This window comes from Carassius gibelio, chromosome A17, assembly GCF_023724105.1.
Source record: "Carassius gibelio isolate Cgi1373 ecotype wild population from Czech Republic chromosome A17, carGib1.2-hapl.c, whole genome shotgun sequence".
Lineage (NCBI taxonomy): Eukaryota > Metazoa > Chordata > Actinopteri > Cypriniformes > Cyprinidae > Carassius > Carassius gibelio.
In genome coordinates, this window is record NC_068387.1 from 3,484,313 (window position 1) to 3,545,260 (window position 60,948).

The following is a 60,948-nucleotide window of genomic DNA, read 5'->3' on the forward strand; positions in this document are numbered from 1 at the left end:
TGAGTGTGAGGGGGAAGAAACACTGACAGCAGAACACATGACCTGTCAAAACAAAACCCATGTGTTCTGAGACTAGACACACAGACAACAAGACAAAAATACAGCAACTCAGACCTAAGTCATGACAGTACCCCCCTCTCAAGCAGCGCCACCAGGCGCAACCAGGGGGGGGCTCACCTCGTCGCCGGCGGGAAGTCCTCAATCAGAGTCTGGTCCAGAATATCCCGAGCCGGAATCCAACTCCTCTCCTCAGGACCGTAGCCCTCCCAGTCCACTAGATACTGGAAACCCCGACCACGGCGTCTAACATCCAAAAGCTTTCTCACAGTGTAAACTTGAGTACTATCTACTAGACGAAGGGGGGAGGGGGTATGGGGGAAGAGACAACGGAATTAAGGGGGGACCTAAACACAGGCTTAACCCTGGACAAGTGAAAGACAGGGTTAACCCGACCAAGCATGGAAGGAAGCTTGAGCCGCACTGCCACTGGACTCAGGACCTTGGTGATGCGACATGGCCCAATAAAACTGGGTGCCAGCTTACGAGAAAGCACCTGGAGAGGCAGGTCCTTGGTGGAAAGCCATACCTTCTGACCGCAAACGTACTGGGGAGCCAGAGTCCGGTGACGGTCAGCCGCCATTTTGATCCATCTGGAAGCCCGGGCCAAGGCTTCCTCGACCGCAGCTTCGTGTTCCTGTGCAGGGAAAAGGGGTGGTTGATAGCCAACAGAACATTTAAAAGGAGACATACCCGTAGACGCCACCGGGAGAGAATTGTGGGCATATTCAACCCACGACAACTCTGACTCCAGGAGCTCAGACTCTGTGATGCTAGGAAGCGGAGAGCACACTCGAGATCCTGGTTGGCTCGCTCGGCCTGCCCATTGGTCTGGGGGTGGAAACCTGAAAACAGACTCGTAGAGGCACCAATCTGTCTACAGAACTCTCTCCAAAACCGGGAGACGAATTGTGGTCCTCTGTCGGAGACCACATCAACCGGAAGACCATGGATCCGGAAAATGTGGTCCACGACCACCTGAGCGGTCTCCTTGGTGGAGGGGAGTTTGGGTAAGGGGATAAAATGGGCTGCCTTGGAGAAGCGGTCCACCACCGTCAGAATAATGGTGTTACCTATGGACGGGGGAAGGCCAGTGACGAAATCAAGGGCCAGATGTGACCATGGACGAGAGGGAATGGGTAGAGGCTGTAACAGACCAACAGGAGACTGGTTAGAAGTCTTATTCTGAGCACAAACGGAGCAAGCCAACACAAACTGCCTGACATCTTGGACCATGGATGGCCACCAAAATCGCTGACGGATGGCAGCCAGCGATCTCCGAACCCCTGGATGACAGGCAACTCTGGACTCATGACCCCACCGAAGGACCTCAGGACGCAGCACAGCCGGTACAAACAACCGACCCCCCGGACACCCCCTTGGGACCTCCCCCTCCCGCACGGCCTCCCTTACCTGTCGCTCGACATCCCAAGAAAGGGAACCCACCACCACCTCTCTGGAGAGAATGGTACTGGGGCTCACCTCCTCACCGGGATTCTCGAACAAACGAGAAAGGGCATCAGGTTTAACATTCTTTGATCCTGGCCGATACGAGAGGGAGAAATTAAACCGCCCAAAAAAAAGTGCCCAGCGGGCCTGGCGAGCATTCAACCTCTTGGCCGAACGGATATACTCCAAATTCTTGTGATCCGTCCAGACCAAGAAGGGCAACGCTGCGCCCTCCAACCAGTGGCGCCACTCCCCCAAGGCCAGCCTGACTGCCAGTAGCTCCCTGTTACCTATGTCATAGTTTCGCTCGGCCGGGCTCAGACGGTGAGAAAAGAAGGCGCAAGGATGCACCTTCCCATCCTTGGGGGACCGCTGGGACAGGACCGCGCCTACCCCGACATCAGAAGCATCCAACTCAACAATGAATTGCCGTTCCGGATCTGGGAGACAAAGAACAGGAGCAGAGAGGAAACGGGACTTGAGAGCACCAAAGGCCTCCTGAGCTTGTACATTCCATATGAACGATACCTTAGGAGAGGTGAGGGCAGTTAAGGGTGCAGCAACCAGGCTAAAGTTCCTGATGAATCGCCTATAGAAGTTGGCGAACCCCAAGAACCGCTGCAATTCCTTCCGTGAGTCAGAGGTTGGCCACTCGGCCACGGCCCTTACCTTAGCGGGATCGGCCTTGATCCCCTCTGTCGAGATAATATGCCCCAGGACGAAACCGACTTGGCATGGAACACGCACTTCTCTGCCTTGACTTACAGCTGGTTCTCCAGCAGCCGTTGTAGCACCTGACGGACATGTTGAGTGTGGATCTGCAATGTGGCAGAGATCGATCAGAAGATCTGCAAACGGGCCACTGGAAAGCCTCGCTGTGATCTCATTCAGGGTATGTACAAAACCAAGTTCACACGGCTTAACAGGGACGTAAGGCTGTTGCTCCCGGAGGTGGTGGAAGGCTGGTCAGATCTGGTACACTGCCCCTCGCAGGGGCTTCTAGACCACGTGGTCAGGAGGTACACGGAGACCAAGGACTCTGGAAGCTTCCTGCTCAAGAACCTTAAGGACATGGAACGAATGCAGCTGCTGATGACGTTGGCGTTCAGTACGGTTGCTTCCAGGCAGCTAAAGAACTGCGGGAGTTCCTGACACAACAGGGGACGTTCTGTGTCCCCACCCCCCCATTCAAAAAAGACCTCTGAAGTACTTTTGCAAATGTGTTACAAGATTCTGGAACACATTTGTTCACCTTCAGGGGAGTCGCTATATGGTTGCCGCTATCAATCATGCCAACATTGGCTCGAGTCCTGTCCGGGGCTAATTAAAGAAGTTTGCACATGAACATGGATTAAAGGGTCTTGTGAAAACCAGCAGAATACAGGCTCAAACTGCTGTGATCACAAGTGTGTGTGTGTGTGTGTGAGAGAGAGAGAGAGCGAGAGAGAGAGAGAGTCGATTGTAATATGTGATGTTTAAGTGAATACCCTTGCTGCTATTACAGGTTCTGATTAGGATCCTGTAATACGGTTTCTAATTAATCAAAAAACACTTGGAGCCTAAAACATAACAAGGCAGGACTAGGCAGACAGGACAAGACAATCACCAGCGAAGCGCTACACAATCACAACGGTCTAACAAAAGACAGAGCATGAGAGGAACTAAAATAGAGGAGAGCTAATGAGGAAAGAGTGGCTACAGGTGTGACGGAATACAGGGAATTAAGGGTAATGAGTGGGAGGGGGAAGAAACAATGACAGCAGAACACATGAGCTGTCAAAACAAAACCCATGTGTTCTGAGACTAGACACACAGACAACAAGACAAAAATACAGCAACTCAGACCTAAGTCATGACATAACGGGTTTGAAACAACATGAGGGTTATTGAGTTATTAATGACATAATTTTCATTTTTGGGTGAACTAACCCTTTAAGTGGATTGACCAATCTGAAATCTGCAGTTTGAAGGAACCATTCATGTCAGATTTTATTGCTGATTTAAAATCTGCTATTGAAATGTGTTTAGCTTCTGTGATTTCTGTTTTTATCCGTTCAGTTGAATTAGTCACTTGTACTTGCAAGACTGAAAACAGGCTGATAATAAGATGTTTATAAGGTCAGGTGAGTGAACTGACATGTCTTTACTGTGGTGCAGTGAACTGTAAGTTATACATTGTGCTTCACAGGAGAGACATTTGTAAACAGAAGCAATTTTACAGGTATGCAGCACTTTATTCCTATTTATCAACAACAACAACAACATTGTTTTGTATACAATTAATTATAATATATTACCACAAAATATTAACTCTCTGTTTCTCGAACACACACACACACACACACACTGCATTGCAGTGTTTCCTCTCACAGCCAAAAACACACTAGTCAAGGTCTAATTCAGGATTTCTGCATGTGTACTGACCTACCTCAGTATGGAGATAGAGGGAACACACAGTGCTACATATTTTTAGTTCCCTGTTAAGGGAACTTCGAACTGCGTCCTGTGAAGGGACACTATGGGGAACACCTCGTCGTGACCCGTGTCTGAAGCATACTTTGAAAAAAGCCAACGTGTTGGCCGGCGACAGCCTCTGACGTCGCTACCGGCGCGACTATAAATACGCGCCCGTAGGACCCTTCACTTATCTTCTTCGTCTTCATTGACTGTTTTGTTTGAAGCGTACATCTGAGAAACGACCAGAACGGTAAGAGCGATCTATTATTGTTATCATGGCATCCACTAGCAAGGCGTTTAAACAGTGTGTGCATCCATGTCAGCGTTATTTGACACCTGATGACACACACAGTCTTTGCGTCTCTTGTTTGGGCGAAGAGCACGCGCGTGATATCCTTGAGGGGGCAATCTGCACACACTGCAAGCGTTTTTTTGTGAAAAAGCTCCGCTCTCGTTTGTCATCTGGATCTCGCGGCTCAGGACCCGCCGTTGCCGAGGCACAGAGGAGAATGAGCTCGTGGGGATCACTTCGGGAGGAAGGTGCGTTGTCATTTACCCTTTCTGACACTGAAGTTAGTGCTCTGCTGGGTTCTACCGGTAACACTTTAGAATAAGGTTCCATTAGTTAATGTTAGTTAATGTATTAATTAACATGAACAAACAATGAATAATACATTTATTACTGTATTTATTCATCTTCGTTAATGTTAGTTAATGAAAATACAGTTATTCATTGTTAGTTCATGGTAATTCACAGTGCATTAACTAATGTTAACAAGCACAACTTTTGATTTAAATAATGCATTAGTAAATGTTGAAATTAACATGAACTAAGACTTCTAAATACTGTAGAAGGATTGTTCTCGCTTAGTTCATGTTAACGAAAGTAGTTAACTAACATTAACTAATGGAACCTTATTCTAAAGTGTTACCGTTCTACCCAGAAAGAGCAGGAGATATTTGAGAGTGGCGAAGAAGCTGAGGCTGAGCCGCTCATTTCTCCTGCTCTGCGTATGGGGAGCTGTTAGAGGTTATGGATCGTGCCGCGGCAAAATAAAAATAAATAAAAAAAAATAAAAAATAAATAAACTTGCCATGGAAGCGTGCCAGAAAGGTAACGTCACGAGGTAGCCTCGATAAGCGTTATTTATCTGACCATAGCCCGCCAGCCCAGGTGAGCCTCCCATTGTTGCCTGACTTACATGCAGAAGTCAAAAAGGAATGGAAGAGGCCGTTTTTCTCTCGCATCCATCGGTTTCAGCATACGAGTTATGCTGATATCGATGGCATGCACGAGAACGGCTATGAGAGAATGCCCCCTGTAGAAGAGATGCTGGCTAGCTATCTCTCAGTGGGGGAACATCCTCTCTAAAATCTCCCTCTTTGCCATCTAAGCCCTTCCAGGTCACATCCCGCTTAAATGGTAAATCATACGCAGCAGCAGAGCCCGAACAACAAAGGGGTCCTGGCCCATCTCGATCTGAGGATCGAAGACGGGCGCAGAAGGCTAGTGTCGCGGCTCGCGCTCCTCCCCCCCCTGAGGGCAGAGTCAATAGGAATCGGGGGTCACGAAGAGGTAAGCAAGGTCTGAGGGATGTGATTCAGACGGGGCAGCGTTCTCGTCCGGATCGGAGCGATACCTAGGAGTTCGTCACTTCCTTTTGGATGTTTTTAACTTCTGTTTTATTTCTCCCCTGCCTAATTCCCCTGTAGCCACCAGTGTTCCACCTGATCGGGGTTAGGTGGAAAGTTTCTCACATAACAGTCTCCTATCCTGAACCTGTTTTTGTTTTTGGTTGGTCCTATTTTGGTTGGTGACCACCTTACTGACGGTCCGGACCAAAAGGGGGCGCCCCGTAAAGCGGGACTCCAGTATAGGAGTGTTGGCGAGTATGTAACCCTGAGGGGCCGCCTGGCCGCTTGGCACATCCGGGGAGGTGGTAGTTACGGAGTCCTTCTGTATTTACTGCCTCAGGTGATGCTCCCCTCACTTGAGGGTTGGAGCTCGCCTCTCCAGTGCGATCCAGCGCCTTAGGAACTGCGATGCTTAGGAACCTTTCTGTACACACGCTAAGCCTGTGTACTGTCTCAAAACCACATGGTGGTCAGTGTGCATGTGAACACTTTGCGCACTGTCTCAAATCCACGTAAGTGCTAAGTGTGCACGCAAGGCTCTGCGCACTTTCTAAAATCCTGTACGGTAAGGGTTATGCGCTCCGCTTCGTTCCCTTTCTTAAGATGATTAGCCCCGGGATTCCTTGGGCTTCATCCAACCAGTGTGTATTTGTTATACACCTCAAGCACCGCCCCTCAACATGAGGGGCTGTGTGGACTCCCGCATATTGTGGTTTTTCAGATAGTAGGCTTCACCAGGTCTCTCTGAAAGCGAGCTCCCACATACTGTGGTTGTCAGGTAGTAGGCCTCACCAGGCCTCCCTGTAGACTTAGCTCCCACATGCTGTGCGTTTACAATAAAAAACGAGCTCCCACGGTTTGTGGTTGTCAGGTAGTAGGCCTCACCAGGCCTCCCTGGAGTCGAGTTCCATATTACCTTCCACTGAGGTGGTTATCTGGTAACAGGGAGTAGGCCTCTCTACGCCTCTCTGTAGGTGAACTCCCACATATTGTGGTTATCAGATAGTAGGCTTCACAGGTCTCTCTGAAGGTGACCTCCCACATACAGTGGTTGTCAGGTAACTTTTCTGTACACACGCTAAGCCTGTGTACTTTCTCAAAACCACATGGTGGTCAGTGTGCACGCAAGGCTCTGCGCACTTTCTAAAATCCTGTACGGTAAGGGTTACATGCTGCGCTTCGTTCCCTTTATTAAGATGATTAGCCCCGGGGTTCCTTGGGCTTCATCCAACCAGTGTGTATTTGTTATACACCTCAAGCACAGCCCCTCAACATGGGGGGCTGTGTGGGCAATTCTCGCGGTAGTTTAGCAGTGCTCCCCTTTTCTAAAAGGGTTGCCTATGAGCATGCTGCTCGGAGCTCGGAGTCCTCCTCTCATGGGAGACTGAATTCTCGTTTTTTTCATCAGAGCGCTCCAGTACTACATACTGTTTTGAGACGCACTGTGAGAGCAGACATCCTGCTAAAGCAGGGGCTGAGGCTCGGGTAATGGCGCCTTCGCACCAAGGTGTTGAAGCAGAGTTGGAGAGGTTGGCCAGACCTGGGTGGATCGGTTTTGCGGCTCAAGAGAACGTCGCACTATCCCCTCTGGCTTCCTCTGACTCATCCAGCTCCATTGGGGCTGGACGCCATGGTACAAGCGTGGCCGAGGCTTCATCTGTACGTTCCGTCCTCCAATTGCTCTGCTCCCGGGCCATTCCATCTACGAGCTGCTCTATCAGAGTGCCACGAGAGCCCCTCCTTTGTGACAGGCAAGACTTGGTAATAAACAGTGCTAAGTTCTTAGTCGTATCCCTTTAAAGGAATCTTTCGTGATTCCAAGCCTTCAGCTCTACCCCGGGCCGAGGCCCTTCAGGTAAGTTGGGTATGTAGCTTAGGCCTTTGGCCATAAGGGATAATGTCATGGACAGCCGTCGAACCGTCCCAGGGGCGACTCCCTGTGAAATGGTAGAGTTGGTACTTAGTGTTTGCCATGATTCTGGCCTGCACTCCCCTCAGCATGGCGGCGTGGGTATGCTGTTCTCCATAGTGTCCCTTCAGAGGACGCAGTTCGAAGCTCCCTTGACAGGGAACGTCTCAGGTTACGAATGTAACCATTGTTCCCTGAGAGGGAACGAGACACTGCGTCCTCTAGCTCCCTGCCATGCTTCGGACGCAAGCTTCACGAAGAAGATAAGTGACGGGTCCTACGGGCGCATATTTATAGTCACGCCGGTAGCGACGTCAGAGGCTGTCGCCGGCCAACACATGCCGTTTTTCAAAGTATGCTTCAGACACAGGTCACGACGAGGTGTTCCCCATAGTGTCCCTTCACAGGACGCAGTGTCTCGTTCTCTCCCAGGGAACCATGGTTACATTCGTAACCTGAGACGTTTTCCTTTCATTATTTTTGGAATGAATGGTAATTAAGTGTATGGTGTGATAATTAGGCTCACTGGTTATTACAGGAGTTGAAGTACTGTGTGTTATTTCTGCTCCATTAGTGGCACCAAATGGATCTGCAAAAATCCTGAATGCAGTAGTAAAGTGGTTCCCAAACTTTTTCATCTCGTGGCCCACACAACCAAACACATATGTTTGCGCGGCCCACTGTAAAAAAATTAACTGACCCCGCTATTGTTGGGTTAATAACTTAGTACTCAGAAGCTAGATTGTTAACTGTATTTATTGAATGAACTGGCAATGAACAGAAAATAACTCGGGCTGGCACCACTTGGGACAACTGCTGTTGTATTTTTAAACCAATCAGCGAGCTCAAATAGTGGAAGCATAGTTACAGTTTAATATTTCTTTTTTGTTATTTATTTATTATATATATGAAATATGTTATTATGTTATGACTTAGACATTTTTACATGTATAAAGACAGGTTGAAAACCACTGCAGTAGTACTTGATGAAGGTACTTACAGGTTTCCTACACTGTTGTTTAGACAAAACAGAGTCATGGGGCTACACTTATAAAACATGAATACACACAGATTTGATCTTAGAGTCTGCGTATGCTAAAACACACAATATTTTAGATTTATAAAAGCAGTCTTTGACGTGGAAAATACTAAGCTCACTTTTCCTTGTAGCAGAGACGGAGTACTACAGGAAATCTAAGCAATGCTTGCTCTCGCCGTTCTCTAGTAAAGGATTTGGCTGTTGACTTGTGCTCTGTAATTAATGTTAATGAAACCATTCAGCTGCACACAATTTCAAGATCATTATTGCTATTTATATATAATTCACATCTGAAAGAGAGGCGTACACACATTTTTTATGTGCATACATTTTCTGAATCACATGTGCACACTTTAAAGAAATGACTGTAAGGTCAAATGAAAAACTATCTCTACACAACATTTAAAAAATGAGGCCCTCTGTCTTTACAAATCAAAAGTTCAGAGAACATTTAGAATTAATATTACCATAGTGTTTGCAGAATTATGAAATGGATTTTTTCCTTAATTCCTTAATGTCTTCATTCAAACAAATAAAAAAAAGTTTTTTGTTTTTTTTTCCATTTAAAAAAACTGGACATTATTAGCTTGGTAGTTTCCTCCATTGTAAACCTCCAATGTACCCATTTATATTGGCTTAATGTTCTTATGAATATTTTGTGTTAACATATTTGATGAAATAGATCTTTACAGGATTTCAGTTTTGTTGTTTCTAGCTTATGTCTGTTATCTTAAATGTCATGTATGTGCTACTGTACTGTTAAACAATCACAAACAAACACATTTAAAAACTGACCAAACATATTAACGACATCATCTTGCATTCAAGTTTTTGCCCAGATTACAAAATCTGTTACAAAATATGTCTTGAAAATCTTGTCATTCTGCTCAGGTGTATTGTTGTGCTCATCTTCCAGAATAAATGTAAATGATCATGGAATACATGGACACTGTTGTACAGTCATCAGTGGAGAAGCCGGTTTGCTGGAGGTATAAGGCTGTAGTTATGACATCTACCAGCAGGGGCTCATGAGACTGAGCTGTCCAGCAAAAACAGAACTGTTTGGTTTCAGCAGTCTTTCATATACACCAAAGTCTTTAGGCTTACTCTGTATTTCAGCTAGTATTTACAAGCCTTTTGATATGGTCCACCCTAACATCCTATTGTAATATAGAACATGTCGTCAATGCAAAAAAAAAAAAAAAAAAAAACACTTAAAGACATCTTTAAGGGAATAGAAAATACAGTGAGGTTCATTTTCAAAATATCATCTGATAATTGTCATATTAAGTGAAAGGACATGTTTGAAAGGACAAGTATAGAGCAGTGAAAAAACACACAACACACACACACACACAAACACACACACACAAGCAGAGGTGCAAAAACACAATTCAGTCAGGAGAGCTGACTTGAAAGTGCTAGTGCATAGGCAAGATGACCCAGCTCAGCTCATTCTGTACAGTTTGATCTTTCCTACACTGGTGCCATCTGCTGAACGCTCAAAGGCTCCTGGTAAACCTGCTGTCTTAAACACTGATGCCCCTGCGTGGTGAAAAACAGAAGCGCACAGACACAAAAGCACAAAGATTTTAGTCAACATGAAATCAGAACTCACCCTAATTACTTAACATGTTCCATGTGAATGATTTATCTGTGCATGTTATTCATAATAAAAATGACTTCATAATCCATCATTCATACTGGAATTGCTCCACATCTGAAATTAGCTATTATTTATATGAGCCAGAAGCTGTCATCAGTCAGTAATTCTTTGATTCGGGCTGCAGATACAGGTATTTACACCTTATTAAAATCTTGTCAGTAGTTTCAGAGCCATTTCATTTTGTTTAACTTCAGCGTTTTAAACTGAATATCCTGCTGCGTTAGGAAATATGTCACATCTCAGAAGTAAAATGTTACATTGACATTGCTGTACATCCATGATGCACCAGTTGTTGATAAAAGCCAAATGTAAGGCGGGGTTTGCTTCTATGAATCGTTGATGATTGGAGGTTGAGATGTGGTCATGGCTGATGAACGTAAGATGAGCTTGCAAAATAACTGCACATCTTTGTCTCACAATTCACATTTTTCGTCTTGCATGTCCAAAAAAAAGTCTGAAATATATGATATAAGCTTTCAATTGCAAGGAAAAAAGTCAACTTGGTAAAAAAATAAAAAAATAAAAAATAAATAGCTTTTCCCACAGTTATGAGTTTATTTTTATTTTATAATTGTTTTTTTTTTTTTTTTTGTAAAAGTTAGAGTCCAAATTGTGAGATGAAAAGGCTTTTTTGTTTCTATTGTTGAAATGAGCTTCCATACAACCCAGATGACATTTGATGACTAAAATGACACATTGAATAAAAATTGCAGGTCAAAAAAAAAAAAAAAATGGATTGTTCAGATTTAGATCTTTTCATTTAATGTCAAAAAACAAAACCATTGTTTTCCCTCCTGCACTGGGTCTGAAATCTTGACTTCAGCAGCACTTACTATAGTACATACTCTAAACCTGGTTTTACTCCTATCTCTACTCTGCTTTTTATAGAGGGTTTTGTTCATCATTCAGCTTCATTCATTCATTTATTTATTTTCTGGCTGATGACAGTCGTTTCCGAAACAAATGAAAATCTAACATGACAACAAAATAAACATGGATTTATCCAGTGTTCAGGTTCCTGTTCTAGAAATTTATGCAAAGACATAATTGGACATCATTTGCATATTTAAATATAACATTTTCCAACCAGCTGTCTTATTGTGCTGTGGTATGAAATAACTATGGTGAAATCAGGTAATATTTCACTTTTTGTACCCATTCTCACCGCATTGGATATGACATTTCCTAAACAATAATACAAATTACAATACAAAAGTGTGCAGAATTAATTAACTGTAGGTTATACAGTAAAAAGAAGGAAAAATGACAAGACATAAAACTGACGTTGAAAGGACAAATTACCTTAGATATTTCTAGAAGATTGATGCTTCACATTTGATTTTTGTCAGTATTGTTGCTGCTCATCTGTCATTAGTTACACACGTTCAGTTTTTGGGATGCATTGTGTGTGGTTTAGAGCATTATTTCAGTGTCAGTTTGATGGGGTTCAGGGTTTGTGTGAGGAACACTGTATATGTTTATTAGCCATGGCCTGGCCCATTATCATTATCTTCCATATAGATGTATTTTTTCAGAAAACTGCTAAAGTGAAAAACACTGACTCTATCCATGTTTCATATTATTAATCAAACCCTGAGTTGTGGATGGTTATAAAGACTAAACGGATCGTATGTGTTTGGTTTTGTCTTCTCTAAATTCCTATTTCTCCCTCACACACACACACACACACACACACACAGGTATTGTGTTTGCAGCCGACAGACAGCAGTGTGGTGTGTGCAGTGGGTTAATTATTAATAACTCCAGCGCGGCTGACTTTGCACTCAACAGGAAGTCAAAGGCATGAGCAGGATCCTGAGCCAGATCTAGAGACGTCAGCTGCTCACCGCTGCGTCACATCTCACATCTGCCAGATCACTCAAAGGTGACTCCAGCACGGCCCGTCCTCGATGCACACATGTGAACAATCACTTACAGCACGCTTTTAATAATATGGGGAAGAACCTGTGTCGCAAAAGCACAGATCAATCATGCAAGAACATTAAAGACTACTATTTTTTGCAAGACATCTATTATTTTAAATTGATCAGATAAAGCATATCCAGGATGATGCTGAATTGTACAATTCAATTTATTACACTCAAGAAATGTCTCAGTGTTACAGATATAACATGGTTGCCTAAGTAGGGAACGAGCGTCTCTGGCGTGACTGCTGTCTGGAGTTTGTCTGAACACATGCCAGTTTCGGTTGATTTTATCAGTCTGTTGAGGGATAATGTAGCCCAGGGGTCCTCAACTCTGGAGCTCAAGGTCCACTCTCCAATCCTAATCTAACACTCCTGAACAAGCTCCTCCAAGAAGTGAGCTGCTGGGGAAAGAACAGCACATTTCCCATCACATAATCCCAAATATGCCTTCTTGCATCTAAATGAGCAAAAAAGTTGTGATGACTTCATTCATTATCATTCATTGTTCAGTCTTCCACACAGTAGCACAGGCACATTGTGTTAAAGGAAAAACTATATCAATATTCCCTTTGAGTAAAAAAAGTGTCTTACAACTGAGTGACAAGGATAAGGCTATTCTACTGTACATTCTCAAACATGTGGTCAGAGAACTGCAAACAGGGATTGTTTTTCATCATGAAAGCGTAACATGAAAAACATGAACATCTAGGCCTGGGATGCACATGACAGTTTCATAATTCATCTGTTTTTCTGTGACGATGACGCCAGTCTCTGGCAGTATTCCCCAGCCACGCAGTCAGACATCAGTACATCAGAGCTGCTCTCAACAGCCATAAGACAAACCATATGACTGCTCATGCCATTTAACAGAAGAGAAGCTAAAATCATCTCACAGATGACCCAAGTAAAGCAGTCATCTGAAGGCAAATTTAAGGCAGGGTTTTATGCACAGATATGATTATCTACATTATTTATGTAACAAAAATGAACACTATACAGACTTTGGTCTTTGGTCACATAATCTATTCGCAAACAATCAACTGGGAAAGTAACATTGCATATGCTTTTTTTTTTTTTTTTTTTTTTTTTTCAGGTTCCTCAAGGCAAAATCTGTTTAAAATGCTTCAGATATTAACTTGACCAGATTACATTTCTAAAAAAAAATTACTTCAATACATTGTTACATTATGTACATTCATACATTATGTAAACATGCATGTTACACCAAATATGTTTATAAAAGCCGAAAGATGAAAATGCAAGAAAAAAATCATAGCAGAAATTTAGATTATTTTAACAACTGCATATATTTTGACTTAAGATTGGAGAAAAAAAAAAAAGAAATGATGTAAAAAAAAAATAACAAGTTTAGAGTTTTTTCAAAACCTTTGGATAGGAAAATTGATTTTTTATTTTTTATTTAAATCTTTTATTTTCACTAAAGTTCTTTTATGATGGAACTTATTAAACACTCACTAGGTTAAAACTATCTAGAATCTATCAGCAGGCTTTTGAAGCTTTTTTTACATATTTGTTTAGGAATTTTAAATGCTAAAACATGTCTGTCATAGAGTGAGACACTGAAATAAGGCTCACAATGACCACAAATACCATCCAAGTGTAGAGGAGGCATGATCTTTTCTTGTAGATACACACTTGTCCTTTATATGATACTTCATGCACGTCCAGAAACGCTCTCTGATAGCAGAGGGTGATCAGGGAGAGGACTTTGTACCAGATTCTCCAAAAATACAGCAAAGGCTTAACACTTGTGCTTCATGGCAAGCTGGAGAGAGAGAGAGAGAGAGAGAGTTAGAAAGAGAGAGACTGTTAATCATCCATCTGCAATCTACTGTACAAACACAGCACAAAATGTCTGAAGACTTGGCTACAATCTCCTGTCCCTTGCTTGTTCGTTCACTACTTTTCAGAAGTATTTTATAAAAATATTTCATGAACAGTAAATTATCATATTATTCTGATTTCTGAAGATCATGTGACACTGAAGACGGGAGGAATGATGCTGAAAATACAGCTGCGCATCACAGAAATAAATTACACTTTAACAGAGATTCACACAGAAAATAGTTATCTCAAACTATTTCACAATATTACTGTTTTACAGTATTAATGAGCAAACAAATACAGCCTTGGTGAGCAGAAGAGACTTTAAAAACATAAAAAAAAAAAAAACATTGTTACATCATTGATGCAGTCGCCACATGAAGGCAGCAGAACAACACAGATGCCTTTTCACGTGTAAAATCTGCAGAAACTGGCCAAAAGACTACAGACAGACATGTGGCACGCTTCACCTTGTGTGCAGTGTCGGCAAAATGCTGTGCACTGTTCATCATCTGTCCTGTCTTCTCCTCCACGTGTCCCAGTCTCTCGCCGCGCTCGTTCAGCGCCTGACTGGCCTTCTGCACCGCGCTGCTCACACTGTCTGCTGCCTCGTGCAGGACACTGTTCCCTACACACACACACAACATATCTTGAGAGCTTCCAAGAGAGCTTCAGCACAATGCCAAGCTAAAAATCATGCAGACAGAAATTATCCTGAAAATCACATCCTAAAGGTGGAAAGAAACATGGCTCAAGATTTTCCATTACAGCATGTGCTGAACTGTTCAAATGGCCATCTTTATTCCACCTCACGTCTGTCCATGGCGTTGAGTGAAGCTGATCCAGCCGTGACAGGAATCCCACACCTGAGCAGCTTCATGCTGTTAGTTCTGATCTGCTGTGAGACTTAGACCGGAGGGTCTTCATCAGTCACTTCCACAGCCTTATGAACCTTATCATTCACTACAGCCTGACGAGTGTTGACATACGCTATAACTGCTGCCATATGCCCAAGCTTTCATATCGTGTAGAATCATGTGACTGATCATTAAAGAGTTCCTTTTCAACTTTCAAATTATTTCATAAAACAGAAAGCATTCATCACTTGAAATAAATAAACATTAACTTAAATAACTGTTTTTTTTTCAAATGTTGTCAAGGCAACATTTCAAATTTTTTTTCTCAAGTTAAAGTACTAAAATAACTTAAAAAATAATAATAAATAAATAAAAACTCATTTTTGTTTCCTCAAAGAGCCTTTCAATGATTTATTCATAAAGAATTATTTTTGCTTCTTAGTGCAAAGAACATTTTAATAACCTAAAGAATGTGTTTCCACAATAAAGAACCGTTTGGTCAATGGAAAGGGTTCCATGGATGTTAAAGGTTAGGAAATAAAATCCCTGTAAAAAATGATTGAAATGATATGAGCTAGATTGTATACCAGTTTAACCCTTATATGTCTTTGAGCCTCACTATCAGGTGCATTGATGTTTGCTGCATCTGACCCTCAGGAACCACGACTCTACTTCCCACAATAACACCAATCCTGTCGCTGAGTCAGAGTGTGACTACAAGAATAAAGACAAGAAGCAACACTAAGAGCTGTCATTTATCAAGTGGGAGGAATAAGTGGCAGCTGAGAAGAGAAGGAGGCACCTTCTTCCCCCAGGATACAGTTAAAACAGCTACAGCCCCTTCCTCAACATCCCAACACTTTAAAGGTAGCACACACACATGAACCGTCTGCACTCACACAACACATTTGTGAATAATCTACAGATATAACTCACATCAATGCCTGTGCCTTTAACAAATGTTAGACGAGGAAACAAAGAGAGCGGGAGAAAAAAAAAACGGTGCAATCCTGTATAGTACCTTATGTAAACTGATTTATTTAAAGCTATTATTGTTCGCTACTTGAAATGGGAATCTCTTGGCATTTTCAGTTGATTATTTAAGAGTCACATGTCAAGATTAAGGTTGTTGCATAATGTTGAGACAATTGATGTATTGTTACGCCTCTAAATTACATCCAGTAATATGTCAACAAACAGCAAAGAATCTGAAGTAAAGTGAGTATGAGGGGGATTATAGTAAAATAAAAGCCTCCATTAATCATGTTCTTAAGCTATAAAGTAACAAACTTTTCATGATTATTTATGATTAGCAGAACTAAACAGATTTGCTGAATAATAATGAACTTTACACAAACAGTTTGTTCACAACTAGGAAAAATATTATATTTTGCAATAAGTTACCAAAATGTTTATCCTTTAATAAAGCTTGAAAACCAGATTTATATGATTACATTATTTTCTAGCAATAATCAAACATCAAAAGAAAACAGAAAGTTATGTTTTTAAAAATGCTTATTACTACCATATAGTACAATAGTTTTAAAAGCCTTTTAACATAAATTTAGACATAGGTTGAAGTATTCCCCTGTGTTGGCAAAGGTTTATAAATTATTTACATTACAAATCTATGAGATAATGCACAGTTTTTCCAGATTAACATTAATTCAAATTCACAGCATATACAGTGGAAGAGTTTAGCCCCTTTCACACATATGCCGCGTTTCCACCGCAGGAACTGTACCCAGGAACTAGGGACTTGGTCCGGTACTTGGTGTGTTTCCACCGCAGGAACCAGGAACTAAATAAAGTTCTGCGTAAAAAAATGCCCCTCAGAAAGTCCCTGCTGGCGAGGTGGTACTTTTTCAGAGTTGCGGAACTTTCGGGGGCGGGACTTTGGCACTAAACATCCTGATTGGTTGAGTTCACGCAGCATTGGTTGAGTTCAACCACCATTTATTCGGATCAACATTTTCAAAATATTAGTTATTGTGTCATGAAATGTAATTTTTAAAGTATTTCAGGCCAGAATGTAGTTGTTTAAAACTCAAATCTATGGTTTATTTAAAAAGACAGCGGCTATTTAAAAAAGTGTTTCGCCGATCTCTGCGACGGTGAGCTCCACTCGATCAGCGAGAGCTCAGTGATCATCTATCCGACGAGAAGCAGCCCTCACCTCGGATAGACCTTCTGATGTGTGCCGCTGGCTCTGATGTGTCTTTAGTGGTTAAACAGAAAATATATCTTTTTTTTTATAAATCGAACAGGTTAACTTTGGTTTGTAATCAATTTATCTATATGTTAAAATGAAAATAAAAAGACAAATTTATATAATATTTTGTTTCATTGTAATGGCTGCATATATAAACATATCCCTGAACTAAGTACATTTCTGCAGCTGTTATTATGCTTAAATGAAAACGAAAGGAGGCAGTGGTATTTGATATCCTATTTCGTTTTATTCTAAATATACAGTGAGGAAAATTAAAGTAGCCATGGTCAGCTGACTGATGTTATCAAGTACACTGCTGTTTGCAGATTTGCCGGATTTGCTTCGTCTCGGACATTACACTCCCGAGTTGAATGCGCGGAGTCTGAACTACTGAGGATGCAAGCCCAAAATCAGTGTACTTTGTATTGAGAAACGCTCCTGGGAAAATAGTTCCTGGTACAAATGTTCCGGGTAATTTCGGTGGAAATGCAGAAAAAGTCTGTGCTGGTAAATTAAGTAAGTTACCTTTAAGAGGTCATGTGTGAACAGGACCTTTTCAAAACTCCAGATAAATTTGCTAGTCATATGGTTCTTATGGAGATGACATGATTACATGAGCTGTTCACAAAGCTATGTTGTTTTATAATTAGCTTTTCTATGTAAATATGTGCTAGGTGGACATCTTTGACCATTGCGCCTTGCAACTTTTGTCATGCTTCTTCATTCATCAGCTGCAACTCTGCAACTGGATACTATTGTGAGTGTCTCATGTTCATAAGAGCAAACCATTCTGATTGGCCAGTAATGTTAGTTTGGATGAGAGTGAAAGCTGCTTTTCTCATACCATCGGTGAACTCATGGACTTGAAAGTGATATCAAACAACAAGATGTTTCTTTCTTTTAAATGTTAGATTTTTTTTTTTTTGCAGCCATAAGCTGCACTCCAGAAATCTGGCACGGTTCCGGAGAACTTTAAGCCCTTACTCCCAATTTTTTTTTTCCCCATTATAAAAAAAAAGGGTGCATGGTAAGCTTGAACGGGACGTCTCACCTCCCAGCAGTTTGGAGGGGCAGTTGATGAACTCTGGTTTTCTTTCGGGGATGAACCGCTGACACGTGTGATGCAGGATCTGGACAAACATGCACTTCTCTCCAGCTGAACCCGCAGTCCACTGGTCAGATCCATTCTCAAATATCAAGTCAAACTCTGGGCAATCCTGGACATTTTAGGATGATGAGAAGCAGTAGACAGAAGACAGCATCTGAAGGAGCAAGAGCTCATGTACTCACTCGGACGGAGTCGATGCCGTTGACCTGCCGCAGCTGACTGATGCTCCACTGTGATCTCCTGACGAAAGACGACGAGCCTTCAAACTGCTTCACCTTCGTGAGGAACGCCTGCGCTGGCTTCTGATTGGTCACTGAAACGAGAAGGATAATATGTTTCAAATACTGGCTCAAAATAATAATGATTTTGAAAGACTATAACAATAAAATAGACTCTTCTGCTCACCAAGGCTGCATTAATTCGAACAAAACTACAGTAAATCTGTAATATTGTGAAATATTTTTACAATTTAAAATAGCAATTTTTCATGTTAAATATACAGTAAAAGCTGTATTTTCAGCATCATTCCTCCAGTCTTCAGTGTCACATTATCTTCAGAAATCATTCTATTATAATGATGAATTACTGCACAAGAAACATTTCTCATTATTAGCAATGTTGTGCTGTTTTATATGTTTGGGGAAATAATGATATACTATCATTCAAATGTTTGGGGTAAGTTCAATTATTATTTTTATATATATATATATATATATATATATATATATATATATATATATATATATATATATATATATATATATATATATATATATATATATATAATAATTTTTATTTTTATTCAGCAAGGGCACATCAGTTTGATTAAATGTGAGAGTAAAGACATGCATAATGTTTTTAACAATGAAAGCAATAAGAACCATTGTTAATAAGTGAATGATTTCTGAAGATCATGTGACACTGAAGTCTGGAGTAAAGATGCTGAAAATTCAGATTTGCATCATAAAAATTCATTAATTTTTAAAATTTATTAATATACAGTTATTCGAAAATGTAATAATATTTCTCAATATTACTGTTTTTACTGTACTCCTCATCAAATAAATACAACCTTGGTAAACATAAACAATTTTTTTTTTCCCCAAAAACATCACATTTATTCAAAACTTCTGACCAGTCGTCTGTTAAGCCATTTTTCCACACAACACAGAAACAAACACTCCCCAGGGATCTGGATCACAGATGTGTGGTGGTACTGTACAGTGGAGCTCTATCTAGTTCTCTAGCTCGTATCAGAGAGCAGTGTGTACAGATCCCACCACACCCGGCTCCGCTGGAGCGGGAACATCCGGCCCACGGCGCTCTGTTTGAGGAATTTCTGATCCTCGGCTGTTTGTTCAGGCCTCTGTGTCCAACACTCCCTTTTCCTCCCTCTCACTCGCTCCATCTGTCAGATGCCTGGAGTCAGGGACCTGACTTCACCTCCAACGTTTGAGATCATTCTGATCTGGAGCTACAGGCTCACAGTAGTCCCGGGGTGTGTGTCTATGGAAATATCTGGATGCACTCAATACCTCCAATATTGTGCAATAATCTTAACTCTCCAAAGAGTTGTGCTTTTTTAAAAGCAATGTTAAGGTGAATGTTAATGTAGCATAGTTGCACAAACACAAAGTACACTATCTGCTATTTAGATATATTAAGAAGCAGCAAACAAAAACCCTGTCAATGTATGCACAATATAAATTGCAATATGCATCATATTGTATCATGATTCATTTATTGTTAGTGGCACATCCCTAGATAACAAGAAAACAAAACTGTAGACTGATAAAACGAGTCCGTCCTAGTTAATGATGCCCACACTAACTAATATAAAACTCAAGAAGTGCTGGAACCTGTACCAAAGAGCTGTACTGATAACAAATTCCACCAGCTTGGCTGTGTGGTCATTAAATTAAAATTAAAATCAAATCAACATAAATGCAGAGAAGATTCTACAAACACATTTCATCACAATCACTGGACACAAATGCAATGAGATGTTCTCTGCTGTATATGATGTCCCACACATTTCGTAAATATGACTGATGAATCCACCTCTACACAGATTTAACATGCATATGCATTTTCTTATGAATTATTCACAGAGAGAATAAAGCCATGATGATGAATATTCAGTATGATGACCTATTTTCCTTTTTTGGTGAACTTTTGCTTTAAATAGATAAACTGGACAAAAATGGCGCTAAAATATATAGAGTAGTGCGCATAGGCAAAGACAAAACGAATGAGATGAGATGAGATTGTTCAATTAATTAGATTGAGGTTTTCCCCTTCATTTTATAAAAACAACCAAAATATCAGCTGATGTTCAAGCTGTCACATGCAACTGTTAAAGTAAGAGAGTGTTTGTTCAGGAATAATGCACAGGACTAACCAGAGTGCCTTTCCTTTGTCTCTTAGTGAATAGATCTTTAATTTGTGATGCATTTAATTCTTGGTGTCAACAGGCCTTTAGAAATCAAATCATTCTACTGAAGCTCAGCAGTAGTTGCTTTCCAGACGGCTACTATTAAATGCCTTTCAGTGGGTTTCCCCCTCAACGAACCCCAAAATGTGTTTTAAGTCTCCCCAGGGCTCTTTTGATACCTAGAGGTCATGTGACTCACTCCTGCAGGATTGCTGTGGGCTTGGAATGATCTTCTGGGTGTGTTTTAGACCCGCTCTGAATGGAAACAGAAAGGCCACGCTGGGGCTCCTGGTGACGGGTCTCATTCTCTGGAAATATTATGATTGGCTAACCACAATTATACTTAACATACCACATAAACTCAGATCACTGTATCAGAATATTTGCATAGTAGCTGGAGATCGAATGTTCAATATCCTCTAAGAAAAATTAACAAACATTATGTGGTTATAAAGCATATTTAGGGCTGAGGTAAAGTGAATGTGGCTTTTGGGTGATGATATAATCAATTCATATAAACCAATCGAATCCACGAAAAACTGCTGAAATGGAATGTAAACCGAACAAACATACAAAGAAAAGATGAATACACATGTGGGAATTTATTTTTTTTCCAGTTTTGAGTCCATTAGATTTAGTGCTGCCAAAAAGTAGACTTGGCGAGATTCATAGAATCCAGGATAAAAACTAAAGTACTTTCAAAGAGCGACAGAAATGAACTTTTCCACTACAGGGTGATATTTGCCCCCTTAAAGTGATTTCTGGGCCATTTTTACCTTTATAAGAACAACTTTTGCATGCACCCCCTTTCATGTAAATCCATACATTTTTTAATAAATGCAATTACAATAATGAAATCAGTATCAACAAAGCTATGTGTGTATCCGAAGCTATGTGAACGTCTCAGTGGAGCATTATTTGTTTGTAGTTTCTTTGGTAAACCAGTTACAATTTGACACAGCCTTTGCAAAAATACTTTTTTTTTTTTTAAGTTATGCACTCAACATGAATGCAGCAACATGTAAGCAAGCATGTTAATTCCAATGTCTAATCTGTGATCAGTGATTGTTTTGATATGTAAGGACTAGAGCGGCCCCCGACTAATGAGAAATGCACCTTATATATGACCATATTAGATTGGTTCTTTTAAAAGACATTTCTGAAGACATTTCAAGCTTTCTATAGATATACAGTTAGGTCCATATATATTTGGAGACTATATATTTGACAGAAGTTTCATAATTTTGGCTCTGTATGCCACCAAAATAGAATTCAAATGAAACAATCAAGATTACATTAAAGTACAGACTTTAAACTGTTACATCCTTGTGGCAGATCACAGTATAAATAAATGCATAATTGCTTTTACTTTACGTCCGACTACGTGCTGCGTTTCTGTTGCCAAGTGTACAGTTTTCCCCAAAACTTTTTTTTTGTGCAACTTTTTCATCATTGCCGCGGGTTCTTTTTCAACTCTGTTGTTTAAAGCAACTTTATATATAGTGCTGGGTGGTTTGAACAAAAAATGTACATCAATTTTTTTTTTTTTTATTATGCCGGTTTATGAAGTTTTTTTTCTTCTTTTTTTTTTTCATGCATAATCAGGTGTAAAATACCAATATTTGGTATGAACCGGTATACCGCCCAGCACTAATATATATATATATATATATATATATATATATATATATAACCACAAATATAACCCCAAGAACGCAATTGGGCTAGTTTTGGACTATTTTGAGAAGCAAATTAGCAGATTTTTTGTAAATACCTGGCAACCCTGTATGTATTGTTCATTTGCAGGGTCAGTTCAGAAACATGACCTGTTCACACTGGAAATCTGATATTGTCCACATTTAAAACAACAACGTGAACAGCTAAACAAAAAAATCTGAGCAAATTAAGGCACTAAAGCACTAATGCTCACAGTGTGAACATAGCCTTTGAATCAATCCAGACTTTTACCTTTTTAATTGACGTAGAAATAATGAAGGAATAATCCACATCTGTCCATGAAATGGCTTTGAGTCAATGGCCCAATTACTTATGATCCTTTGAAAAAGAAGGGAGGTATATATTAAAGAGCTGAAATATTCCTTAACCTTTCCTCAGATTTTGATGAGAATACCCTCAAATTAAAGTTCGGAGAGTGCAGCTTATATTCATCATATAACTGTACCTTGAATATGTTTTGCTCAACAGCTAATATATATATATATATATATATATATATTAGTGCTGTCAATCGATTAAAAAAAATTAACTAATTAATCGCACAATTTTTTTAAATTAATCGTGATTAATCGCGATTAATCACAGTTAAAAGACTGAAACTTTTTGGATATGTAAATGTAAAATGTAAATAATTAATGTAAACTCAAGACAAAGAAACTATTTAAATTCAAAATATGATTGTTTATTGGAATTTTTGTTTAACTTGTAACACAGATTTTCTCATGTAAACAACATACCTGCAATAAACCATCAATATCCTCCAAATTAACTGTTGGCTTGAAAGCCATATTTATTACAGAAATAAAAACACAGGCATGTAAGTACCATTTGAATTTCAAAACAATCAATGCCAATAAAAAACAAAAATGATTTCCATGTTGAATTCTAAGTGGACTGCAAAAAAATTCCAAAGTATAGTCATTGCCAGTGCTTTAAGTGGGCCAGTACGCACCAGTACTCAGTACCGCCACTTCCAAATATAGCTCTTGAGCGTACCGCCACCTCTCCGTGCGCCCAGAATGTGCTTTTAGCATACTGGTACGCTCATTTGGACATCTGTTTTAATAGAGGTTTTAATCGTTTACCTGCACTGCCGATTTTCAGAGCGCCCTTCACAATGCAAGCTTCCTAATTCATCCCACCCAGAGCAGAAACTACATTACCCATTCACCCTTAAGTTATACAAGTGAATAGCGCATGTGTCGCTTTTCCCACTGTTAAGTGTCAACAACTCAACGTGGCCGGAGAAGGTGTGTGAAACTCGTTATGAGTGTACACCACACTCGGTTCAGTTAAAAATCAAATACAGTTAACAACAACACTTCATATGTTTTCTTGGCTTCAGACTCTGAATACTGCAAGAACAAGACCAGAATCAGATTATTCGCTGACTGACACCTCACCAAGTCTCTGCAGGTCAGACTCAACCTAATGAAGTAATGCAGCTCTTTCAGGAAGGGTGACCAGACGGGACAGAAAAATTCGGGACAGTCCCGAAATCTAAACTGTCCTGACTCCCGAATCTGGCCCTAATTGTCCCGGAAGTTATACTAAAGCAAAATCTTGAGTATTTATTGTCTGATAAACATTAAAAACTGTCTGCGGAGGTTGAGTCGTCCTGCAGCCCCCGCTGGCTGTTCATTGGCTGCAGCATCTTTTTTCTAAGTTCTAAAAAAATACCGTAGACGGCAAGGCACAAATTTAGATATTCATTTATCTAATTAATCTATAGCCTATGCACAAAGACAATATGATCTTTTTGTCCCCTTTTCGTTTTAAAGCTTGATGAAGAGAGAGAGAGCAAGTTGCTGCAGCTGAGGAGGACAGTGATGCACGCGTACAGGAGTGATTGACAGTTCGCGGCACTGTGTACAAAAAATACTCCGCTACACAATTATTTCATTATTTTTGTTTAAGCTTATTAACGTTAGCGTTACAGAAAGGTCTGATTTACGCACTGTTACAACAATCATTGTTTTTTTTTTGTTTTTTTTTTTCAACAATGACATTTGAGTTCATGATTTTAATGTTGCTGTTTCTTGTGGCAGACTGAAGAGTAATCCGGCAGAGTTTTATACTGAAACTTTCCGTCTAAAAGTCCTTCCTTGGTCTTATCCATATTTCTTTGCACGTTGAACACACATAGGCCAATAAAAAAAAACTGCAACCGCGTTAATTGCGTTATTTAAATATTTCAAATTAATCGAATGCGTTAACGCGCTAATTTTGACAGCACTAATATATATATATATATTGTGCCTTTGTCCAAAACAGAGATGGCAGAAGAGAGTCCTATTGTTTTCTTTATTTTATAAAAGCACAACCTTTTGTGGATATTGGGAGTGTACTCAAATAAAAATAGACCCTTGACAGTTTGAAATGTTGAGTCACTCTTATATGTATAAGTAAAAATTATTTTTACATTTTGTTTCCAGTTTTCCCAGGGAAAGAATGCCAGTGATGGTGCCAGCGCCTCCATGTTATGCAATAAATGTCTATCTTTTACACTCCATACACACACTTTGATATAAGCTTAATGGCACACATTTATCTAGGTTAACACTAGAGCGAGGGGAGTGCTTTAAGTGGGCACTGTCTCACTGCACCATTGAGGATGATGAGATTCTCTCATGCCTGGAGGAGATCTTCAGAAAATAAACCAAGATGCATATACATACAGAGCAGAGCTCAGCAAGAGTTCAAGACTCAGTCTGATGAATAGGAACTCCTAATAGTTGCTCCGCAGAATCCAGATGAGGCAGGATCAAACAGACCAGCCAAATGGATCTGCACAAATGAGTCTGTGGAACAGCTCCAACCAAACCATTAGCCTAGCAAGACCTCAGGCACCGTTCAGCTGAGACTAATAAACAACTTCCTGCAGCACATGCATTATTTGTAGGCATTTAAACAGCACAGCAACTGATCTCCTGAACTGTCACACCAAGATGTTATTAGACTCATCTGACAGCTTGCTAGCAAACTACAGAAAGAATGTTTTAAAATACATCTTAAATTATGCACTCGGACTCTGTCATATTTGTCTCAAAACAAGTTTATGCTTTGAGAAAAATATACCATGTCAAGCACAACTCATGCTCTAACAAAGACCGGTTACACCTGCCAATAACATGCTTTTATTTTATTTTTTTGCATTGAAATGCATTTGGAAACACATGCTAACCCAGCAGGCTAGAAAAACTCTGCATGTTAAAAACAAAAAAAAGTATCATATTCTTTGATACATCATTAATGAAAACTGAGAGATGAACAAACATGCCTTAAAAGCCTGGTGATCATATTTAAGACACTGATTGAAGAAGAGAAGAGCTTTCCCTCAAAACATCACTGCACCTTATAAAGTTTTAATAGACCACACTGAAAATTATTTTTTAAAGTTTAAAGAGAATGCAACACACAGGATTTTATCCACATTAATTACAACATGAAGGTCTGTGGGCAGACAGCACAGAGCCAGCATGTGCTTCACTCAGACAGGAAGGTGATAAAGAGCATAAAGAGTCTGTTCAGGTAAGCCACACAAAAGAGCTCAAATTGAGTCAGGCAGATGGAAACAGTCCAGGAAAAGGTCTGTGCGAGAGATTTTGTGCCTCTTTGGGATGGTACAATGAAGCCTCGTTCATTTGCAGAACGCAAGCTTCTGGACGGTGCACAAGTCTGAACTATCGAGTTTAGGTACTTTGGTGCAGAGCTAGTGGTTGTCTTGTAGGCAAACATCAGTTCCTTGCATTTGATGCTAGCGGCTATTGGCGACCATGCAAACTAATGAAACCCTCACTGCTGCATTCTGGATCAGCTGCAGAGGCTCGATAGTACATGCCAGAAGGCCCACCAAGAGAGCATTAGTCTGGAGACAACAAGAGCTTGGACAAGGAGTTGTGTGGCCTGCTCTGATAGGAAGGGTTTAATCTTCCTAATGTTGTAGCATTCGGGCTGTTGTAGTGATATGGTCAGTGAAGCTTAACTGATCAACAATCACAACTTCCTGGAAGAAGTTACGGTTGGTGAACCTAGCTATGTATTGTAGTAATTACATCTGGATGGCTAAATGGTTTTGCTAATTTCTTCAGTGTTTCTCGTAATCATCTCGTTTTCAAATATAGTAAAAACATGCGTGAGACTTTATTCCAGCAGTCTACAGTTAACAAGACTCAAATACAGAGCAGAACAGGATCTCTGAATGACTTGGTTACTGACAAAAATGTATGAAGATACAATGATTAAAGTCAATAAATATTTGGTGAGCTATACCATGTACGTGGGTCAATCATCAAAATGATAAACGTTTAATTCAACTTAAAAATCTATATATATATATATACATATATATATTTTTCACATTAGAATGCGTCTGTAACACACTGGTGCTGTAGGGAGCACACAACATAAAGTAGAAAATAAAAGTCTTTTTAATATATCCACTGGAGAAAGCACTAGAAACACAGGGAATCTGTAACACAACCAACATCTAACAACCAGATGAGGACGAGGAGATATCAGGGATTAAATTAACAGTGACAAATTTGTCAGCAAAAATTCAAAATATAATACAATTTCTTATGATCACTTTTTTGTCCTTTTACATATTTTAGTAAGCATGGGTCTAAATAAATATGCTGTTTCTTTTTAAATTAATGAATTTGTTGCACTGAATGACAATGGAACATATTTAACCCATATTTTGACATAAAAGTAGACAAAGCTTTCCACACCAAAATGGAGATTTGGTCTGAGTATCTGAAACTATATCTGACATGCACAAAGACAGGAAAATTTATTTTAAACTATTAGTTGTTATTTTCAAAAGTGTAATGTTAACATATGTATAACATTAGAGCTTGTGTGTTGTGTCTGTCGGGTCTGTGTGTGTAGAGATATTTGGCATGATAATAACATCATGCCCTGCATTTTAATCATTGCTCTAAATCTAACAGCTCCTCTGCTCAGATGAACATGAACACACATTCACAGCCAACCATCTGCTTCATAACACGAGTTTGGTGTTTGTGACGGGAGGCAGAGCACATCTGATTCAGAAAGGAAACCCAATGCAACCAACCCGAGAACCTCACATTTCCTCCTGCCATTTGAAGTCCACAACTGGGTTTTTGCACCTTTTCAATAGTGCAGTGAAGGACACAGACAGAAAGCAATGAGGGAGGAGAGAGGGGAACCACAAACTGGGTTATTTTAATATCATTGAGATACAATTAAAGTTTTTATTAATATCTTGATTTTGTTTTTACTTTTATATTTTTTGCTTTTATTTTAATTTTGATTTAACTTTTAGTTAATTTGGTCTTCATTTTTATTATTATTTCTATATAGTTTTATATTAATTATATTATATATTATATTATATTATATGAAACATTTCAAGTTTATTAAGTCTTTATTTGCAGCCTATATACAGCACATGCATTGTGCATTATAAAAGTATTTTCAATGCATTAATTATACCTTGTATTGCACCGTATAATGCAATTCAAGCAACTTATCTTTGGATGTGAAATTAATTTGAACAAAAGTTTTTCTTGCACTCCAACAAACTATTTCCTTTGCATGGAAATATACATACTGCAAAAAGCAAAAATGTTACCTGCACATACATTACATAAATGCATCACACAACTGGAGTGATATCCACCGAATTTGAGGTGCTGTGCCCTAACAACTCAACTATTCATAAAGAACAGATGCATGCTGGAGCCCTTTTATTTGATTAAAAGTGATCAATTCTAATCTTTGTCTGATAAATCATGTTGACACACGCGGGTATCTTCCCCGCCAGGAACCAAGCAGCGGATGAAGCCAGCGACTCACTGAAGAAGCTCTCAGAGAGAAACGTCTGTCTAAGTCCCATCTAACCTTTAGACGTGCTCGGAGTGAACAGCAGGCCTCCAGGAACACAAAACGTCCTGCTGCTCCGGTTACTGACTTTATACATTTATTTGATTAAAAATACAGAAATATTATAACAATTTAAAATAATGTTTTTCTATGTGAATATCAGTTAAAATGAAATTTACTCCTATGATCAGAGCTGTATTTTCAGCATCATTCCTCCAGTCTTCAGAAATCATTCTGATATACTGACTTGCTGCTCATTTATTATCATCAATGTTGAAAACATTACCATTTAAAGGTCTAGGGTTAGTGAAAGAAATGAACACTTGTATACACATTCAATTAATCAAGTCAAGTCACCTTTATTTATATAGTGCTTCATACAATACTGATTGTGTCAAAGCAGCTTTACAGTGTTAAACAGGACAATAGAAAACAGTCCATTCATCAGTTAAAGTCAGTTCATTGTTGATTCAGTGACGTCATTGTCCAGCTCAGCTCAGATCTCTTCCAATAGTGTCTGTGCGGTCAATAGGCTAGTGACAATGCCCCTGAATTTTCGAGATACCCCTACCGGAGGTAGAACTAAACCCAACAATGTTTTTCCTCATCTCTAAGGTCTCCCATATATGAAATGGATTCTTGGCTAAAAATATTTTACTGCTAAGATTGTTAAATTAACAGATATTGTTATACACCACAAAACCAATAAAGGACTAAAATATAGCCTGTCCGTATGGGAGTTAAGGCATATAAACTAATGCAGATCAATCACACAAGCTCTGAGAGCTTTGAAACTTGACATGTTTGTAGTCAGGAAGTTGATTTAACTACTAGAAAAGACTGGATGTGAATATCTTGATGTATGGAATAAATAGACACATGTAAACACATATCTAAAATAAGCGGACATGCACAAATTTAATATCTATGCAGAATGTTTTCATTTACTTTGTGCTTGCTTTGCCTGGCATTATCATAGAAACACATATGATGGCTTGTTGGAAAGGTGGGGTTGTGCTGAATCCAGCAATACCAAATATGTAAATATATGATAAAAGAGAAGTGTTCTGTCACTCGATGTATGATGTGTCCAAAATGAATGAAAATGGAACACTGACATAATTGAGTCCAAACCCATTCATTATCAGTGGTGAGAAGAATGTTGAGAAATTCAAATATAAGAGACATCAAAAAATATTTAATATGGCACCTTGTACTATATGGAAATCGAAAGATAACACCTTACCATAGCACAAACAGGAGACCAGGAGTTTGAACTTAATGAACTTTTTAATAAAACTATAACTTAACTTCACACAATACAACTTAAATTACTGTCTTAAATAAAACAAATGGCAATCTAACTAAAGAAACAAACACTCTTTGGGGAAATGAGCCCTGTCTTCTCAGGCTGTTTAGTTTATTTTCTAGCAGCAACCATTTGGAACATCAACTGCTTTTGGGAACCGTTGGAGAAGGGTCTGGCTGCAGACTTGCACTTGCACTCTCAGACACTGCTTCTGCTAGCAAGGCCACTTGAAGTCTTTATTTTTTATTTTGTTCTATTTATTGATAACTTTTTGTTTGAATTTCCCAACATTTTATAACAGTTGCCATGTGGCAAAGACAAGAAAAAATAAACTAAATTACAATGTCAATTGCAATCGCTACTTGCACTCTCCGCTACCTGTGACTTCACTTGCAATCAACACAAATCGTGCATGTTGCCAATGGAGACGAGACGCTGTGGTTGTGATTAAACGATTAAAACTAATTTAGTACTATAACGTACAGGGTCCTGCAAGAAAAAGACAAGCACAGACCTTGGCCACAGAACAGCAGAATATGAACGCAATGCACAAAGTCTTTCGTTAAGCGTTTTCCTCCTGTAGAAAAAAACTAACACTTAATATGGCATAATGTATTCAGACACATTAAGTTCAATTAAAAGATCAAATTCGATATATAGTTATTATTCAATGTACTGCAAGTCAAGCAGATGGCTATGAACACAATGTGCAAACTTTGTCCTCCCATACAATAACGCTTAATGTGGCCTAATAACAGACTAAGATAATAAAGACAATTTAGTAGGCCTAGGCTAGCCTATATGTCTTGTTGTTGACTCTAAGTATATACAGACCAGCAAATATGAACGGGCATTATGCATTAAGTGATTTTAAAGGATCAACTCCGTACAGGCAAGAAGACGAGTACAGAACGCAGTGCATTAAATTGTACATTAAACGTTTTCCTCCTATAGAAAATCATTATAAATAAAACACATAATGTAGGTTAATGGACAAAGACAGTGATATAAACAAGTTGTAGACAGTTTATTCTATATGGAAAAATGCTTAATGTGAAACTTTGCGTGTTTCGTTTATTCTGGGCTCACATGCTTGCCTGTACATATTAGTTATGTATTTTAATAAAGTAGAGAAGCATGAGTTTGGCCTTTCTCATCTATGTCCATTATGCCACATTTTGCAGTATGTGAGGAAAATACTATATACATATTCCTTATATTAATGAACTGTACATTTAATTTCATATTTTAATAGCATCTTAATATATTAAGCCATGTTAAGTGTTTTTTTTTCTATGCTTAGCTAGAGACTTTATGCAAATGTTCATATTCTGGTGTTCTGGCCATGGATTTGCCGATCTTGTCTTTTTCTTGCAGGACCCTGTACGTTATAGTACTAAATTAGTTTTAATAATTTAATCACCACCACAGCGTCTTGTCTCCATTGGCAACATGCACGATTTGTGTTGATTGCAAGTGAAGTCACAGGTAGCGGAGAGTTCAAGTAGCAATTGCAAGTGACATTGTAATTTAGTTTCTTTTTTCTTGTCTTCACAACCTGGCTTTATAAAATGTTGGGAAATTCAAACGAAAAGTAATAAAAAAAATAAACAAAATAAAAAATAAAGACTGCAAGTGATGTCACTAGCGGAAGTACAAATGTCTGAGTGTGCAAGTCTGAGAGTGCAAGTGAAAGCCTGCAGCCAGACCCTCTTGAAACATTTTGGGGTCAACCCCCCATGATGTTACAACTGCAACACACCACTCATCCACATTGTCACCAGTGACAAAGTGGGTCATATTTGGACAGTCAGGGCAAGAGCAAAACCCTGTGCAGGTCAAGCCCACAGAAAGACACTGGCATTTGGTGGCATTGGTGCAGTTTCCATCTTTACAGTAGAGGTGGGTGAGGTCTCTAACTCCTTTAGGTGCTGGTGCCTTCTGGAACATCACAGATTAAATGCAGCCACCTTCTCTGAGCCTCCATCCTCTACCAACTGGGTTCCAGAGAAGAGGTTTGGCCAGGTGGCTGTGACGCCACACTACTGTTTGGTACACGGCTCTCAGCACATGTTGCTGGAAGCCATCTTCTGTTGGGGGTAGTTTTGCTGCTGACACCTCAGCTCATCCAGGTTGGTGCTAGGATGCCCATCTTGGTGCCTCTTCTTTGTCTTTCAAGATCTTTGATTGAGTGTTGGTGGTAATATCTATCAAAAACTATAACGACACAGCTGTGACCTTCCTTTCCCATTAAAATTGCGATCTTTTTCCAGACACACTCACCCAGGTCATTGAACGTTTGAAAGGCTGAATCATTGAGCATTTGAAGAAGATCCATGCCATCAATGATATATGCTGATGGTTCTTTTACACTTGGCAGCTGCTGTTGTCTTCTTTATGCTTCCATCATCAAAAAACAAAGAGGGTGGGACAAAATCATGTTTAATCTGAGATACGAGATTTTTATGACTTGGGAGCGGGGAGATACGAGGTTATGCACTCATTGATAAGAATGATACAGACACAGACGTCGCTGCTGCCAGCAGTATTCATCAAAGTCTGCGGTCGTGTCGGGCCTTTTGACAAGAGATAAGGCTTTAAGGGGTAACTAAACCCCTGATCAGAGCCTGACTCCACCCATTGGCAATATTTGAAAAATGCTGAAAAGTGGGCAGAGCACAGCGGAGATAGAGGGGACAAACCAAGGGCAGGGCTGAGCCGGTGGGGCGTGAACCTGAGACCCTCAGTGACAGATTAATTGACAGCTGCTGTTAGAGTCGCTAAAATGGAGAGTGACTCTAGTGACGCAAGTAGTTTTGCTACAGAGCGTTCATTTGAAGTAGAGGACTTTTCTCCCCCACCTTCACCTGAAGTGGAGGATGTCGAGGTGTCTGAGGACACAGGGCCAGGGCCTGAGCCATATCAATTCAAGCCACTGGCTCAAACTGCGGTCTTAACTCCCGGATTCTGATAGGCATCCGATGATGCTAGCGAAGCAGCCGTGCAAGAGAGAATGGGCCAGTCTCCGAGTAAGGCACTGCGTCGCTTTTCAGCGTGAGCTGTGTGGAGCATTACAGCTGTGTGGAGCATTACCGAAGCATTACAGCTATGGATTTTTAACAAAACAAGCCTACTCAAATGTATCTAACCTAACGATTTTCATTCGTTATTGTAAGAAATGAAAAAGAGTTATGCAAAGATAGGCTTACTTGGCGCCAGTAGACAGACCTTTTTTCTCCCATAAATAAAACCTGTTAGCCTACTTGGGGCATTTTACATGCACAGTGCCAACTTTGAGTCAGTAAAATAATAATAAAAACAATAATTTAATGCTGGTATCCAAAACATTTAATTCAATACAAGTAGAATTAGAAATTAGATACATTTTAAAACTTCAATGCACATGTATAATAAGCCTAGTAATAATAACCCTAGTACTATCGATCATAACATACTTCTACAGAGACTGGAAAACTGGGTTGGGCTTTCTGGGATGGTACTCAAATGGTTCAGGTCATACTTAGAAGGGAGAGGCTATTATGTGAGTCTATTAGAGCATAAGTCTAAGTGGACGTCCATGACATGTGGAGTGCCACAAGGGTCAATTCTTGCACCGCTCTTGTTTAGCCTGTGTATGCTTCCACTAAGTCAAATAATGAGAAAGAACCAAATTGCCTATCACAGATATGCTGATGATACCCAGATTTACCTAGCCATATCTCCAAATTACTACAGCCCAATAGGAGGATCTTTGATGACATCTTTGTACGCATACGCGAGTGGTTGTGTGGCAACAAAACAAACAGTATGGCAGGCTGTAAAGACGCAACGAGCACTTTCAAGTGAGTTAAGGCCCGTTCACACCAAGCACGATAACTATAAAGATAACTATAAATATAACGATATTAGCGTCCACACCAGCGAACGATATTGTCTGTGTATTTGAAGCGGACGCGGCACGTCTGCTGCTTTAAATTCTCGAGCTCATTACAGCAGGATTGATTCTGATTGGTTGGCAATGTTTTATCGTTCATCAGGTGGAAAAATCGTTCTGAAAGTGATTCCAACGATATCGTTTCTTTATCGTTATAGTTATGGTGTGGATTCTGCTATTCTTTAATATTGAGAACGATTTTTAGAACTATATCTTTATCGTTATCTTTATAGTTATCGTGCTTGGTGTGAACGGGCCTTTAGCGGGCAAAATCCTCAATATATAAGCACTTTAACATCTGAAGACCGGAGGAGGTTTGGAGAGAAGCTCAAAATTTGTATTGGTGACAAAATCGAAGCTATTCAAAGCCCATATGAGATCTGGGATGACAAAAAACGTTGGTCCGACTCGCCCGTGTCTTGGCCACGAATCTGCTGGGGAGACATTTATTCTTATTTAATAGAAACCCCTGGACCCTTTACTCATGAAAGATTAAAGGCTTTCAAAAGTCTGAAGGCCTATGATTATTTTGTTTCTTGAACAGTTGGGTCAGTCTTTTCTGCCAAGCAGAAAGCAGTGATCGTGCTAAAAGCAGAGGTTAGACCTGGCCAAGCAGAGTCACAGCATGATTTGCATCTCCCGTGGGTGTTCGACAAAGAGAACGTCTTCATTGTCTTCATTGATCAGTGTTCTTATTTACTTATTTATTTACTGAAAATGTAGTGACTGTTGTACCAATTCAATTGTTTTCAGTGTGAGACTTTCAATGGCGTCTGTACTAATGGTGAAAAATTGTATATCACAGCTTACACATTTCTCCTTCTTTCAAATCCAGTCTTGGAGAAACATGCAGTCATGTAGCAGCTTTAATGTTTAAAGTAGAAGCAGCTGTCAGGATAGGACTTACAAATGCTGCATGTACTAGTGAGGCTTGCAGCAAAGCACAGCTACAGAATGATGTGAGGAACATAGTCTGGGTGCTGTGGATTGCGGTTTGGGACACCTGAATCAGAAAGCGAAAACATATGACTCGGTTGATTTGACTCAGTTTTATTTATTTTTATTCAATCTTCTATAAATACATAGTCACTAAGACTTACCATGAACAAAATGTGCCTCACAAACTCTTTCAGAAGCTGCAGGCTTTCTTCGGAACGTCCAGGTTCAATCGCCTAATTGCACGCAACCATTTCTTTCATTTTTCGCTATCCTTTTCGGAGGGAATTCGGAAAAACTTTTTATCAGGCCCCCAACTAACCGTACAATCGACCACACAGCAAAAGTGAACCATCCTCTTCTCTAAATCCTCCTCCAAACGTGCAAAACAATCAAATTACAGGTATCTAGCGGTGTTTCCTGCCACACGATTCCCATGATGCAACGCGACAAACATAAACAATGACGTCACAAAAGATCCGCCTATTGACTCCCTCTGCCAATGCATTGATAAAATTAATAGTTGGATGTGCCAGAGCTTTCTTCAGCTAAACAAGGAAAAAACTGAAGCCATTGCATTTGGAAACAAACATGAAGTGTTCAAGGTGAATGCATACCTTGACACTAGGGGTCAAACAACTAAAAATCATGTCAGGAATCTTGGTGTGATTCTGGAGACCGGTCTGAGTTTCAGTAGTCATGTCAAAGCAGTAGCTAAATCAGCATACTATCATCTCAAAAACATTGCAAGAATTAGAGGTTTTGTTTCCAGCCAAGACATGGAGAAACTTGTTCATGCCTTTATCACCAGCAGGGTGGACTATTGTAATGGGCTCCTCACTGGCCTTCCCAAAAAGACCATTAGACAGCTGCAGCTCATCCAGAACACTGCTGCCAGGATTCTGACTAGAACCAGAAAATCTGAGCATATCACATCAGTCCTCAGGTCCTTACACTGGCTTCCAGTTACATTTAGGATTGATTTTAAAGTACTTTTACTCCTATATAAGTCACTAAATGGCCTAGGACTGAAATATATTGCAGATATGTTCACTGAATATAAACCTAACAGAGCACTCCGATCACTAGGATCAAGTCAGTTAGAAATACCAAGGGTTCACACAAAACAAGGGGAGTCCTCCTTTAGTTACTATGCTGCCCGCAGTTGGAATCAGCTTCCAGAAGAGATCAGATGTGCTAAAACACTAGTCACATTTAAATCTAGACTCAAAACTCATCTGTTTAGCTGTGCATTTATTAAATGAGCACTGTGCAATGTCCGAACTGATTGCACTACATTTTCACTTTTTTTATGTAAAATCATTTTCTAACTGTTTTTAAATTCATTTTAGTTAAGTAGTTTTTTTTCATAATTTGAAAAGTTTTAAAATTGCTTGTCTTTATTTTTATTATTTTTCTTCATGATTATTTTACTTTATTTTATGTAAAGCACTTTGAATTACCACTGTGTATGAAATGTGCTATATAAATAAACTTGCCTTGCCTTGCCTAGTAATAAGTAGACATTTAAAATACATCAATAACTGATATCATAGTTTAAAATAGATAAAATCTGAGTTAAGGCTTGCTTTATGTGTTGCTCGATGAGGATTTCTCAATCGTTGCGACTTTAAATCCTGAGGACACAAAATGCCTTGGTTCCTGCCGTGGAGTGAAGAAGAGGTGGCGTTACGAGGATTCTCAGACAGTTGAAGTGTCCAATGGAGTTAAGAGATTTGCTCTCAATCTATTTTCAACACTTTAGATTGTTTACCACGTGGGGTTTGACCAATAGCATTGAATTGTGAAAAAATATGAAATAGACAAAATTTGGACATGCGAGGATTCTGCCTGTCAGTGACGATATTTTAATAAAGGTGTTCCATTCCAATGTTAACCTGATTCAATTGGATCTGTGGTTCATATGAATTGTATAGTATACTGTGCCTTATGAAATGTATTATTAGTAAATGTAGATCAGCACTTACCTAATGTAAGTTACTTTGCAGTAACCATGAATTTGTCAACATTCTTCTCACCACTGATAATGTGATTTGGACTTGAGGCTATTTTGTCCAGTGTTCTTTCATTTTGGCCACCTCATACATTGAGTGACAGAACACTTCTCTTTTATTATATATTTACATATTAATAATTTAAGTTGTGTTGTGTGAAGTTAAGTTATAGTTTTATTAAAAAGTTCAAACTCCTGGTCTCCTGTTTGTGCTTTGGTAAGGTGTTATCTTTCGATTTCCATATAGTACAAGGTGCCATATTAAATATTTTTTGATGTCTCTTATATTTGAATTTCTCAACATTCTTCTCACCACTGATAATGAATGGGTTTGGACTCAATTATGTCAGTGTTCCATTTTCATTCATTTTGGACACATCATACATTGAGTGACAGAACACTTCTCTTTTATCATATATTTACATATTTGGTATTGCTGGATTCAGCACAACCCCACCTTTCCAACAAGCCATCATATGTGTTTCTATGATAATGCCAGGCAAAGCAAGCACAAAGTAAATGAAAACATTCTGCATAGATATTAAATTTGTGCATGTCCGCTTATTTTAGATATGTGTTTACATGTGTCTATTTATTCCATACATCAAGATATTCACATCCAGTCTTTTCTAGTAGTTAAATCAACTTCCTGACTACAAACATGTCAAGTTTCAAAGCTCTCAGAGCTTGTGTGATTGATCTGCATTAGTTTATATGCCTTAACTCCCATACGGTCAGGCTATATTTTAGTCCTTTATTGGTTTTGTGGTGTATAACAATATCTGTTAATTTAACAATCTTAGCAGTAAAATATTTTTAGCCAAGAATCATTTCATATATGGGAGACCTTAGAGATGAAGAAAAACATTGTTGGGTTTAGTTCTACCTCCGGTAGGGGTATCTCGAAAACTAAAGCACTTTTTGACCATTTGTCACTAGCCTACAAGTCAACAAAGTTGCAAGAAATATGATATGAAAAATATAATAATCAAGTGACACTGAAGACTGGAGTAATGATGCACAAAATTCAGCTTTGATCACAGCAATAAATTACACTTCACAATATTCACATATATAGCAGTTATTTTATATAATAATAATATTTCACAATTTTACTGATTTAACTGTGTTTTTCATCAATTAAATGCAGCCTCTGTGAGCTGAAGAGACTTAACCTGTATTATTCTAAGCTTTAAAGCAGTAGTGTACTTACTATATGTAAAAATTCAAAAGTACTTATTTTAGTTCACTGAATGAAGTGCACTGCTCCATTCAGTGTATACACAGCTGCACATATATTTCACTGTATATTTCCAATTCCTTCCTTAAAAAGACCTGAACGCATTATAGTAACTACAGAAAGACGAGATGAACTGAAATTATTTATTTCAAATGACTTAATAATCTAGTCATAATTCCTGTATACAGCAGGTGTATTAGAACGGGCCTTTAACATTTAGCAGTGAGGTGTGAAGTGAGATTACAGCAGATGTCAGTTTCACGGTCCTGGTGGGCAGATGTCTGAACTACACTGCTCCTGCCGTGTGTGTGTGTGTGTGTGCACTAGTCCAGCTGTTTGTGGACACATTCATTAGTACAATTAACACAGATGTCACTCATGAAGCACACAGACTCTCTGCTGTTTTAACTATGCATCTTATTTTTGTTTCCTCGTGTTTGTGTAATATATTGCATCAACAAAGTATCACCTTTGATTTTTTATTTTTTATTTCGGTTACTGAATGCACAAAACAGGTCCCAAAAGTTGTAGATTGATGGTTGAGGATCAGTTTTAAGAGGATTTCATAATGCACTTTTTATATATATACACTAGTGCGCACACACAGAGCTCTTTTGTCTTTTGTCAAGAATGAGTCATTTATACATGTTTTAACATAATTTATTCATAACTAACGTAGACTAGACCACTTGGAAGTTGGAATAAAGAAATAAAATAAGTCCTCTGTAACATCTTAACATCTCAGCACTCTAAATAGACATAGGCTCATTTAGCCTATAAATAGACCAACGCACTAATAAAGTCTTTTTTACCATATTAAGTTAAGATAAATTCTAAACAATGATGGGTATATGGCAATAATGAAATTAAGATAAAGGCTCCGCCGGATTTGCTTCGCCACTAGCAGCTGACATTTAATAAAAGAATAATGCCTAACGCGTAAGATGATATAAATGAAGCCCGAACCCGGTCCCGTCAGGTTCGGGCAAAGATCTTCAGCTCTAAAGCAGATCCACAGTTACAAACAGGAAAAAGTAGCATGTGTCAGTGTTGGAAAGTTAATGAATTTATGACCCGATTCATCTAGCCCTCATACCCGCAGGGCTTCTTTTTCACTGATGTACCTTTTAGAGATCCATGTAAACAACTTTTGCTCCCACACAAGCTGCTAGTTTTCTGTTTCTGGTCTATGAACTTCCATTCACTCACCACTAGAGGTCACCCGCACAATTCATGAACTCTTGCACCACACTAACTGTTGCGTCACCCCACACTACAGTTCCCATCATCCATTGCACTAATTACACACATACAGCTGGAGGCACTGATTATACACACACAGCTGAATTCACTGATTGCACATAGCTGTAACCCATCACACATTCACTATATAACACTCACTTAGATCATTTTCAAACTGCCAATTGACCACAAAATTATTTTGCATAGACTAGAACACTTTGCTGGCATTAATGGAAGTGCATTAGCATGGTTTAAATCATACTTCTATGACTGCCATCAATTCGTAGCAGTGAATGAAGATGTATCATATCGATCACAAGTGCAGTATGGAGTACCTCAAGGCTCAGTACTAGGGCCACTACTCTTCACGCTTTATATGTTACCCTTGGGAGATATCATCAGGAAACATGGTGTTAGCTTTCACTGTTATGCTGATGATACTTCTCTCTATATTTCTCTGCAGCCTGGAGAAACATACCAATTTGAAAAACCAACGGAATGCATAGTCGATATAAAAAAACTGGATGACTAAATTCTGAAAAAAAAAAACAGAGGTTTTAATTATAGGACCTAAAACTCTGCATGTAATAACCTAGAATGCTGTCAAAGATCCTGGGCCCTATTCATATGCAGATCTAATGGGCCCCCCTCCCCTTGAAAATGTATATACCAGACTTTTCAAGGTACCTCTTTTCCTTTGGGGCCCTGGTAATCAGTACTGGTTTTACCCCCAGTCTGACGACCCTACTAAGACTTGATGGCTGCCCTGTCAATTCTTCGTCATCATTTAGGAACCTAGGTGTGCTATTTGATCACAATCTTTCCATAGAAAGCCACGTTTCTATAATTTGTAAAACTGCATTTTTCCATCTCAAAAATATATCTAAATTACGGCTTATGCTCTCAATGTCAAATGCAGAAATGTTAATCCATGCATTTATGACTTCAAGGTTAGATTATTGTAATGCTTTATTGGGTGGTTGTTCTGCACGCTTGGTAAACAAACTCCAGCTAGTCCAAAATGCAGCAGCAAGAGTTCTTACTAGAACCAGGAAGTATGACCATATTAGCCCGGTCCTGTCCACACTGCACTGGCTCCCTATTAAACATCGCATAGATTTTAAAATATTGCTTATTACTTATAAGGCCCTGAATGGTTTAGCACCTCAGTATTTGAATGAGCTCCTTTTACATTATACTCCTCTACGTCCGCTACGTTCTCAAAACTCAGGCAATTTGATAATACCTAGAATATCAAAATCAACTGCTGGGGCAGATCCTTTTCCTATTTGGCGCCTAAACTCTGGAATAACCTACCTAACATTGTTCGGGAGGCAGACACACTTTTGCAGTTTAAATCTAGATTAAAGACCCATCTCTTTAACCTGGCTTACACATAGAAAACTAATATGCTTCTAAAGATCCAAATTCGTTAAATTATTTTATGTTGCAATAATTAGGTAAACCGGAACCGGAAACACTTCCCATACCATCCTATGTACTTGCTACATCATTAGAAGAATGGCATCTACGCTAATATTAGTCTGTTTCTCTCTTATTCTGAGGTCACTGTAGCCACCAGATCCAGTCTGTGTCCAGATCAGAGGGTCACTGCAGTCACCCGGATCCAGTACGTATCCAGACCAGATGGTGGATCAGCACCTAGAAAGGACCTCTACATCCCTGAGAGACACCGGAGACCAGGACAACTAGAGCCCCAGATACAGATCCCCTGTAAAGACCTTGTCTCAGAGGACCATCAGGACATGACCACAGGAAACAGATGATTCTTCTGCACAATCTGACTTTGCTGCAGCCTGGAATTGAACTACTGGTTTTGTCTGGTCAGAGGAGAACTGGCCCCCCAACTGAGCCTGGTTTTTTCTTGAGGCCATTTTCCAGTTTCGGTTCCTTGCAGCTCTCGCCTGTGGCTTGCTTAGTTGGGGACACTTAATTTATTGCGATATCGTTCACTTGATTGCAAATTATTGCACATATACTATTTAAACTGAACTGAGATGATGAACTGCCTTTAACTGTCATTTTGCATTATTGACACACTGTTTTCTAATTAATGTTGTTCAGTTGCTTTGACACAATCGTTTTTGTTTAAAGCGCTATATAAATAATGGTCACTTGACTTGACTGCAGAGAATTGTTCTGCACATATACCTCTCCTAGCGATAGCTGCGATACGTAAGCCTGTCCATGTTGTTTCTAGTTTTCATAGTCTTGTTTCAGTTCCTTGTTTTTATAGTCTTTTCTCTGTTTCTAGTTTTCTTAGTTTAGTCTTTTCCTTGCCTTGCCGTGTTTCTCTTGTTTTGACCCTTTTGCTCTGGATACTGGATTACCCCTCTTGCTTAGCCCTCTGGATATTGTTCGCTCAAAGACCCACGCTTGCCCTAGGAATATTCTTTGTCTTGTCCTCTATATACCTGTTTGCCGGTGTTTGACCCATGCCTGTTCCGACCAAGTCTCTGTCTAATAAAAGCTCACACATGGATCCGCACGTCTCAAGACTCATCAGCCCCGTTACACCAATACAGTTTGTATCTGCTCCATTCAGACATTTTAATAAAATAATAGACTGAAACTGTTCAAAATAAACATTATGACAGACCTAACTAGGTGGACAAGACTTAGGTCTACTTGCTCAGGAATGACTGGATGTTTCACAGATGGAAACACTGAGTCAGATCCTGAGTATTACATAGGTGTTAAATAAGGAACAGTAAAGGTTAAGGAGTGCAAGAGCTTTCTTTTGTCCAATTATTGTGACATTACACCATCAGATGCATGAGTTAATTTCCTTTTAAACTCTCACATCGGTACAAAAATACTATAAGTAATTGCATATTTTCATCTGTTAGATATGTTTCTGTTCAGCATCAAGCTCTTGCAGTTTGAGTCTTGTAGCATTTATCCCCTATCTGATGTGAGTATAAGTATTGGGACAGTTGCTTTACATTTTATGAATCCTTAAGGATGGTTTCAGCTAATAATCTTCTTTACTCTTTTACTGGAGAAAAAAGTCTTGGATGATCTGAGGGGGAGAAGATTAACATCAAATTAGAATTTTTAGATAAACTATTCCTTTAACTGAATTATCAAAAATAAATAAAATAAGTCAAAAATATTCTACATTTAACAAGACATACAGCTTAAAATATTAGATAATGTAGTCTGATAATAAAAAAAAAATAGGGCTGTCCTCAAAGTTTTTTTCTGATCGAGTAGTCGTTCATTTTAAGCAACCGTTTTATTTATCGCACGTTTATTAATAAACAATTTAAATCATTATAGTAAGCCTTTAATATATAGCCTAATAATTGCTCAAATACATGCATTAAGCTTGCCACAGCACAACGGCAGAAGTAATGATTATGAATGTGTCAGGAAAAAACAGGAGTATGCTTTAACATTTTAATATTTTGATAAACTACACTAGTGCTTTCTTTGTCCTCAGTTTAAGAGATGAAGTTGGCAACGCTGACTCGTCATCTCCGCATTAGTGATGCACCTGTCTGCATGTTTCATACGGATTGCATAATGTGAGAATATTTGGTTTCCAGTTGAATTGGTTCATTTGGAAGTAGACATTTCATTCTCTATAGATATTTTCACAGTTCAAAGATCAAGACAGCATTAGCGAATCCTTTTTGCTTTCATTATTTTACAAAAGTGCAGTATTGTGAGTGCACACAAATAAATGTAGTCTTTACAGATTCAAAAGATGTATTACTCTTAACTGTATGACCAAAAAGGAGGAGTATTTTAAGTGCAAGTGAGCGCACCGGCGCCTTCATCTGTCCTGCAGTGAGCTTACTCTTCCACTCTCCATGCAATAGCACACATTTCTCTATGGTTAACATTACATTGAGCAGACATGTAAAATCGCTACTACTTACCAATTTCAGATTATAAGCCATATTTGAGGCCGCTGAATGATAGACAAGCTATTGGATGTCCTGCCCAATGTAGTGTATTAGCATAGACTAGACATTAACAATCTGTCTGTCACAGACTTTTCACGACTACCGTAAGCGACTAATACAATTTTGGTCGACCAAGCCTCTTCTGGCCGACTAACGATTAGTCAATTATTAGGGGGCAGCCCTAAGAAATATGTATTTTCTTTTTTTAATGAAAAGAAATGTGGGAGACAACTCTAAGTGAGAAACTTTGATCATAATTATATTACACATTAAAAATGAAAGTAGAAGCAACTATGAATACACTGTAAAAAAATACTGGTGAGAATACTTAAAAAAGTAAGGCAATTGATGCAGTAAGACTTTTGAATTTTCTAAAAAAAAATTAGTTCTGCTCAATAAAGATACTTTGCTGAGCCAATGTAAATGTGTTTGTCCATGCAGTGCTCATTTTATTATTTTACTACCGGTAGTAGAATTACTAATTCTTGTCACAGCAGCTGAAACAACAATAACTGTCATTGAGGTAAAAAAAAAAAAAAAAAAAAAAATTTATATATATATATATATATATATATATATATATATATATATATATATATATATATATATATATATATATATATATATATATATATATATATATATATATATATATATATATATATTTATTTCCTGGAACAAAAAAATAATGTTTAAAACATGACCACATTATCAAATTTATGTTTGTTTACAAATGACAAAAGTGAAAGCCTAAGTAAGACTAATAAGCAGACAGTATTGTCTTTCTAAGACAACTTACAAGACTTAAAATATTCAGGAAACAGACATAAGAGATTGATCATACCCTAGGCCTCAAAACCAAGACACACAAACCTCAAGAACGGTGACAACCAACACAAGTTAAAAAGATGAGCTCTTTACATCACAGTACAACAAATAACTAAAAATAGTTGATAAAACAATAACAAAAAAAAAAAAACGTGAAATGAAGTCAGCAAACAGCAAAACAATAATGCTATAATGGTAACTGAATAATTTATTCATACTGCAATGCATGCTGGGAACTCACAAAGCCTTAAAGGGCGTGTGAAATGCTATTTCATGCATACTGAGTTTTTTACACTGTTAAAGAGTTGGATTCCCATGCTAAACATGGACAAAGTTTAAAAAATTAAGTTGTACTTTTGAAAGAGTATTTTTGTTCCCAAAATACCTCTTCCGGTTTGTCACAAGTTTCGGAAAGGTTTTTTCGAGTATGGCTCTGTGTGACGTTAGATGGAGCGGAATTTCCTTATATGGGTCCTGAGGCACTTCTGCCGGAAGAGCGTGCGCTCCCGTATAGCAGAGCACTGAGAGCACAACAGACTTCACTGATCAGAGCGAGAGCGTCGCGAAATGTCACAAAAGAAGTGTGTTTTTGGTTGCCAGGGCAAGACAACCCTGCACAGATTACCAAAAGAGAAACAGCATTAAGGGACCAGTGGATGGAGTTTATTTTTACAGAGCATCAACGGAGTTGTGCAAGTGTTTGTGTTTGTTCCCTGCATTTCGAAGATGCTTGTTTTACAAACAAGGCCCAGTTTGACGCCGGATTTGCACATCGTTTATTTCTTAAGGATGATGCAATCCCAACGAAAAAGGGTCACGATCATGTGTTGGAACCGCAGGCGGTGAGTAAAACTGCTTAAAATATCTCCTTGTTAGTGCGTCCACCTCCCATCGGAGACCCGGGTTCGAGCCCCGCTCGGAGCGAGTCGCTGCTGCTGCTGCTCTCGTTCAGTTTCAGCCTTCACAGCTGTCACAGCGTCCAGACGCTCTCAACGCAAAAGCCTACTGGTGCTCGTGACTCTTTAGCCCCGCCCACACGCCACGCCTCCAGCTGGTTGTGTTTTTCCTCGAAAAATCAAAAGATATGAAGGATGCAGTACTACTCTATAGGTACTCAAGATTAACAGCATATTGAGTGAAAACGAGAATTTCACCCCCCCTTTAATATTTAAACAATATGAAATTCTTTGTTCAGACAACTGTGTTTGACTAGTTGGGCCAACATTTGGGGTAATTTTGTTGGTCTGACAAGGATTTTTATGTAGTTTCAAGAAAAGAGCATTTTTTTGTATTTGAGACTCAAAAAGGGAAAATGAGCAGTTTCAGTTTTTACAGTGTAGGTCAGCGCGAGCATGAGCTGATGACTAAGATGTGATGTACATGTGGTGAAGAACCACACGACACGCAGAAACTGTGAAAAAGCAGCACTTCCTCCTGGAGACACGAGCCTATTGGATGTTAAGAGCCAAACCCATGTGATGGCGGCTGCTGATTTCAGTTTCTGCAGAGATGTTTATCATTTTAGTGAAGTCTGGGCAAAACTAGAAAATCCCTGGTGACTCACAAATAAAATAATAATTCGCAAGCAGCTGATCGCAAATGAAGGTGAAACTCATTCTTTACTGCATTTCTGCCAATTAAAATAACCTTCCTCTCAGAGCTTCTTAAATACTTTCAATTCCTAGAGTTGCACTACCGGCTTAGTGTAGACGACCATGTAGAAAATGTGACTTGTTCAACAACCTGGTTATCAGCTAGATTAGTCAAACTGATTAAACAAGGAAGTCAAGGAACCGTCACCATCTGACACTAGAGAAAACCATGTGCCCCACAGCTTGTGATGTTTATTTGATTGTGTATGATGACGTTCTCAGCCTGTCTGCGAACATGTGGACTGCTTCACATGTTCATGTTCTTCAATTGTGGTACAGAAGTGTTATTTCAATAGGATTGGGTAGTAATGAGGGTTTGCCATATTTTGGATCAATCATCAAAAAAGTCAGAAAAGCAAGATATATACAAGGAAAAAAGTACAAATTGTGAGATAAAAAGCCACAATTACCTCAGCAGTGGAAACTGGCTTCCACAAAGAAATTGCTAGTAAATTAAACAAATAATTAAATTAAGAAACAGCAAGTAACACTGAATTAAACATGTAAAGTACTATTTTCTTGAAAAACCTACTCAAAGAATCTTTATTTACAACAATTTAGAAAAATTATTTTTACAATCTGCTTGACTATAATACTACTTGGGTTTATCCAAATTATTATTAATTAATTCCATTAATTTAAAAAAAATTAATTATATTCAAAAAAGCAATAAACCATAGTGAAATAATTGTATTAATGATGTTGATATCCCATAATCTCAAGAGGTCTCATCTCCTTGCCTTTACCTGATATTAGTGCTACATTTCCATTGTAGTGAGGTCAGGACTGTCTTCAGATGTTTCTGGACTTACCCAACTTCCTTCGAATCGGAGTTCACAGAAACACACACACACACACACACACACACACTGACGTTCTTCAGAAGTGTTTCCTGATGCGGTGTGAGTTGGCGAGCAGTCAAGTCCCTGAGGCGCTCCAGCACACCGACAAGATCTATTCCTTCCACCATGATTCACAGTTGGAAGGAGAGCGGCAGGGAGGAAACGCCTCCACTTGACTCACGGTTGCCTCACACTCATCGTGGTTTCCTCATGTGGATCACAGAGAGTTCAGGAACACAGGTGTTATCAATCACACGCAGACAGTCTCGCAGACGCACACTTCTGATTATAGCTGTAAAGTCTGGTCCACTTAGCAGCTCATTCTGGACAACAACTGCCCACTAAAGAAAACGTCTGACTGACATCCATAAATAATGATTATGGGTAGGGATGCACCGATCGACCAACCAGGGACCAGAATTAGCTGATTTTACACATGACCCTCCCAGAATGGAGACTGGTCTCCTGAATCCAAGCCGGTCCATTTTGACATCACACCTATGTACATCTGGATGTAAACATGTCGTCAGCATGGAGGTTCTTCACTATGAGGAAGACACAAAGTGTCATCTGTAGTACATGTAGGGCCAGAGTAAACTGTGGGGGAACCACAGGGCTCGATTATTGCTCCTCTGGGCCAAGTAGATTCACTTGCATGACCTGACGAGAAGCCTGATTAAAGCGTCAATAACAAAAATTAGGGATGCACGGTATATAATGTACAATGTGCATGTTGTCAGTAGTGGTGGGAGAAAAGCTCGATGCATCGCGATTCGTTATCTAATGATCCAGAATCGATTCTCAAAAATTCAGAATCGATTCTGTGTTCAATTCAAATGCGAGCGCTGTCAAGACTCAAATGTCAAGACTCAAGTGTTCAAATGTTTAAGATCAAATGGAAAAACTATGACCTGCACCATCTCATTTAAAATCGGATGTGTGGCAACATTTTGGATTTTCTGAAGACAGCGAAGGTGTCGTTGATAAAAGCCATACTGTGGGCAAAGTCTGTAGTGCCAAATTCAAATATTTCGGCAACACGACTAACATGAAGAAACATATTACACGGTTCCACTTCCACTCTTCCAATCACGAACACTCCGGGTTACATTCAAAGGACCCTGGATCAAGTAGCAAAGCTTCCACCGAATTCTGAAAAGGCAAAACGAATTACCCGATCAGTGGCGGGTTTTATTGCCAAAGATCTGCAACCCGTACTCCGTTGTGGAAAACCAAGGATTTCGCACGATGTTACAGGTACTTGAGCCACGATACACTTTGCCCTCGCGACGTTATTTTAGTGAGACGGCTGTCCCCGCACTCTACAGTGAGTGTAAAGATCACATCTTAGAATCCCTAATTCTCCCTGTCATACAAATTGAGAACTGTTTATTCTTAATGATTGTTCATTGCAATTGTATGGCTTACCATTCATTCAGAGTTTGTTAATCCTGAAAATAACTTTGTTAATAAATTAAAAGTATTGAAAAATAAATATTAATAATCATTTTTAATTTGGCAATACTGTCAAACAGATATTCTAACTATATACAAAAAGCATAGTAACTCCAATTTTGGTTAAAATAAAAAGTTTAGAGTATTTTTTGCACAGCAGGATAATTAATGAAGAATCGTTTTTGGAATCGGATCGTTCCTCCCAGAATCGGAATCGGATCGAATCGTTAAGTGCCTTAAGATTCCCACCTCTAGTTGTCAGCAGTGTTTGGAATAACGGCGTTTAAAAGAACGGCGTTAGGTAACGACTTTATTTTTTCAGTAACGCGGTAATCTAACTAATTACTTTTCCCGTCGTTACAACGCCGTTAACGTTACTGAATGTTAAATGCGGTGCGTTACTATGCATTGATTTAATAAACTATGCAATTTGAACGGACCCCTTGCTCACACAGCGAGTGAGCAGGTGGGTTAATGACGAAATAAGCATTTGTGACTGGCTAAGGCAGAGTCATGTGTTTCATGGTAGCCAATCAGAGTCAGTGTTTTTACACACATGCCGGCACACGCGGCTGCGCCAGCGGCGCCAAACAAACACACACACACTAGAGCTGCACGATTAATCGTTAAAAGATCGCGATCTCGATTCAGACACCCTCTCGATCTCATTTCTAAAAGACAACGATTCCCCGAGTCTGTTAAACCTTTGACAAAGTCTTACCGGATCATTCAAATCCGTGCGAGCACTGCCGCTGACACAGAGAGAGCTCTTACCATGTTTGGTTAAGAAACATCTCCACAAACAGTCTTTTCAACTACACAGTATTATATCTGTCTTACAGTCATGTATATTATCACAGAAATACTGGGATAAAGTTTATAGTTTAAATATAAACATTGATGTCTATATGGCAGCGATCAAAATATAACAAATCCCCTTTTGAAAGTACTGCGCTTTAAATAACGTTTGTGTCGATTGCATTGTTTCACCAATAGGTGGCGACAAGTGTCTTAATTTATTTGTCAATGAATTAATTTTTCATTCAAGAGAATCGTTCAAAAACGATTCATCCAGAAATGAAACAAGTGTAGTAGGTTTATGAGTGAGTCGTTGAATCAGTGATCTAAACAACTTTTTCATCATTCTAATATTAAAAAAACTGGGGTTTTAAATATATTATATATACACTACCAGTCAAAAGTTTTTGAACCATAAGATGTGTAATGTTTTTTTAAAAGTCTCTTCTTCTCACCAAACTATATTTATCTGATCCAAAGTACAGCAAAAACAGTAAAGTTTTGAAATATTTTTACCATTTAAAATAACTGCTTTCACTTGAATGTATTTTAAAATGTAATTTATTTCTGTGATGTGAGGCTGTATTTTCAGCATCATTACTCCAGTCTTCAGTGTCACATGATCTTCAGAAATCATTCTAATATGCTGTTTTGCCATTCAAAAAAAAACATTATTATTATTATTATTATTATTATTATTATGTTGAAAACAGATGAGTAGATTTTTTTCAGGTTTCTTTGATAGAAAGTTCAGAAGAACAATAATTGTGTGTAATAGAAATATTTTGTTATAAATGTCTTTGTCACACTTGATCAATTTAAAGAATCCTTGCAAAATAAAATAATTAATTTATATACGTGTGATAATGATAATGTCAATAGTAATAATAATAATAAAGAATCGTAGGAGAATCGTGATCTCTATATGAGATCAAAAAATCGTGATTCTCAATTTATCCAGAATCGTGCAGCCCTAACACACACACACACACACACACACACACAAACACACGCAACAGCCACACATAGATTTGCAGCAGCAGCAGAGATGGCGAGTCAGGAGCAATCTGATGAAAAGTTGGCATTTTCAAGGTGAAGATATAAGCACTACTTCAAATTCATTGTGGTCAAAGGCAAGAACGTGCATGTAATGTGTACATGTAATGTGTGACACGCATCTACAAAGCTAGTGGCCAAAAACACTTTTCTTACAAAGATAATGCTAAGTGCAGGATAAAACTCTTGCTGTCTGTTGACGTGCAATAAATATTGAAAGTTATGTACGAACACCTGTCTGTTCTACTCATTTGGACTGACTTGTGAAAGGTGCAAAAAAAAGTTCTATTCATTTCAACTGACTTGTGAAAACTGCAAAAAAAAAAAATAAAATCTCTGACATGTAGCAATTTTTTTTTTTTTTTTTTACAGTAATGCAAATAGTTACTTTCCCTGGTAACGAGTTACTTTTATTATAGAGTAATTTAGTTACTAACTCAGTTACTTTTTGGAACAAGCAGTGAGTAACTATAACTAATTACTTTTTTAAAGTAACGTTCCCAACACTGGTTGTCAGTAATGCCCATTCTGTAATCAGTGGTAAATCTCTACACGTGCGTGATTTCATTTGGAGCAGTATTTATTACACAAAGCCGTTGTTCACTGACAAGCTGCGCCAAACCATGATCATATTTTGTGTATGTTTTGCACAGCTTGTGAACAACGGCTCTGTGTAGCAATTTACCACTGATTACAGAAACGGAATTACTGACAAGATGCACATTAAATATCAGCTGATACTTAAGCGCTGAAACTTGCCCACCAAAAATGTTAGCTTGAGAATAATTCTGAATTTATGACATTCAGTGTAAATGAAGACAATGTATATATATCATGCCAGATGAGGCTTGAGCAGCAGAGAGAGAGAGACTCAAGCAGAACTCAAAATACCTGAGTGCAATATTTAGTGCTGGGAATCTGATCAAATCACTAACCCTAAACACGAGCAGCAGTGATGGAGAAACAAAACTAATGAGGGAAGACTTTACCTGATAAGCAAATGAACGTGGTGTAGTCACCAGGGCCTCCTGTAGCTAAAAACGGGATCTTCTTCTTCGTCCTCCTCTTCACCTGCACGGCTGCCAGCAGCCTCTCATCGTTGGGAATAAAGATGGCCTTGTTGAGGGCTGATTTGGCACTCATTGTAGCTGATGGCACAGGCTGGGTGATAGCAGGGGACTCTCGACTCTGACGAGAGACATTGAGACAGTCAACATATAACAGGACCTCTTTATACTCTATGTGACCTGGAGACTCAAAGCTTTTGCATAGTGCTTTTCACAATACCTATTGTTTAAAAGTAGCTTTAGTGGCATAGTTTTGACTGACTTTACTACGATTTGTGACACACTTCTGTGTGAAATGGCTTTTCAACAAAAAAACATTGTCTGGGGCTTTTATCCATCAGTTGCTGATTGGACTGTGGATAAAACATAGACTTTGCATGTGTTAAAGGAGTCATAAGACAGTTAATAATGTCCTTAGTTTTACCATCAGTTCAAGCATGAACTCTACTTTTGGAAGAACAAATAAAAGTGCTTTTGCTTTCAGCCTAGAAATACACAGCATCTCCCTGACATGGCTGCTTCAACACTTATGAAGAAATGAAGTAATGGTCTTATGAAGCAAAACGTTCAGTCTGCGCAAGAAACTGAACATCATTTATTACATTACTACCTGTAATCCAGAGCCTCAGGCAAACGGTCCAAAGTGAACACGGGTTTATAAACAAATTATTCTTTTGAACCGTTTTTATGGTTTCTTATTGTTTATGTAAAAAGGTGAGTTGATTTAAGATTTAACATTTTTTAATTATCTTTGGACAAGTTACAAATTAACGTTTCATATTATTATTGGGTACTTTAATAACACAATTGCATATACATTACTTCATTAGAGCTGCAACTAACGATTATTTTTTCTGTCGACTAATCTAACGATTATTTTTTCGATTAGTCGAATAATCTAACGATTATTTGTATTACAATAAATAATTAATCTAATGTTCTTTTAATTAGCTAATGAATCCTTTGTATAACTTTACAAAAAATATATATAAGTACAACTTCTAATATAATATTTCAACCTTTATTCATTTTCAACCAATGTGGTTGAAGTTTTTACAATATAAAATAATAAAGAGGCAAAGAAAATTATTTTACTATGGTAAATATGAGTTTATGATTAAACCACAGTAGCCATAAATTTACAGTTGTCTGAGACGTCATGAAATGTTCTTTAGCATCACAAACCATAAAATGTAGTCAGGGTTCTGCTATGGTTTAGCTTGGTTCCCAGAGATCTGGAGCTGATTCTGGGTAGCTCAGTGGTTTGTGACTTTTAATGGGCTGTTCACATTTCACGTCTTTTGCGCGCTCAAGTTCGTTATTTCCAATGTAGGCGCGCAATAAGTGCTCTCATAATGGAAGCGACGCGGTCACGACGTGCTCGTTTTTTTCAGGCGTGTCCGCACCGCATCGAGTTAAAAACATCTCAACTTTCCAGAATGCCGCAAGCGCAAGAATATCAGACCTGAACCAGGAAGTTGGTCACCAGATCACACGGTAACCAGTTAAACCGTAACACCGGAGAGCGCCAAGATGTTTTCCTCTTTGGTGCTCGCGCATCGCAGTTGTGCTGCCGTGGTCCATATCGGTTTTGTGAAGAGAACAAAGGGCCATTTAATTTGTCCTCTGTTTAAAGTATTCCGATACTTTTGATAATAGTGGTCTCTGTTTTTGTGATAGAATGCAACTTTCTCCATTCCCAGTATGCCATTACGCGAGATGTAAACAAACAGTGTGACGCGTCAACGCATTTCACGCACGTCGACGTATTTTTGTAGTCGACGTAATCGATGACGTCGACGAGTCATTGCAGCACTATACTTCATTGCATGATTATGTAAAAAAAACTAGTAAATTAAACCAATTTACTGAAATGACATGGAAAAGAATCGGAAATCCCCGTTTGCTGCAGATTACAAGTAATAATGTTATGAATAATGTTCAGATTCTTGCACAGACTGATCATTTCTCTTCATAAGACCTCAGTATATCATAAAGGGCCATGGCTATTCATTGTGTGTTCCCTGATATGCTTTTTGACTCTCACAATGTTGGTAGCCACTGACTTGCATCTTATGATCCATGAAGGACCACGGTTCCAAATAATAATCTTCTTTACTAATCTACTGAAGAAAAAAAATTCACATACATCTTGGATGATCTGAGGATGAGTAAATTAACAACAAATTTTCATTTTTGGGTGAACTATCCATTTAAGTGATGTTGTTGAGTCTTCTACATCAAGAAGGGTATTTCTAAATTCTTGGAGAGATTTTCTGTGACACAGGCTAAACTCCTGAATCATGATGTTTCTGAGTATTTCCACACACATGTTAGATAGCAGCAGGAATGTGCAGTAGTCAACAGTTATCTTTTTTGCCTTATTGACATTGAGAGATTGTGGACTCCGCAGGGTAACTAGGTCAAATAAAGAGTGGACAGCAGTTGAGAACACACGTTGACACTAACACCTATACTTTGATTGTCTATACATAAAACTATAAAATCATCCATTTGTTCCAAAACCCTATACACTTCACTGTAAACCCAATGCTCAAAGCAATTTCATTGCAAAAAAATCACAAAAAAAATTGCATTAAAAAAAAGATCAAAATCTGTGTTTTAGCAGAACATAGAGAAGCTTGAATCAAGGTGTTGTTACACTTCCTGAAAACAATATCCATTTGTAATGCTTAATGCTTATGAGTAGGTGGTCTTTGGTCGCCATTAAACACATTTGACCACATGAGTGTCTTCAACCTCTGGAAGTGGTCAAAAGCAGACAAGCTTAAAACCCTATTTTTAGACAAACTTTTCATTTTAATATTAATTTTAATAATCTAAAACTAATGCAAAGATTCCTTAGATGTTAAAGATTCCTCACTGAACCATCAATGCCAATAAGAACCTTGATTTTCAAGAGTGAAGCATAAAATGTGGGGTCCAGAGTTGAGGACCTCAGTTTTCAGTGAAGTTGAAAATGTAAACACAGTTTTGTGATGCTTCTCAAACGGATCTTGACCAGACACTGCCTCTGACATGAAGTGCTCATTAGCAGTAACAGAAGCATGTAACCTGATTCTATTTTGGGAATCAGATGAAAGAATAGCTGGTTCGTGGTTAGTGCTATTCCATGCATGCAGCAGAATTTTTTCTTATATGTGAATTTTCCAAATGTAATCCAGACTATTTCAGGTTCACACCACAGTGCAGTTCACTTAAAATGTGCATTAAGAACACAAAAGAGCCCTGGCTCACCTTACTTTTCATTTGTGCAATTCCAAATGTTCTTGGGTGTTTGTTTCAAATACGTTCAGTGAACTTCCTTGATCTAAACACCTGCAGGGAAACAGGTTTAACAGTCAATAGAGGACTATAGTTAAGTCCTGAGAACTGCTGGGGCTTATATAGGAGCATTTAGGACACAAATGCTCTTCTGAAATGTAAGTGGCAAAACAGTAAGTTACTGCTGTCAATGGAGACTTACGAGGAGCTCTGTTTCCAAACAGAAGGAAGCCATCTAAATCATACTTCAATCATTCAGATCATTGGGAGGTGTGCGTACATGGGCCTTCCATGGATCACGGAGTTGGATATTTAATCAGTATAAAGCAATGGCTGAAACAGCGGTAGCTTCCCTCTTTTCTGGTTTACCGAGGGATGAGCAAAATTAGAGTCAGACCAATCTCAAGTTCATTTAAAACAGCTATTACTGGAGAACTGAGTAGACAAACAAAAGCTGCATGTTGCAACTGTTGCTGTTCTTGCATTCATATTGTATGAGCATAGAATACATTGCAAATGAAACTTGTTTTCGTTTTGAGAGAAAACTTAGCAGAAAAATTATGATATTATATAAAAATGGAGCAAAATCACATTCTGAATAAAGAGCTAATATCACAAAAACAAAGAGTTAAGACAGACAGCTATCTTCAAATCCTTCAAGAGCCAAACCCAGATGAATTCACAAACTCACGCCAAAGCCTGAGGACACGGCGGCATCCACACGAATTCAGCCTGTCAACAGTCATTGTGGACTGGCATATGGGAGGCTGTTCGCTTGTATAAGACAACAAAGAGCCATAGTTACAGTCACAAAGCTGCTGTTAGCAAACATCAGGCCTGGAGGCCATGCTTTATTTGTCATCAAAAGGTCAGTGCTGCTGCGGTCTTCTTGGCACGCTGTTGTCTCACCTAAACGAGAGACTAATGGCTTTCAGAAATCCAATTAGCTGTTTTTCCACTTAATCTCAAACGGTCCCCTTCTCTGCCCACCCTCAAAACACATGCATTACTATCCAGCAAACACTCCATCAGACTGTATGGGGCCAGATTTACTAAACAGCCCAAATTAGCATGGGAGCATAAAAGTGCCAATGTGAGGGCAAAGTTCTGCAGGGAGATGCTGACAATGAGCAAACTAAAGAACACAGACACAGATCCAGAGGCGTCATGACGCCAGTTTAAAGTGAGGGGGAGCTTCCAAAAAACAAAAAATAGCAGAATTATATTTTTTATATTTGATCCAATCGCACAGGTGTGATTCAATCGTTAAGTGCGGCACGCATCAGCTGCTAAATTCAAATCTGCATTGGCTGACAGACGTGTTTATACAGTGCTGTGCATTATTACCAATCACACATGATTCTGAAGAGCTTATGAATACAATGGCCCATCAGAGATCGCTGAAACAGTGTTTTGCTCTCATCAGAAACAACAATGTGCATACGAATGCAAGTAAGATCATTTCACAGTGTAAACACCTTCAGTGATTTTAACAGGTGTTTTTGAGAGTGCCTCTGGCTAGACTGGATTGATAATTGATCATCTTAATGTTCTTTGCTCGCTGTAAAATGAAAGTGTTATAATTAGGATAACTTCAAATATCATTATTCAATTCACATTAACTGCAAAGTCTTTGTAGTATAAAGTATAAAAAATATTTTATGGCATGACACCCATATCTAAGTAAAAAGTTGGGTTTTTATGTGTAGTTAATAGATTACACTATTAGTCTACTTTAATCACATAATATAAGGGGACAAACTGCATATACTTACACATATTTGAGAATCAAAATATTTTCAGATACAGGCTAGTTAACACATTTGGAAATATTTCAAATAAAAATAAAAAATAAATAAATGAAACTTAAGCCTATATACGCCCCCTGGTCAGATCATTTCCATAATCAATCATCGTGTGTAATCTTGCTATTTGGGGCATTAAATAATGGTGCGAATACCAGTTAACTGACTTCACTTTACAGTTGATATAATTTTGCATGATTCATTTTAATACTCTCCTCATACATTTGCATCTGAAAGGGAAACTCCTACAAATGCTGTGCAATAAGATCAGCCACAAAAACAACTGTCCACACCTTTTCACAGTCTTCAGTAAATAGTATCATCTGAAGTGGGTTTGTCCTCTCGACTCTTGACTTAATTTGGCTGGATCTGATGTTGGTTGGTTGGCGTATTAAAACTCGAACGCTAATATGTACATGTATTTGCATCGCTTTGACCGTTCTCTGTAGATCCTACCTTCTCACGCACCACGGTCGATTACGTACAATGTCTGCATGTTATTGGTCAAATGAGCATTACCTCCATTAAGTATGAAAACAGGAAACCAAAGCCATTTTAGGCAATACAGAAATCCTGGCCAGTACATGTCCTGGGAAAATATCACATTTGGTCACCCTACCTTAGCTATTTTCATGCAAGTAACAAGTTAAATACCAAAATAGCATTTATAACCCCATATAAGATTTGCTTTGCTTTAGAACAACACACTAAACACTATTCAGGGTTGACTATTAAACATTTACTTGAATGCATTTGCTGAGTAATATAATGTCCTCAGACAACATAAACCTGCACAATTTAATAAAATATGTTTAGGAAATACAGGACTCTGGCTTGATGAACATAAAAGTGGATAATCTGATCTCAGGCGATCGCAGATTCGTGTACAGTTTATAGAGTTAAATGCTATAGCCCCTCTAAAAAACCTTGCTTCTTGTGTAGATTTCAGAGAACCAGGACAAATATTTCAATCGATCGCGCAGGCATCCTGGCACCCAACCCTAGCATTACCAGTATGTCACCAAATCAAGACGGTAAGTTAAATCAGAGGAAAGCTGAAGCTGGACCAACCACTGGGCCTTTCAAAACTAAAACACAATAAACCAACAGAAAACTGAAGATACTCCAGGAAACATGAGTCAACTTCTGAAAAAGGAAAAAACCACTAGATGAAGGAAAAACACATTTACTCAATTCCTTAAAAATACTAACAAAGAACCGGACTAACAAGTTGGTTTGACCTCTGACATGCAACAAACACATGAGAGACTGGAAAGTGAAGTTAAAGCCATCTGGATTTTACACCACAGAGCGGAAAATATGACGAGCAGCTCAGAATCACGAGGAGAGGAGAAGAACACATGAAGCAGACTAAACTAACCCTTAACTACCAAAACTGAACAAAAAAATATTTCATTTGAATTGTTTTCATTTTAAAATGATTTCACCAATTCTGTGATAATTCAGGATAAACTGAGAGGAATATAAAGCGTGACACAGGCAGGGATGAACATAAACACAAGGGCTGTCCGTTTGGTGAGATGATTCAGCAGTAAGTGAGAATTATTACCAAGAACCCAATGGACATGATTCAAGAAGCCTGATGTGGACTTCGTTTCATTTCTATTTAGACCAGAGCTCCTGAACAATCCCCTCATAAACCCTAAATCAGACAAGAAGCACGAGGAGCCGTGTGAAAGAATGACAAAGCCAACTCAAGCAGGTTTAATCAAACTGAAACCTTTCTATATACATGCAAACTTGTTTTTATCATGCCTTACGTCTGTGCTTTACAATGTAATGTACACAAATATGAAATACCACACTTTTTTCCTTTGATGATGTGATGACTTATTCTGACCTTCAATTCAAAATATCAAAACATAATGTTACACAAGGGAGATTTTCTGCTCTATTTTAACTCGAGTGTATGACTTAAACAGACATGGGTGGTGGATTATGGAGAACTACATTTGCAGTGAACATATAAAAAAAAAAATTATTTACACGCTTCAAAAAGTATGATTCTAGTGGTTTTATCTGAGATTTTCAAAGAGAAAATCGCTTTATGTGCTGAACTGATTTAAAACTAAAATATGTCGAAAATATTCTCATTCTCAGGACACCCAAGATGGAAATGAGTTTGTTTGTTCATGGGAACAGATTTAAAGAAATGTTGCATCAGTGTCTCATCATTGGATGCTCTGCAGTGAATGGGTGCCGTCAGAATGAGAGTCTGATAAAAACATCACAACAATCCACAGCACTCAACTCAAATACGAGTTTATAATCCACAGCGACACTTCCTCCGGTGAAAAAGTGCATCTCCTGTTGTCTCTTACTTCTAAATCTACACATATATTTGTTTAGAGTTGGAAAAGGTGTTTGATCTGTGCAGATTTCTCTCCTGATTCAGATCAGAACACTGTTTCACTGGAGGAAGTGTTATAGATTATAGACTCTAATGTATTTTAGTTAAAATCATCTTAATGCTGGATGTGTCTTCTCCAGATGTTCACTGATGGACTGTAGTGCTGTGGATTATTGTGATGTTTTATCAGCTGTTTGGACTCTCATTCTGACGGCACCCATTCACTGCATTGGTGAGCAAGTTATGCAATGCTATACATTTCTCCAAATCTGATGAAGGGACAAACTCATCTACATCCTGGATGGTCTGAGGGTGAGAACATTTTCTGTAAATGTTCCTTTTTGGGTCAACTATTCCTTTATTTTACATTGATTACCACACACAAAGTTGATCAATTATGGTCAATAGAAACTCAGCTGTGCTGGTTTGATGCACAGTGAAGTGTGTTATGGTGCACCATGCACACACGTTTTAAGTTGCCAGATTACTGTAATGTTACACCCCAGTTTCATTCTGACAAACCAAAATATGATTGCAACTTAACTTTGTCTGATGGTGACACTACAGTGATATTCAGTCGAAAACAGAACTTGAGCATTATTTTACATCTCTCACAAACTGATTTTGCATTAAAAGTTTACAATAAACCTTTTTGCAGAGCCTTGAGGATTATAATATAGACACAACTCTCCCTCAAGTCACTTTTTGTAATATATTGTGTGGATAAAAATTTTAAACAGCTTATCATTTTGAGGATTTATCCGTAAACCTAGCAGACAGGTATTTTCAAAACATGTTGTCTTTAAAATTGTTCTGTCAAATTGTTGTCCTACAGTACGCTGAGTATTTTATGGTTTGAGTAGCGCTGGCTATATGGTACATGACAGTCATCCCAGCGTTAATGTAGTGTTACTTCTTCACAGTCAGCAATGACAACCTCCTTCCACAAGCAGATGTGGTCAATATAAAGGGTGAGTGAGGAGTATTTGACTGGTCATGTGAGGCTACTGTGATTCAGTGAGCATTATTTATTTATTAAAAAAAAAAACAAAAAAAAAATTCAAATGCACTTTTCATTGCATGAGTAAAATAAAAATGTATAACATTTTTTGTAATTCAGATATGTAAATTGCATTTTATTGTTTTATTTTATTCATTTTTGTGGTTAAATTATTATTATTATAGTGTCTAGTTTGCAGTCTTGTGATGTAATCTAACCGCATCCAAGACACAGTGAGTGTTGTGAAACGAGTTGTGCTTCCTGAGGTTTGAGTGATGATGTCTACAAAGACAGCTGACAAGATTTCGAAACGAAGCCCGAGTCACTGTTCAATGAGAAGTTTGTAGTTTCTCTGAACTTCATCACTTCTGTGGTGTTTATCCACAATTAATATAAGCTGCAATGTCGCATATATCGAGCCAGCTCTCAGTAGAGGAGTGTGATCCCGGTTAACAGCTGCTAGTGTCGATAGTATCGCTCCAGTCCTCGGTTCTCTCACAGAAACTGAAAGAGCGTCGCCACACACTCAGTAGAGCGCACTGTGTTCGTGCCAGAAAGATGTGACCCAGAGCAGTTGAGCGGTTTTCTTACTTGTTACTTAAGAGTTTCACAACATCTCCATAAGACTTACAAGTGTCCCTGCCTCATTACAGATCAAATACACAACTAGACTTCTCTGGTGTTTGTCTTACCTTTCACTGTGTGCTCAGCGTTATTCTCTCGTCTTCCGTCGGAGCTGCTGCTTTTTCCATCTGAGATCGAGCGCGCGCTTCTCCTGTCACTCAGTGTGCACGAGGATCAGTGTTCACTCTGTAGTGCGCACTGGACTGAGAGTGAGCGAGAGTGAGTGACGTGGAGCACACGCGCTGCAGTTCTGAGTGGACTTACATTAAAACACACACACACCCTCTCTCTCTCTCTCTCTCTCTCTCTCTCTCTCTCTCACTCACACACACACACACACACACACACACACAAACTTCACTTCCTTAAAAGCACAAAGTACAGTAGTGGCATTTCCACGAAGACGCTCCACACATTTTAAAGAGGTAAATAAGTTTAGGGAGAGAGCTATCACGGAAAAAGAAAATCCTAGAAAACCAAGAGTATTATGTGGAAATTTTAATCTCATTACAATGAAAAGAAATGGAAATGTTTTTTTTAGTTAGTTAGTGAGATGTGTTATATAAATAACAGTTTGTATAACATCAAAAGTCGTGTCAAACATTAAGGCCTGGTTTCACAGACTAAGCCAGGTTCACTGGTGTGCATCTGGAGACAAAACAAGGGCACTGATATATTTTAAGATCAGTCCGTGCAAGTTTCTTTCTGTTCAAACTGCTCAGACTTGTATTTTAGTCTGGGACCAAGTTTAAGCCTCGTCTGTGAACCTGGGGGCAGATGTCTTTCTTGACAACAGACCTAGCATAACAGCTAAGAGTAAAAGAAGTCAAATAGAAGTAAAACAATAGCACTCTATTCTCTCTCATCAAACATTCTTCCATTTGATCAAAGCCACTGGAAGAGAAATCATGTGGTTTTTTTTTTTTCTAGTTTTTCATTCTTTCTAGAACTAGTCAATACTTACTGTGTGACTGTGGTCACTAACACATTCTGCTGTATTTCTATTTCATCTGAATCTTTCAGGATGTCATTATGATTTATATTTGAGTTTGACTTAATATTACTAACATTGACCGTCTTGGCTTTTGGGGTTTAATCCATCTCAAATGGTCCAGTGGTAGATGTTCCTCAGTTTTAAATGATTATCTCTGTCTTGGTATTTCAAAACCACCCATTTCTTATTTTAGTTTGACTTGGTTTAATCTCAGAGTCGTCTCAGTGTCACAAAGACGCTTACAGAGATCTCAGTGTCTTCAGCAGAACTGAAACTGATTTCTAGACAAGATACAGTACATGTAGAAACACGTTCGTTTGCCCCAAACTCAACTCCATATTAACTCAACATTCAGTT

General features: G+C 38.8%; 1 protein-coding gene across 1 annotated transcript; it reads right to left on the bottom strand.

Moving 5' to 3' along the window:
- Positions 1-12,286: 12,286 nt before the first annotated feature.
- Positions 12,287-59,851, bottom strand: LOC128031391 (syntaxin-binding protein 6). The gene is made up of 6 exons (XM_052619628.1): positions 59,666-59,851; positions 50,435-50,633; positions 18,345-18,475; positions 18,106-18,271; positions 14,456-14,613; positions 12,287-13,926 (listed from the first exon to the last, which is right to left on the bottom strand). Exons 2-6 carry the CDS (start codon positions 50,586-50,588, stop codon positions 13,903-13,905), a joined length of 633 nt encoding a protein of 210 aa, XP_052475588.1. The 5' UTR covers positions 50,589-50,633; positions 59,666-59,851; the 3' UTR covers positions 12,287-13,902.
- Positions 59,852-60,948: the final 1,097 nt, after the last annotated feature.

Coding starts and splice junctions, on each gene's coding strand:
- LOC128031391 (XM_052619628.1), bottom strand. CDS start 50,588: ATGAGTGCCAAATCAGCCCTCAACAAGGCCATCTTTATTCCCAACGAT. Junction 18,476..50,434: donor CACGTTCATTTGCTTATCAG/GTAAAGTCTTCC, acceptor TTCTCGTTTCAG/TGACCAATCAGAAGCCAGCG. Junction 18,272..18,344: donor ACGGCATCGACTCCGTCCGA/GTGAGTACATGA, acceptor TAAAATGTCCAG/GATTGCCCAGAGTTTGACTT.